The 71,910-nt window shown below is 45.5% G+C and overlaps 1 protein-coding gene across 1 annotated transcript; it reads left to right on the top strand.

The window, feature by feature from the left end:
* Positions 1-12,673: 12,673 nt before the first annotated feature.
* Positions 12,674-54,545, top strand: LOC146763139 (transcription factor BTF3 homolog 4-like). Its single transcript, XM_085571255.1, has 6 exons — positions 12,674-12,961; positions 13,282-13,350; positions 46,585-46,698; positions 46,912-47,113; positions 52,714-52,776; positions 54,172-54,545. The coding sequence occupies exons 1-6, from the start codon at positions 12,755-12,757 to the stop codon at positions 54,225-54,227; spliced, it is 711 nt and encodes a 236-aa protein (XP_085427381.1). The 5' UTR covers positions 12,674-12,754; the 3' UTR covers positions 54,228-54,545.
* The last annotated feature ends 17,365 nt before the right edge of the window (positions 54,546-71,910 follow it).

The following is a 71,910-nucleotide window of genomic DNA, read 5'->3' as shown; positions in this document are numbered from 1 at the left end:
GGGCACCATTTGAGGTATTTTTTTCTTTTCTTTTTGAGGCCTGGAAATGGGAACAGGTTATAGCAAAAGGAGCTGATCCTTCAAAAGAGAAAGCAAAGAGAATGTCCCCTTAACAGGCCATTAGTGCAATAGTTTGACCAATGGGATTCTTGATAGACCACAAAGGGTTTAGACAAGAGTACAGAAGTATGGCCAGAGTTAAAATTACAGGGAGAGTGGCCATGTTATGGAACCCAATATCAGTAGATGTATAATCAGCTAAACCAACACCTAGAAACCCTAAGAATATATTTAAAAAGGGAGGAAGAAAAGGCCAAAACCAAAGCCAGAATTATGGTTGCAGTTGCTCGAGAAAGTGTAAGAGTAGAAACCAACCAACTCCATCATATGAAATAAATAAGAGTCTTAACAAGTTAAGGAAACCTAAGGCCTCACAAAGCAACAGGAGGTGCTATTACTGTGTTGAGATAGGACACCTCAAGAAGAATTATAAGAAATTTCACCTTGATGAAGCAATTCAAAAAGAACAAGAAGTCTTAAAAGAGATTTCAAGAGGAGACAACTAGGGGTGTCAGGGGCTCTATAAGTTAGGGGATCCGATGAACCATCAAGAAGAGCCCTTGGTAAACTTTGAAGTAGGTCCCCATTATGAAGATTTTGAGTTCTTAGTTGACACAGGGGCAGGTAAGTCCAGTACCAGTAGGAGTCACCACTGGAAAGAAGGTCTGTGAAGTTTTAGGGGCAGAAGGAAGGCCATTTAAAGCATCTATAGCTGAAAATATAGAAATCAAGGGAAATTGCATATGGGGTATTAACTCAGGAGTGGGGAAGGCATAAAAAGCCAAGAGCCTCCCTCTCAAAGCTACTAGACCCAGTAGCCAGAGGATGGCCAACTTGTCTGCAAGCAATTGCAGCAGCAGCCATCCTAATAGAAGAAGCTCAAAAGTTAACCCTGCAAGGAAAAATTAAAGTCCATACCCCCCACAACCTAAAAACAGTACTAGGCCAAAAAGCTCAGCAGTGGTTGACTGATCCTAGAATACTGAGGTATGAAATCATCTTAATGAACACAGGTGACCTAGAGTTAGTCACCTCCAAATGTCTAAACCCTGCACAGTTTCTTGCTGGAGAACCCCTGGCTGATCTAGAACATGATTGTATTGAACTCGTAAATCTACAGACCAAAGTGAGAGAGGATTTAGAAGATGTACCCCTACCATATGGGAGATCTCTTTTTATAGATGGGTCCTCAAGAATAGTAGGAGGGAAAAGAGCCTCAGGGTATGCTGTCATAGATGGGGAAAGCATGAAAGTCGCAGAAAAAGGGAAACTACCCTCAGATTGGTCAGCCCAGTGTTGCGAAGTCTATGCCTTGAAAAGAGGACTAGACCTATTAGAGGGAGACCAAGGAACTATTTACACAGACTCGCAATATGCGTTTGGGATCATCCATACTTTTAGAAAAATTTGGGAAGAGCGGGGCTACCTAAACCCAAAAGGGAAGAATTTGGTGCATGAGAGGCTGATAAAACTAGTATTAGAATCCTTACAAAAGCCCACAGAGATAGCTGTGGTGCACATAAAGGGACATCAGAAAGGACATACCCATGAAGAAGAGGGAAACAGATTAGCAGATCAGATAGCTAAAGAAGCAGCCTCAGACACAACAAGCCCAGTAAAAGCTTTTAGAATAGAAGTAGGACTAAGTAGAGATGGAGAAGAGCCAAGGTTCAGTGAGAAAGAACTAAAATTAATAAAAGAACTAAGATTAAATCAAGGGGAACAGGGAGAATGGTTAACTCCAGATGGGCGTAAATTCCTAAATAAAGCCCTAGCTTGAAGAGTGCTTGTAGAGTTACATGAACTGACACACTGGGGAATCCAAGGTTTGTGTGACCACTTTTTATGGGAAAATTTATGTATTGGAGCATATGATCTGGCAAAAGCAGTCACAAGAGGGTGTGCAATTTGTTTGAAAACTGACCAAAAGGTAATGAGAAAAACAGCATATGGGGGAGGAAAACTTGTTTTAAGACCTTTCCAGAACATACAAGTAGATATCACTGAAATGCCCTCCGTGCAGAGGTACAAGCATTTACTAGTGATCGTAGATCATCTCACTCACTGGGTGGAGGCTTTCCCTACCAAAAAGGAAACCACACAAAAAGTTCCAAAAATAATCTTAGAAAATATCATACCTCAATAAAGGCTAGTCAATAACATTGACTCGGACTGAGGTCCACATTTTGTTGCTCAAACTTTGCATCAAATAACAAAAGCCCTGGGGATAAGGTGGAGATTGCACACCCCATGGCATCCTCAAAGCTCAGGAAGGGTAGAAAGGATGAATAAAACTCTTAAAAATGTAATAACCAAATTAATTGAAGAGACAAAAATGAATTGGCTCAAGTGTTTACCTCTCGCTCTCTTGCACATCAGAACAAGACCTTGGTCTGACATAGGGGTTTCTCCTTATGAAATGATGTTTGGACTCCCTTTTCTAATCACCCCTTTCAGTACTGCAGATTATTTAGAAGGGGAGGCAGCAACTCAAAAATATTTTAAAATCATAGGAAAATCCCTAGAAGGCCTCAGAAAGAAGGGGTATCTTCCCCAGACCTCCCCTCTGGATACAAATGCCCACAACATCAGTTCCGGGGACTGGGTGTTAATAAAATCCTGGAACACCACTCCACTAACCCCCAAATTTGAAGGACCTTTCCAGGTGTTACTCACCACACACACTGCGGTGCGAACCCAAGAAAAAGGCTGGATCCATATCCCCAGAGTAAAAGGACCAGTGCCACCCCCAGACGCCAGACCAGACCCAACAAGGTCACCCAACTCCTCTTGTGCATAGACGGTAATTAAGGGACCAGAAGACTTAAAATTTACTTTAAAGAAGACTTGCTAGAAGCTGATATACGGTAAGGTGGTAACCGCTTCTGAGTTAAGGTACCAAGGTCAAAGTTTAAATACTTTGTAACTATTTAATAAGAGTAAGTGTCCTTTAGAGGGTCACCCAACCCACCTCCTCTTGTGCATAGACAGTAATTAAAGAACCAAAAGACTTAAAATTAGCTTTAAAGAAGGCTTGCTGGAAGCTGATATATAAAATTAAGAAAATTACCCAAAGAGGCTAATCCTCAAAAGCCAGAGACTGTAAGTTGATGCGGGCTTAAGCCCCATCAAAGAAATAGAGGAGGGATTTGTTATGAACAAAACAGCCTGGCTGGGACACTTGGCTGGAACTAAGTACTGACATTGAAATGTTAATTAGCTAATCGCTCCTGGGAATCACCTACACCCCCACCCAAACTAGGACTAGGATGCAAAATAAGCCAGTGGAATCATGGGAGGGGGGTTTGGGGATGAAAAACACGCCAAAATGAAAAAGAGGGGCACAGTGGAGGGGGCTGGATGGGTGTGCTGGTTGGGGAAAAGGGAACCCCATCCCTAGTCTGTGTTTAACCTGTCACTATAACCTGCAGAGGACCAGATTGGACTGGGCTGTGGGAAGCAGGCACAAGGAATGAGACACTCTACCTGGTGTTACCAGGAGGGAAGGAGAGGGATAGCTGCTGCTGGATCTCGGCAGCAGGCTCTGCACATCCCCCCACCCTTCGGCTACCAGTGTGCCAGGAGGAAAGGAGAGAGGACGGTCTGCTGATCAGGACTTCAGATACAGACTGGACACCTCTTCACCTCTGGCTACCAGTGTGCCATGGAGACTCCAGGGACAGACTCTGCACGCCTTCTCGCCCTTCAGCTACCGGAAGAAGCTACAAACAACCCCCCTACCAAGCTGACTTTTTAATAAAGAGCTGAACACTAATAAAGGCATAAAACCTGTTGATTTCAGGCTACCTGGAAAAAGCTACAACAGCAGAGGCAAGCTCTGTGTCAAACCCCCTGCCCAGCTAATCTTTTTAATAAAGAGCTGAACATTAATAAAAGCATAAGCCCTGTTCATTTCACAAACTATTGAAAAAGGGAAATTAACCTTAAACTGGTAAGATCAAACTTCTGAATTATATGCTCTAAAAAGAAAACTCGAATATGTAACACACAAGAAAGGAGCTATGGATGCATTGGGAATTTTTTGGAGTAGCAAGGCAAGTGACTGAAAGATGTATAACTTGCCAAAGGATAAATAAAAAAGTGATGAGAAAAACAACATTAGGAGGTCGTGAGTTAGCTCTTCGGCCATTTCAAAGTATCCAAGTAGAAGTTAGATTTGTTAGGCTCTAAAATTGATTTATAAATTCAAAAGAACCGTTCAATCCAGAAAAAAAGAATATGCCATATGCTGGACGGGAGATTTTAGGAGAATAAAAATCTTTAAAATATCAGAAACCACCGAGACAACGCAAGAAACGAAAAAGGGGAAAGGGCTGGGAACAGGAGGAAATGAGGAAAGAAAAAGATTGGGATCCTTTGCAAGTGTTGCCCCCTCCGTTCCCACTCGCCCCCCCCCCCCCCCCCCCCCCCGCCCCCCACCGCCCGCGGCTGCCCCGCCGGTCCCGGTTCCCGGCCCGGCCCCGGTCTCGCCGCTCGGGGCGGCACCGCTGGTCCCCTCCTCCATCCCGGCTCCGGCCCCGCCGTTGCATTTGTCTGCCCCGGTCCTGGCCGCCTGGCCCGCGGCCGCTCCGCCGGCTGTGCCGGGGGTCCGTCCTGCCGCGTGGTCTAGGGTCGCCGCGCTGACCACACCGAGGGGGGTTTCGTCTGTCCCATCCCCGGCTGCCCTGCCTGTGCCGGCTGCGCTGGGCGCCGCCGCTGCTGCAGGGGCCGCCCCGCCTACATTGTCTCGGTCGAGAGCTCCTGAATGAGCCACCATCGGCCATGTGCGGCTCGGTCTCCACCGGAACATCCCCCCTTGGCGGTTCCGGCAGCGGACCCCGCCTGCGCCTTGGAGGACTAAGCTTCTGCGCTGATCCCTCCTCTAAACCACCCATTCTGCTCTGCGTGCCGTTCCCTCGGTAACCACAACTCCGGCTGTTCAGGGAAACTCTAGAGGAAGCACCTCCTGAGTGGGGTCAAAATGATGAGGAGGGGAGGAAACACATGAATAATTATCGTAATTTGATAATCAAGGGAATAAAAGAGACGGCATCACGAAGGCGAAATGGAAAAAAAAAAAAGGCTTTTTAGGGACAGCTTTTAAGAGAGAAAGAAGAAACTCCAACTGAATAGTTAGACAGATTTAGGACATTATAAGAGACATTGTACTAATCAGGTAAAGGATCTGAAAATCTTCCGAGAGATGGGCACAGAAGAGGAATAGAGAAGTCATAAGCTCTATAGTTTAGGGGACAAATACCATCTGGAGCCAGTGATAACTTTAAAAGTGGGTCCCCAAGAAGAAGAGTTAGAATTTGTGGTAGACATAGGGGCAGAAATAACCTCCCTGTTAATATTCCAAAAGGTTATAATGTAAGTAAAGATACTGTAAAGATAATAGGAGCAAAAGGAGAGAGATTCACAGTTCCTGTCATTAAAGATATGGTAATTGAGGGAGAAACTAAAATTTAGATGGAGGATGTCTTATTGGTCCCTGGGGTAGGTAGCAACTTGTTAAGAAGAAACTTACAGGTAAAATTAGGAATCCGGGTTATACCAAAAGCAGGGAAAATGACAGCTAAATTTTTAAAATTAGCCCAAGAGGATGGAGAAAAAAAAATTCGCAAAGAAGTTTGGGCTGGGGAAGGAAATAGGGGAGGATTAAATATTGATCCAATAAGGGTCACAGTTGAGAGAGAAAATTCTCCCATATGTGTACATCAGTGTCCTATTTCATTAGAAGGACTGGAAGGTTTGAAGCCAGTAATAGAAGGACTAATAAAGGATGGGACAGTAGAACCTTGTATGTCTCCTCATAATACCCCTATTCTTCCAGTAAAGAAGCCCGAGGGGAACTATCTTTTATTTTCCGGGGAAGCTGAAGTTGAGGTAAGAGATGATATTATAAAACGTTTAAATTTTCTGCAAGAAAAAGGATTAAGGATATCAGAAGGGAAACTGCAATTTGTAGAACCAGAGGTAAAATATCTTGGACACCTAATAAGTAAGGGTAGCTGGAAACAACTATGAGAGAATTTCAGGAATTTTATCTCTTCTCCCTCCCTCTACAAAGAGGGAAATCAGAAAACTACTCGGATTATTAAGATATTGCAGATTATTGATTGATAGGTACACACAATCAATAATTTTTTTAAAATAGAAAATTAACAAAGGAAAAGGATGTTAAATTAGAAGAGTTGAAGTTAAAACTGGCCTAAATACCAGCTTTAAGCTTACCCTTGTAAGAAAAACCCTTTTCATTTGCACATAAATGTAGAAAATGGATTAGTTCATAGAATTTTAATACAGGAGTGGGGAAGAGTAAAGAGACCAGTAACTTGTTTTTCAAAGGTGCTAGACCCAATAAGCCACGGCTGGCTAGTATGTATTCAAGCTATAGCAGCTACTGTGATCCTAGTAAAAGAAGGTTGCAAACTTACTTTTAGAAGTAAACTAGTTGTGTGTACACCTCATGCAGTCTGAGGTGTGTTGAATCAAAGTGAAGGAAGAAAGAAGTTGAAAAAAGGGGGAGGGATGATTGACAGAGTCTGGGATGTTGGAATGTGGAGTGATGATATCTTGTTGCTAGAAGAGGACAAGAGCTTGAATGCAGTCTCTGCATAGAGCGCAGAGAAGTGGTTTTGGCAGCTTAGTGCCCAAAAACATCCGGACGTCCGTAATTCTTTGCTTTTTATTGTCTCGTAGTGTCCTAATCCTCATTGTCCAAATTTTTATTGTTGCTCTTTTTCCACGCGGGCCCCGAGCCCCCAGGTGCTGGCTAGCAGCCGCCCGTGGGTGGCCGGTGGTGAGCAATGCACGCTGCTGCCCCTGGATCTCTGCTGAGATTACCAGGTAGCAGTGAGTTCGCTGGGACGCGGGCAGCGCTGCTCTGAGTGCACTACTAGGATCCGAGACAAAGAGACAAAGAGAGGACACCTGTTTGCAGTCCGAAGAATGTTGTATTGCTCAAACCCCGCAGGGACAAGTGACCCCGGGCGGGTGTCCAATTACAGTTTTCATAGGGGGTGTAGGTGAAAAGGTGAAGCCAATAGGGACTGTTATAAATTGAGGTGAATAATTTGATTCAGCCTTTTAAGATCAATTAATAATTTTATTAATTACAGCAAGCGATAGCAAGCAAACAGCGCTGGGTGCAGCTGGGGAGTCCGCGCTCCCCAAGGGCTGATACCCCTCCCTCTCTTTAGTCCCTTTTTTTATACTTTTCTGCTTCGCATTCTCTGCGTTGTACCAGGCTTACAACAGTTGATTTCACAAGTGGGGGTGATGGGTCTCCTTCTGCTGCGGTTATCAGTTCCAGCAACAATTGATTTCACAAGTGGAGTGATGGATCTCCTTCCGCTGCAGTTATCAGTTCCACCAAGTCCTGCAAGATCTTTCTTATATATATATAGTCATTACATTGCTTCACAATCTTTGCTTGCGGTTACCAGCCTTGCCCAAGCCTGCAAGTTCCATGCCCTGACCCCCACCCTTTTCCTCTACCCTAATTTCACACTCTTGATGAACAAACAAGTCAATGCAGTTTTTCACAGGGACAGTGTCCAGCCTGAATACATTACAGGTAAAATCCAATGGGAATAACTCAGGGGAGGGGTGAAGGCTCAAGGGAATACAGAAAGAAAACTTTCTAACTTCAGATTCCCAAAACCTTTCACCTTTTGTGTAGCTGCGCACTACCACATTTATTACTCTAATTTTATTACTATTTTTATAACTAATTTATTACTAATAAACTTTTAAAATTTAAGAAAAACCCAAGTGATTGGCGTTTTTCACAGTGAAGCAAATCCTCTCTTCCACCCCTTCCCATCTCGGCCGAGCCGCCATTGCCACTTACTCCCTGGGCTCGTGCCAGAGCGCCCCCTGCAGCCGTATGGAGATCATCTCACCTGCCCTACCCACTGGGCAGCGCCCCTGCTGGCTGTGACCGTAACTACACCAAAGGGGAAAAGTGCCTGCAGCCGAAAAGGCTGTTACTGGGTTCCTGGTTCCTGGTTCTGTTATTATTAATGCTGTAGTTGTTGGTTTTTTGTTTGCCTTGTTATACATACTAGTAAAGAACTGCTATTCCTATTCCCACATCTTTGTCTGAAAGTCCCTTATGTTATAAATGAGAATTTATTCAGCCAGATTTAAAATAAAAATAATTTTATTAGCGGTCAAATTCTATCTAGCCAGCCACATGGAAAGAACAGAGCCGAGCCCGGGATCGGCCCTGGGTGTGCAACAAGGAGTCAGCCTCAGCAGAGGTCTTCCCCTATGCCCACACACCTCCATCCTGGCACAAGCGGTTTTTTATAGGGAAAATTCCGCCCGAGGCCAAGATTTCAGCAATCAGTCTTTTTTTCTATTCAGAGTCCATAGGTTAATAAGATTTTCTTTTTTTGGTGATGAGGAGAAATAATTCAATGTCCGGAGTAGGTGAATTCTTGATGGGAGTTTACGGGAAGGCTGCATTCACATGGATCTGTCTGAGTATTTCCATGATATCCATCTCGGACGATCAGCACCGATGATGGCCCATCTCTTGGCCGAGCCTCATCCTTTTACACACCCAGTCTCGCCTGCAAGGGGCGGGGGGGGGGGGGGGGGGGGAACTAATACAACAGGCATGATTTAACAAGTATCTAATATTACATATTTCATACAAGGGATGGCGCAAATTATATTTACTACACATAACAGAAACTTTTGTCATTATTTTGCCTTTCACATAATTTAGGAGACAATTTTCATGATGTCAGGAAAATTAATTCACAAACATCAGAGGTTTATGTCCAAAAAGGAGACAGATGAGTTCTTTTTACTTTCGAATAAAGGTAGAGGCCATGGGGCATTCCCCTGGCGTCTCTCAAATTTTTGGAGGATGCAGCCTTCTTTTTATCCTAATTTCCTGGCCGTATATCCCTTCTCTCTTTCCCCATTGTCTGAGGTACTTGAGAGGTACAGACTTCCCGATACGCCTGATACCAAAGATTTCCCTCTAATGTATAACCCTCCTGTAGCCAGATTTCTGAGAGAGAGAGGACATGATTTATGTTTAGAGTGAAGGTTGAGCTACCCCCAGTCTAGGCCTCAGATATGGGCTTTGGCAAGGCCTTTAAAGCCTTTGATGCAGTAAGAAATTAGTTGTGGTGCAGTTAGAAATTTTGTTAAGGTAGACATAATATAATGGGCTTTCTGGGTGTGAATTGGTATAGGGCTGCAGTGTGAAACTTTAGCCACTTTAAGACAAAGACAAACAATGTTTGCTTGCCAATGAAAGTGTGCTCACAATTTGTAAACTATGGTGAAGTGTGTATAAACTGCCATCTTATAAACAATAAAGGAGAACGTAGCATTAACCATATTGGCTTGATCTGCATTTGTCCTGTCCAGCATTCCCTATTTTATAAGAAGTCCCTTGCTTCTCCCTCCCTTTCATTTTTTAATTCTTATGGAATTTAGGCGTTTTCCCCATTGTTTCTTTCATCTTTCAATGTCCAATTTAATTTATCAGCAAACCTCAAGTTTATTTGTAAAAGCAAATATCTTTTTCCAATAATCAATCAGTGGAATCCTTCCCACTGTTTCTTTTATCTCTCAGTGCTAGGTTTATCTACCAGCAGACCCATAGCTTCTTTGTAAAGACAAATCTGTCATTCCTCTCAATGACTAACCATTTTAATGGTCTTTTTCCATTTCTATGATGCTTCTGTGCAGCTAATGAACTTTGCTTCAACAATGTATATTCTTTGAGGATTAAGATCATAAGTTTCATCCTTTTTGAGAGCTGAAAGGATGCTTGCTGAGCTCACACTGTTTCAGTACTACAGGCTTTGGCTCTGTTTCATTTTTCACCAGAAGTTCTTCAGATACAAGTAAAAACAGTTTTAGGTTTATGTTTCCCATGATGCAATTACACAAAAGGGACTGGAGAAAAGAAGCCAATAGTATTGTAATATTCTAAAATGTTTTTTCTCTGATGCAGTTTGCTTTTGGAAGGTCTGCTGTTCATTCCAGGAAATGTAACCAAATCTTACAGACTCCCTTAAACTGTAGTTTTTTAATTGCTTCAATTGATTCCTGATACAACTCAGTGATGTGGTTTTCAGTATAATTTGTCTTCAAAACCCCACGAGTGAATATGATATTATACCTCCAAGCCAGTGAATCCTAGGCTGACAACCGGGACTGCACTTTCTATGACTTCTGTCTTGGAATAATCTTTCTGTGATTCATTTTCACTTCAGTATTTCAGCCTATTAAAACATTTTGTATGTTTGTAATCATCAATTTGCCTTGTAATTCTGAAACCTTTCTTTTATATTGATGTCAGGCTGTGAATCTGAAGAATTGTATGGGGTTTGCGAGGACAGGTTTTGGGAGCAGGAGGGCTACAGGGGTGGCTTCTGTGAGAAGCTGCTAGAAGCTTCCCCCATGTACGGCAGAGCCAATGCCAGCTGGCTCCAAGACAAACTCACCACTGGCCAAAGCCAAGCCAATCAGAGATGGTAGTAGCACATCTGGGACAACATATTTAAGAAAGGAAAGAAGTTAGTGTGCAAAAGCAATTGCAGCCAGAGAAGAGAGGACTGACAATATGCAGGAGCAACAGCCCTGTAGGCACCAAAGTTGGTAGATGTGAAAAATGCATATTTTATGATTGGCTCTTGTCCTGGTTTAGGGCAAATTTGGGGAAAGAGCCCCAAAAGGGTTCTTTCAGGAAAGCAGATTCAATTGGCCCCTCCCCCCAACCAGTTCGGGAAAAATACTTTTTTGGAGAAAAAGTGGAAAAAAACCTGTTTATTAAACTAGCAAACTTAAACAATATTAAACAATAAAACTTCTTGCCACTCCAAGAGAGAGACAAACTCAGAAAAAATCCCCCAGGTTGCAGCTGGGCTCACTCAGTCTCTGATCAGTCCCTCCGGCCCTGGAAATGCCACGGCCCAGGCCCGGCCCGCTGGGCCACAGGTGCGAGCTGCTGCTGCTCTTCTGGTGTTCAGTCCAGAGCAGGTCCAGAGAAAGGGGAAATAAACCACAGTCCAGGGAACTTCTTTGCCTCAGCTAGCTAAAACTAACTAGACTAGGAAAAAAACAAAGGAGAGCTCTGTCTCGTTGTCTGTCCATCCGCAGACACACAGTCCAGGAGCAGGAATGTGGAGGAGGGAGTGCAGTTCTTGAAAACAAACTCCGCGCTTCTTCCCCCCCTCTTTCACTCCTGGAACAAGTCTTAAAGGTGTAGAACTTATTATTCAACATAAAGAGGGCAGACAATTGGGGATAAAGGCATCATACAGTTAACCTAGGACAGCTCTTCACAAATATTAAATTTAATACTATATGTATTATGGAGGGTTATTTTGTAATACTGTATTAATCCTTTTTAAGTAGTGTGTTAAATATAGTTTGAGGTCACAACATAATGTTAAAATAGAAACTCTGAGATGTAAGATATTTTTTACTAGCTCATGAAAAGGGATAAGATAATCAAGAAACTCTTTGCACAGAGATAACAGCAAGAGGAAATCTAAAGAGTTACGGCCTCCTTATCAGAAAAGACAAACATTCTTCCACCTTCTCTCTGGTTTTATGGAACCACCAGGATTAAGGGGAAGAAGTTGACAAAACCCAGGAAAATTCTTAATTTGCAAGGAATTTATGCATCATGTATGAGATATATGAATATGCAACAGGCTATTGCTTTTAAAGGTTATTCCTTTGTTTGCAAGCATGTTTTTGGCAGCTTAGTGCCCGAAAACATCTGGACGTCCGTAATTCTTTGTTTTATTGTCCTTTATCGTCCTAACTCTGATTGTCTAAATTATTTTTGCTCTAAATTTTATTACTGTTTTTATGCTATTAAACTTTAAAAAAATTTAAAACACGTGATTGGCGTTTTTCACAGTAGAGAAGGAGGGGGAGGAGGTGCTCCAGGCACCAGAGCTAAGAGTCCCCTGCAGTGCATGGTGAAGACCATGGTGGAGCAGCTGTTCCCCTGCAGCCCATGGAGGTCCCTGGGGAAACAGAGATCCACCTGCAGTCTGTGGAAGGACCCAGGCTTAAGTAGGTGGATGCACCCGAAGAAGGTTTTGACCCCATGGGAAGCCCATGCTGGAATGGACTCCTGGCAGGATCTATGTACCTGTGGAGAGGAGGACCCCCACACTGGAGCAGGTTTGCTATTAGAACTTGTGACTCTATGGGGGGCCCACACTGGAGCAGTTCATTAATAACTGGATCTAAAAGAAGAATCATGGATATGGGGACAAGATTTGAATTGCATCACCAAGAGAGAAAATACAGCATTTAAATATCTTCTAGGGAAAAAAAAAAAATCCAAACCAAGGACAGATCTATTAATGAGAAAAAAAACAAAAAAAACCCCAAAAAAAACCCCAAACCCCTGCCAGGTGAGGCTGCAAGCAAGAGAAGGTGGGGGAAACAGGGAGGGAAGGGAGATAGGCCACACACCCCAAACCAGATTGCAGACAGAAACGAACACGGCCGAAGGGAGGGGGGAAGAGGAGGAAGAGAAGGGGGGAGAGGAAAAGAGGGGGAAGGGGGGCGGGGAAGAGGCGTGGACTTTACCTTGCATCCCAGCTCAGCCACACAAATAAACTGTACAGCACATCACGCTTACTAGAGTTCATCGCTCTCTACAAGTAGAGTAACCTCCACTCCCCATCTCATGCCTCTAACTCCTCCCGCGGTGGCGGCTCCGCCTCTCCAGATTTCACTGCCAAATAGGGCTCACTCTCCTGGTTTAGGCAGTGGTAGAGCGGCGTGCCTAGCCTCCCTTCCGGCCGCCATCTCGCGTGTTCTACTCGATCCTCATCCCACTCCCATAAACCCTCATCTCCTCCCGCTCTGGCACCGCTGCTTCTGCTCTAAGAAGGTACAAAGTAGACGGTGGGGAGGGACTAAGGTGGAATTTGTTGCGCGATCAAGGGCTGGGGGTTAGTGGGCGGCTGTGGTTGGGGTAAGACAAGGCATGGCATTTACGGGCAGGGCCTCAGGAGAGCAGAGCTAAGCTGAACTTCGGCGGCACTGTGTGTGGCAGGGCTTGGACGGCTTCCCGTCGGGTGTGCGAGTGTAGTGAGGGGTAGCTGCAGAGCCCCTTGAGCTCACCTACCTTACTGCCGGGCCCAGGTTGTGGCCTGGGCCACCGAGTGCTTCCTGACTTGTTTTGCATGGGTGCTCTTGTTGCTTCCGCAGATGAAAGAAAAGATCATGAACCAAGAAAAGCTTGCTAAGCTCCAGGCCCAAGTGCGCATTGGTGGCAAGGTAGGAACTGTCTCTCATTCCTGCCTTCAGGATTGTGTGTCACGGTCTGTTATAAATGAATGTTCCGATTTAATAACTAAAGAAATTTATTAATTGATCAAAGTATAAATTTGGAAAAAAAGAAAGCCACAAGCTATTCGACTCTGAGCCAGGCGATCAGTGTCAGGGAGACTTAGGACTTGGCCTCTATCGCACCAAAGTCCCTGTAGGTCTCCGAGGGTCAGTTCTAAGGGGTCCATTTTTATACAGTCTCTCGGGCTTTGGAAGGGGGTCTTCTTTAGCATATTATCACGTTTTCCCGGAACCAGTGGAAAATTGCTGGAATCCTGTCAGGTGAAAATTCAGGTGAAAATTTTCGGGATAAGCTTCTGATGATGCCTATCAGAAAGCCTCCTGCTGGGGTCTAGTCAGACGAAAGAAATCCCTTGGAATATACATCTCTGGTGACAGTGTCTCCCTGGTGTTTTGAATTTCTATCACTTAGCTTGCTTGTTGCCTGACACTGGCTTTAGTACACAAAATGCTGTGGTTTTTAATTTCATTTAGCACAAATTATTTTATAACATATATTACATATTACATGATCCATACACTGGGACTCTGATGTGGGGATCTGGAAAACTTGGGTGGGGAGCAGCCTTAAAGACTCCTGCCTTGGCTGGACTGTCCTTGAGAGAAGATGCACTGCTGCAAGGATCTCTAGTCACTTCAGTAGAAGCAGAATGTAGGAGTTGAACCTCCAGCCTTTTCTGTTTGGATTTGTTATATTATAGCTGACTTGTAGCCTATATTCTTATATAGGCTATATTAAAAGGCATCTGGGATGGGGCAACCCTGGATGTATGTACAAACTAAGGAATGAAATGTAGAGCAGCACTGCAGAAAGGGACCTTGGAGTCCTGGTGAATGGTAAGTTGGATATGAGTCAGCAGTGCCCTGGCAGCCAGGAGGGCCAGCAGTGTCCTGGGGTGCATCAGGCACAGTATTGCCAGCCAGTCAAGGGAGGTAATTGTCCTGCTCTGCACTGGTGCAGCCTCGACTACTGTGTGCAGTTTTGGGTACCACAATATAAGAAAGTGTTACGAACAACTGTTTGAGAGTGCTTAAAAAATCAGCAGCAAGGGTATCAGTAAAAACCAGATTTAATATTAAGCGACAGCATGACAAAGTTTGTTGGCAAGATTCACTCTATTATTAGACAGTTAAGGTACACCAAGGAAAACAAGCAACAACAAAACCAAACAAAATCCAGGCAATCAAAACAGAAATTAACTGAGAACTATCTAGGGGGGGTGTGGGGGTATGCATGTGTGTGCGCATGTGACAAAAGGATAGTGAGGGCAAAGATAAAAATGAATACGGCCTAAAAGCTTAACAGCACTCAAGCTTAACAGTACTTTAAGTTAACTTATATCTTAAACCTAAGAACTTAACACAGGAACAACACTTAACTTATACCTTAACCATAACAACCGAGGAATACATTTTGCAGCATTTAACTTAGCTTATAACCTATGACTTAACCTTACTTACAGGCCTAACCTACTTAGTTATCTAAGGTACTTAAACATCTAAGAAAGCAGCATTTCTTCCAGATTTCTTATAGCACATGTACACATGTATGCACACAAACATAAAGAATCAGTGTAAGTTACCTGTGAAAAATTTCCCTCAAGTGTAAGTGAAATATTAATTTCAGATGGCTTTGCATCTCCTTAGTGGGTGAAGGGTCACGCCTCGAGGAGTGGGGGTATTGTCCCAGGACTTGTCGTCTTTGGGCAATCCTCTGAGTACAGCAAACATGAGAGTTTGCTGGGTTTAAGAAGCCCCGCTCAGAGGGAGGTTGCTGGTCACAGCCTGCTGCAGTCCAGAAGAGCTCAAAGGGTCTCATTTTGGAGTGCTGTTTATAGGGTCACTAGAGAGTAGGCTTTAGTCATAACAGTGTTTCATCCTGGCCACAGTTTGGGTCGGCGCTTTCTTTGAAAGTGTTAGAACAGGGATATTATGCCATTCAAGCAAGGAAAACAGTTTCCAAGGCTGTTCATAAAGAAAACAGGAGCTCATTAGACAGCAGCACTTCCTGGGAGCAGACAGTATTTCTGATAAGCTCAAGAAGAGCTGAGCCTATGTGCTGTTTGTCAAGACTGAGGCCTAACAAGAGGTTCTCAGATTGCAGTGTGGCCTGGAAAAAGGGGGGGATGCACCACCACAGAAAGACATAAAGCTACTAGAGAGCATCCAAAGGAGGGCTACAAAGATGGTAAAGAGTCTAGAAGGGAAGCCATACGAGGAGTAGCTGAGGTCACTTGGCTTGTTTAGACTGGAGAAGAGGAGACTGAGGGGAGACCTCAGGCTACAACTGTAGTTGCAATCTACAACTTCCTCATGAAGGGAAGCGAATGGCAGAAACTGATCTCTTCTCTCTGGCGACCAGTGATAGGACCCAAGGGAATGGCATGAAGCTGTGTCAGGAGAGGTTTAGTTTGGATATTAGTAAAAGGTTTTTCACCCAGAGGGTGGTTGGGAAGTGGAACAGGATCCCCAGGGCAGTGGTCACAACTCCAAGCCCATCTGAGTTCAAGAAACATTTGGACAATGCTCTCAGGCACATGGTGTAAATCCTGGGGCTGTCCTCTGCAGAGTCTGGAGTTGGACTCCATGATCCTTGTGGGCCACTTCCAGCTTAGGATATTCTATAATTAAGATTTGAAGTAAGTAGACCTTTAACAGTAAATGATCTTGGGTATAGTTTTCATAATAGACTAGAGAGCTATATTCCAAATTCTCATGACAAATCTTTAAGATGTCCGTGGCTGTTTTCTTGCTTTTTAGAACAAAGCTGGGGTTTCTGTAGTTCTCATACTCTTATCATGGTAGAATAACATGCATGGAAGACCGTTTTATTTTAACATCTGAATTTATGTAGCTTTGTGATTACTTATAATCTGAAAATAAAAAAAAATATGTTGAATATAGTTGTATGCTAGTAAACATGTTAATTACAGTTTCAGTTTTAAAGCAATAATTTGTTAGCAATTTTTTGGTTTTTATACCTGAGAAATGTGCACACAATACAGGCTTGTATTTAGAACACAAGCTATTCTAAGACAATGGAAGCAGTGGTAAAGGACTCTGGAGTGCAGGTAGTTTTTTCATCAGTCTTCCTGATCAAAAGGAAGGAGTTTGAAAGTGTTAGTCAAATTTGGCAAATCAACAAATGGTTGCAGTGCTGGTGCCACAGTTGGGGGTTTGGCTACCTAGACTATAGGACTTGGTTTGAGGAACCTGGTGTGCTAGGGGCTGATGGGTCCATCTGTCAGAGAAAGGGAAGATCATCTTTAGTCATAGGCTTGCCAAGCTGGTGAAGAGGGCTTTAAACCAAAATTTCCGAAATAGGAGAAACTCAGTCTATCCCACTCCTACTAGTTAGATGCCAGGGCCAAGGAGAGATGCCCAAAGGCTGGAGAGGGATCACAGGTCAGCAAGAGAGCATCTGAAGAGCAGCACCAAGGAATTCCAGCCAGTAAATCAGCTTAATCAGGGACCCAACTTAAATGCCTTTATGCAAACACATGCAGCATAGGGAGTAAACAGGATGTGCACATGCCTCCAGGGCTATGGTCTTACTGGCAACACAGAGACATGGTGGGAGGCTCCTGTGATGAGTGTTTGAATAGAAGGATACAGGCCCTTTAGGAAGGACAGGCAGGGGAGACAAGAAGGTGGTGTTGCCCTTCATGTCAGTGGAGTGCATGGAGCTCCACCTGGGGATGGATGAGAAGCTGACAGAGTTTATGGGTCAGGATTATAGGGAGGGCAGGAACAGGTGACATTATAGTGGGAGTCTGCTACAGGCCATTTGATCAGGAAGACTGAGTGAGGCCCTCTACAGACAGATAGAAGCAACCTCACATTCAGAAGTCCTGGTCCTCGTGGGGGGCTTCAACCACCCTGAAACCTGTTAGAGGGACAACACAGCAGAGCACAAGCAATCCAGGAGGTTCCTGGAATGGGTTGATGACTTCTTTCTCCAAGTGACAGAGGAGCTAATGAGGAGAAGGGCTATGTTGGACCTTATTCTCACCAACAAGAAGGGGCTGGTGGGGAATGTGAAGCTCAAGGGCAGTCTAGGCTGCCCTGAACATGAAATAGTGGAGTTTGAGATCCTTGGGGCAGCAAGGAGTGCACACAGCAATCTCACTGCCCTGGGCTTCAGGAGGGCAGACTTGGACCAGTTCAAGGATCTACTTGGTAGAGTGCCATGGGATAAGGCCCTGGAGGGAAGAGGGGCCCAAGAAAGTTGGTTGCTATTCAAGGATCACCTCCTCCAAACTCAGGAGCAATGAATTCCAACAAAGAGGAAATCAGGCAAAAATGCCAGGAGGCCTGTGTGGATGAACAAGGAGGTCCTGGACAAGCTCAAACAGAAAAAGGAAGCCCACAAAGGGTGTAAGCAAGGACAGGTAGCCTGCGAGGAATACAGAGAGATTGAGCAGCTAGAGATCAGGTTGGGAAAGCTAAAGCACTGATAAAATTAAATGTGGCCAGGGATGTCAAGGGTAACAAGAAAGCCAGGGATGTCAAGGGTAACAAGAAAATCTTCTATAGGTGCGTCAGCGATAAAAGGAAGACTGGGGAAAATGTGTGCCCTTTCTGGAAGGATATGGGAGACCTGGTTACCCAAGACATGGAGAAGGCTGAAGTACTCATTGAAGTACTCAATGATTTTTTTGCCTCAGTTTTCACCAGCACACCACCTGAATTGTAGAAGGTGAATGCAGGTATTGGGAGAATGAAGAATCACCTACTCTAGGAGAAGACCAGGTTTGAGACCATTTAAATGGTCTGAGGGTGCACAAGTCCCTGTGATCTGATGAGATGTATCCACAGGTCCTGAGGGACCTGGCAGAGGAAGCAGCTAAGCCAGTATCCATAATATTTGAGAAGTTGTGGCAGTCCAATGAAGTTCCCACTGACTGCAAAAAGGGGAAATATAACCCATGTTTTTAGAAAGGAAAATGAGGAAGACACTGAATTACAGGCCCATCAGTCTCACCTATCTGGTGCCCAGAAGTATCATTGAACAGATTCTCCTGGTAACTATGCTAAGGCACATGGAAAATAAGGATGATTTGTGACAGGCAACATGGCTTCACTAAAGGGAAATTGTGCCTGACAAATTTGGTGTCCTTCTGTGATGGGGTTACAGTGTTGGTGGATGAGGGAAGAGTGACTGATATAAACTACTTGGACTTGTGCAAAGCATTTGACACTGTCCTACATGACATCCTTGTCTCAACTGGAGAGACATGGATTTGACAGATGGACCACTCGGTGGATAAGGAATCAGCTGGATGGTCATACTCAGAGTTGTGGTCAACAGCTCAGTGTCCAAGGGGACAGCAGTGACTAGTGGCATCCTCAGGGGTCAGTATTTGGTCCAGCACTGTTTAACATCTTTGTTGGCCACATGGTCAGTGGGATTGAGTGCACCCTCAGCAAGTTTGTTGACAACACCAAGCTGTGTGGTGCAGTCAACACACTGGAGGTAAGGGAGCCAATCCAGAGGGACCTGGACGAACTTGAAAAATGGGCCCCTGAGAACCTCATGAAGTTTAGCAAGGCCAAGTGTGAGACCCTGCACCTGAGTCAGGGCAATCCCAAGCATGAGTACAGGCTAGATGGAGAATGGATTCAGATCAGCCCTGGGGAGAAAGACTTGGGGGTGATGGTTGATGAGAAGGTCAACATGACTTGGCAATGTGTGCTTGGTGCCCAGAAAGCCAACGTTATCCTGGGCTGCATCAAAAGAAGTGTGACAAGCAGGTCAAGGGAGGCGATTCTGCTCCACTCTTGTGAGATCCCACCTGGAGTACTGCATCCAGCTCTGGCATCCCCAACATAAGAAGGACAAGTGAATCGTTAAAACTGAAAATCATGGGCAAAGACTCTCTGACTAGTCAAAGTTATAAAGTGGTATGTTTATTATGCCAGTGGGTGGCACTGTGGGGATCGTCCCCAAAATGTGTGACCGCACTGTACAAGGATTTTTGCCTTTTATTTATTTCCAAAAATAATACATATGCACTACCCTAGCACCTCCCATCCCTGCTTTGTATTAAAATCAGGTTATTAGTATTTCACGTGTGTGCAATTCTTCTCTTGAATTGGGACGGTGGTCTTGAATTGGGTCAGTGGTCCCAGGGATGAAGTCAGGAAGGTCTTTTTCAGGTCTCTATGACCCTCTGGCATGATCCAAGGCCCCCTGCTTCCTGATGGATTGACATAGGGTCCAGGTGCTGGGCATTGTTCTACTGGTTTCAATATGTTCCTATAAAGGTTCACTTGCTCTACTTCCTTCTATGAATAAGCTCATAATATAACAATTAGCTTTATCTTAAGCATCTAATAATAATTAACCTATCGTTGGTGTATCTAACTTCAATACTAATTAGTTCTAACCCTCAGCTAAAATCTTAACCCTTTTAAATCATGATTCACATGGACCTGTTGGAGTGAGTCCAGAGGAAGCCATGAAGATGCTCTGAGGGCTGGAGCACCTCTGCTGTGGTGACAGGCTGAGAGAGTTGGAGCTGTTAAACCTGGAGAAGAGAAGGCTTCAGGGAGACCTTAGAGCCCCTTCCAGTGTCTAAAGGGGCTCCAGGAGAGTTGGAAAGGGAATTTCTTTAGAGAGTGTCTGGGTTTGAAAGGATAGGTGTCTGCTAAGGAAGGCAGAAGCCTGCCCTGAATGGAAAATGTAAACCCCCTCCCTCCAAATTATAATTTTGAAATTAAAAGGCTTTTGGGCAAAGATATCGGAATAGGAATAACAGTTCTTTACTACAAAAACTAAAAATACAAATTTAATAGTACAAATAACAAAAAAAAAGAACCACTGACAGAGTACAACCTGACAGCCGGTGGGTCAGAGTGTTGGCTGCAGTCCTCCTGCAGTGACAGGTGTAGTTCTGTTGGAGCAGTGATCCTGTAGAAAGGTGGAGATTTCCTCTGAAGGTCAGGTAGGGGTGTAGATGGACCTGGTCTTCCTCTGGGAATCCAGTGGAGAAGACAGCTACTCCTCTGGGAATCCAGTGGGAAAAAGGCTGTCCTGGTGTCCCAGAATCTCAGATTATATCCAGGATGTAATGCTTGGTTCCTCCCCCTGGGCGAGGCATCTCACAATGGGATGATATAATTTTATCAGTCATGCAGTGAGACTCAATGGCCCATTAACAGCAGATGTCTCACTGGAGGGAGGATTGGTATGTGGAAGAGATAAAGAAAACTGCCCAGTTAACAGAAAATGACTGCCACACCTCTAACAGATAGTAAATAGAATACACACATTATCTTGCAATCTTGAACAGAGAGGCATGGAGTGATGAGACAAGGGGTTTTAAAGTTATTTAGAGATTCCTCTGCCTGAATTAAGGTGCAAATGAGACCATATGCCAAAGTCAATAGTATGAGTTTTATTTAATAGTAAATATGAGAGAGAGAGAGAAAAGAAGAGAAAGAAACAGAAAATAGGTGGGGGGACAGAAAGAGTGAGAGAGACAGAATAAGGAAAATATCACCATCTGTGGATCCCAATGATGTTCCATTGATCCTCTGCATCTGGTCTTCTTGGTGGTCAAAGTTCCCCCAAAAGCATAGAATTCAATGGGTTAATATACACTTAGGCCAGGTGGGAATGTCCAGGTACCTCCCCCTGAGGAGGAGGGGGGAATCTCTTGCAGCAGACTGGATCTGTTGCATCATTTTGCATCACATGCAGTCCTGTGGTGCAAGGCCTCTGAGGAGCGCTTTGGGGGGCCTATGATGGATTATGACACCCTCCCACCTGTCTCTCACGTGAATGTCCCATGGATGTGGCCTGTGGGGTTGGGGGTTTTACAGCTGAGCCAGTTTGTGTAAAGGAGGATGGGTGTTCAGTGTCTCTGACCAGAGGTTACACTGTGCACCTGAAACCTCCTCCCCCCTGCCCTCGTTTCAGGGGGAGTCTATGTAAACCTGACTTCTGTGGGCTGTGGTCTCCCCCACCCCAAACCCAGACAGATGATTCTCAACATGGCTGCTGGGTTTGGCTTTCTTGTGAATGCATACCTTTCCCTCAGTCTTGTTTGTTTGTCCTTAGACCTGAGATGATTGAACTATAGTGGGCCCATTATCTTATCTAGGTGGCTTAACTCACAGTCCAAAGTTCTTCAAGGAGGTTTCTGTGCTTGTAGCTTCTTTATACAGTTTTTGCTATAATGGGCAAAACTCCTTCATAACAGTGTTTAAGGCCTGAATAATTTCAGTCCCTGACAGTGCGTGGTGAGGCACTGGCACAGGTTGCCCCAAGAAGCTGTCTTTTCCCCATCCCTGGAAGTGTTCAAGGTCAGGTTGGATGGGGCTTGGAGCAACCTGGTCTAGTGGAAGGTGTCCCTGCCCACAGCAGGGGGTTGGAACTAAACAGGAAGCTGGATAAAGAAAAGAGAAGAAGGGGGGTGGGTAACATCCTCATAACTATCTTTGGCCAGATAATTACTCTGTGATTCTAGTATAGGAAATTGAACTTCATGCTATTACTATACTAGACCCGTCCTGGTCTGTTGAAGTTTTAGGATATTGGACAGTAGGAGGGAACGACAGGACACGCGGTAAAGAGGAAAGAGGGGATCCCCCCCGTGGCCGGTGGGGCGTGTGAGATTGAAGGGTTTGTGAGGGGTTTGCAGCACTGAACCAGTGCACATGGGGGGAGTCAGTGACCCCATGAGGGGCACTGCCTGAGTCTGGTGCGTGGCCGGCACTGTGGTTTCCTGAGGTAGCCGAGCGGTGGTAAGCTGGTGGCGGCATCGGGGGAAGCGCCAGGGGGACTAAGCGGCAGTGGTGCTGGCCTGAGTCGCAGGCTTGTGCTGCGGGGGCCAAGTGGCGCCAGTGCTGGCCCGAGTGGCAGGCTTGTGTGGGATGGGGACCCATGGTGAGGTTCCTAGCCAGCGCACACAAAGGGAGTCAGTGAGCCAACGTGGGGCAGCACCTGACTCTAGTACGCAGCCAGCGCTGTGATTTCTGGAGCCAGCCTGGACTAGGCTGAGAGAGGGGCAACTGCCTAGGTTTGCGGTGGGGAGGATGGTCTCCCAGGAGTGGGTGTAACACTCAGTGTGGTGCGGCAATTTGCGCACCCTCGAACTGCGGCGTGACCGAATCGCAGCGGGGGGAGAGCTGCTGAGCCTGGCGGAGTGGGGAGCAGAGTGTGACCGTGGGATGAAAGGCCCTGGATCGTAGCTGTTTTTTGGAAAAGGTAAAGGTTTTTCTCCTTTTTTCTTTTTCCTTTTCTTTTTCTCTTCCCTTTTCCTTTTCCTTCCTCCTTTCCTGGTTTCTTTCTTCTCCTTTCCCCCTCCTTCTTAGGGAGGCGGGCCTTGCTGGGAGAGTGTGTAATTGGCTGATTGGGGGAGGCGGGCTCTGTCGGGGGAAGACCTGTGATCTACTGGTCCAGATGAAATCATGGGTGAGTAGTGAATCCCCAAGGGAAGAAGCAGAAATTGAGGCGGTACCAATGGGCATACCCCCAGATAATCCACTGGGAAAGAAACTAGCCCGGTGGAAACACGATCCCAACACCAGAGATAAGGACAAGAACAAAATTATTCAGTACTGCATGGTAGAATGGACCAGAAGGGAAATTAGGAGTGACCATGTATATTAGCTTAGATATGGATCAGATAAAGGATAGATATGTCAGGCATTAAATATGTATGTAAGAGCTAAGAAACCATTAAATCAGGAAGAGAGTGACAATGCTGCTTGCTGGTTAGGGGAAACCGCACCCTCAAAGGTGAGTGTGTTTAAGGTAACAACATAAAGAATGGGACCCGTTAGACCACTTACCCCCCACACCTCCAGTAGCTCCAACTGCACCTCCCCTACCCCCTGATGGGCCTAGCCAAAACACCAGAAACAGGGTAGCACGAGAGGAAAGCAGATCAGAGGATGAGAGCCAAGCATCAGGATTATACCCCCTGAGGGAAGTACACCTGGGTGGGGTGCAGGGAGGAAGTGGATTTGTAACCGTACCTTTCAGTTCCTCTGATGTGAGAATGATTAAAAAGGAATTAAAAGGACTATTAGAAGACCCCATTGAGTTAGCGGAGCAGTTAGACCAGATTTTAGGGCCCAATATTTATACATGGGAAGAAATGCAGTCAATAATGACCATATTGTTGACACCAGAGGAAAGACAGATGATCCGGGCAGCTGGGATATGGATATGGGAAAGGGAGCATGTGTAAGGACCTCTTGGGGATCTGAAAATGCCCATAGTGTGCCCCAATTGGGACCACCACAGCACTGGGGGGAGGCAAGGCATGAAGGTATATAGAACAGTAATTGTAAGAGGTATCAAAGAGGGGGCTCCATGTAATCAAAATGCCCGTAAGGCTTTCAATGAGCCGCAAAAGAGAGAAGAAACCCCAACAGAGTGGCTAGAAAGATTGAGTAAAATATGAGGCAATATTCAGGGGTTGACCCTGATACAGTGGCCGGACAGATCTGACTAAAGATAAATTTAGTCTCTCATGCCTAGGCAGATCTATGGAGAAAGTTAGAAAAATTAGACGGTTAGCAAGAGAGGAGGTTAGAGGATCTTTTAAGAGAGGCACAGAAGGTATATGTAAAGAGGGATGAAGAGAAGGCCAAGGTGAAAGCCAAGGTAATGGTATCTGCCATTAGGGAAGGAAACCAGCATGTAAAGAACTACCCAGGTAAGGGGGGGGACCCTGAATGCTGGAAGATAGATGGAGGGGGGATGCAGCCTCCTGGGACTAGACACAAAGACGAGAGTTTGGGGGACAGGGGAACCTAGGACCAGTTTACTTTTACTGTAAAGAGAATGGGCATATCAGAAAAAATTGCCCCCAGAGGGAAAAGGACCTGAGGGTCTATGAGATTGAGCAAAAAGGGGAAGACTAGGGGTGTCAGGGGCTCTACCTCTTGGGGACAGAATACCATCAGGAGCCCTTGATAACTTTAAAAATAAGTCCTCAGGAGGAAGAATTTGAATTCCCGGTAGACATGGGGGCTGAAAGAAATTGTGTTTCTAGAATCCCAAAGGGGCGTAGAAAGCGTTAAGATACCATGCAGGTAATAGGTGCAAAAGGGGAAGGATTCAAAGTCTTAGTTGTAAAGGAAGGAAAGTTTGAAGAGGCAATTAAAATAGGAATTGGGGATGTTCTATTAGTTCCAGAAGCAGGGTGCAATCTATTAGGATGGGATTTACCGGTGCAGTTAGACATTGGAGTACTCTTAGAGGAAGGGAAAATAAATGGTAGTTAAGCTTCTCTAATTAAGGGAAGAGGATGAGGGCAAAATTAATGAGATGGTGTGTGCAAAACCAAAAAATCGAGGTAAATTGAACATGAAACTTATAGTAATAAAAATAGTTGATGAGAACCATCCAGTTTGGGTATGATAATAGCCACACTCCCTAGAAGGGAAATGAGGACTGCAACCGGTGATCCAGGACCTTAGAACCATATATGCCCCCCATAATACACCCATATTACCAGTAAAGAAGTCAGATGGGACTATCAAGCTTGTCCAAGATTTAAGAGAATGTCCTGGGTTGTAAGATAAGCTTGTATTCCATTTGCCATCTGTCGAAGGCGAACCGGTTGGACAGGTTTTTTGTTATGTCTCTCAGAGACAATGGTTTGTGTATACACCTTTGACTGATTCAATGAAGGGCTGAAAAAATGTAACACCGTGAGGGGTCCCACCCAGAGGGGGGAAGCAGCTCGCTCTCTTCTTCGCGGGACTCCGAGAGAAGCAGCTCTCTCTCTCTCTTCGCGGGATCCCGAGAGAAGCAGCTCTCCCTCTTCTTCGCGGGACTCCGAGAGAAGCAGCTCTCTCTCTCTCTTCGCGGGATTCCCAGAAAAGCAGCTCTCGCTCTCTCTCTCTTCGGCGGCACTCGCAGCGAAGCAGCCGGCGCGCGCAGAGGCGACGGCAGCGGAGCTCAGAGGCAACCCCGGCGCAGAGGAAGACCGGCCCCACTGCCACCAGATCTTCAGAGGAAAATTATACCCTTCTAAAGATCACCACTTCAGCTGCAACTCATCAACTATTGCAAGGGAAAGCAATTGTCCCAGCAAACCTGATACTGGCATTCCTCAGGTTCTAGACTTTTTCTTTCACTAGTTTTGTTTGTACCGATTGCATTTGCCTTTTTAAATTGTTGTCTAGTTTTCTCCTAGTAAAGAATTGTTACTCCCACTCCCATATCTTTGCCTGAGAGCCTTTTAATTTAAAGATCCTGGTAATTCAGGGGGAGGGGGGTTTGCCGTTCTCCATTGCACAGGAGGCTTTGCCCTCTTTCACAGACTCCTGTCTTGTCTAACCAAGACAGAATTTGGCGCCCAACGTGGGGCCCGAGGGCATTGAGAGGGAAAAAGGATTAACAGTTCTTAAGTAATTTGGTTTTGTTGTGTGTAAAAACATCTTCAGCATCACCATGTGGTCTAGTTTACCTTGGTTTGGGTGGCATGTGATCGTAGCTATACTTTTCCCATTTGCAGACCCTTATCTAAAAATGGGTCCTATGACTAAGGCTACGGTGTCTGTTATCAAGTTTGGCTTCTGGGTTAATTGGGTGAGGAATTCATGGATCTTTAATTTCCTCTGGAAGGCAGGTACATGGATTCATAGCTATCACACGTTAACTGTATGTTTTTGGGGTTACTTTAATAACGGTACCTACTGCGAGGAAATAGCACCTGGGCAAACTTTCTCTCAACCTTTTAACCATCTTTTTGGGTCTGTTCCACCAGTTCTCAAAGGGTTAAGATCCTTTATAAGTGCTAATGATACCATACAATGGGTGGTGTTGCTGATAGTCCTGTTATATTTAGCATTCAGAGATAAGGGAAGATTAACCTGGATAACTACCCTCACACCTACACCACAGACTCGAGATGCTGCTGCTCCAGAGCCTGACCCTGCCCCACAGCCCACCTCAGAAATGAACCGCCCAGATTGGGTGAGGGTTCTGGTTAAGGAGATACGAGAGATGCTGAAGGAGTGCATTTCCCCAGCTGGTGAGAAACCGGCCCTTTGCCTTGAGGAGGGACAGTCTAATAGTACAGCTGTGGAACCCACTAATGTTACAACTGTCCAGGTTCCAGCTGAACCACAAGGGCAGTCACGGTCAGCAGCAGTGGCCCCGGTAGAAACAAGGAAGTCTAAGGTGAAAGCAGAGCACCCTGCAGATAGGGACAGGAATGGAGGAACCTCACAACCCACAGGGGAGCCAGAGATTGCTATCATCACCGAGTCCCTGACGTACGAAAGTCTTCGCAATCTGCATAAAGACATTGTGCGACGAGGGCGTGAGGCTTATGCTACCTGGCTACTCCGGGTTTGGGATCTTATGGGTACAGGCGTGCAGCTGGACGGTGGTGAGGCAAGGAACTTGGGACCCTTGACCCAGGACTCGGGTATAAATCAGGTTTTTGTAAGGGAACCAGGGTCCCTTTCTCTCTGGGAGCGGCTCTTAATGAGTGTCAGGGAGAGGTTTATCCACAGAGAGAGAATGCAAGAGCACCATCATAGAATGCGCTGGAAGACCCTCGAGGAAGGGATCCAACAGCTGAGAGAAGTGGCAGTATTGGAGGTACTCTTTGGGAGGGATGGACGACACAATAATGACCCTGACAAGGTCAGGTGTACGGGACAAATGCTGTGGAGTCTGGCAAATCTTGGGCCATCTCAATACGCCACCTTCATTGCAACGATCAATGCTGACACCCACCGGGAGACAATAGGTTCTGTTGCCAACAAACTTAGGAATTATGAGAGTATGATTAATGGCCCAATGCAGGCTCATATCTCAGCTGTGATTAAGGAGTTTAAAGAGGAGATGAGGGAGGAGATAAGGAAGGTTAATACAGCACCCGTGAGAGTCACAGGCCCCAGAATCAGCACCCAACAATCCCCAGCTAGAGAGAGAGGGTACACCCCAAGGGCTAATCTGTGGTTCTTCCTGCGTGACCATGGGGAAGACATGGGGAGGTGGGATGGGAAACCCACCTCTGTCCTGGCAGCACGGGTCCGTCAACTCAAGGAGGGAAACTCTAACCGGGGGAGTTCCACCAAAGTGAAGGTAGCCTCAACCTCCCGTGACCAAGCTTGTGGGTACGATCTGTCAGACCCCCTTGAAGGGACCTCTAGTATGTATGCCCAGGGAAGGAATGATAACCAGTGTTAGAGGGGCCCTGTCTCTAGCCAGGGAGAGGCACGGGAAAACCGGATCTTCTGGACAGTGTGGATCCGATGGCCTGGCACATCAGAGCCACAAAAATATGATGCTTTAGTTGATACTGGTGCACAGTGTACTCTGATACCATCGGGACATGTGGGGGCAGAGCCTGTTTCCATTGCTGGTGTGACAGGGGGATCACAACAATTGACTCTGGTGGAAGCTGAGGTGAGCCTGACTGGGAAGGAGTGGAAGAAACACCCTATAGTGACTGGCCCAGATGCTCCGTGTATCCTAGGCATAGACTTCCTCCGGAACGGATATTACAAAGACCCAAAGGGACTCAGGTGGGCTTTTGGAATAGCCGCTGTAGAGGCAGAAGACATTAAGCAATTGAACACCTTGCCTGGACTGTCAGAAAACCCCTCTGCAGTAGGACTCCTAAGGGTGGAAGAACAACGCGTGCCAATTGCGACCTCGACAGTGCACCGCCGGCAGTATCGGACAGATCGAGATGCCGTGATCCCCATCCACAAAATGATTCGGGAGCTGGAGAGCCAAGGGGTGGTCAGCAAAACCCACTCACCCTTCAACAGCCCCATCTGGCCTGTGCGCAAATCTGACAAAGAATGGAGATTGACTGTGGACTATCGTGGCTTAAATGAAGTGACTCCACCGCTGAGCGCTGCTGTGCCGGACATGCTGGAACTCCAGTACGAGCTGGAGTCCAAGGCAGCAAAGTGGTATGCCACCATTGATATTGCTAATGCGTTTTTCTCCATTCCTCTGGCAGCAGAATGCAGGCCTCAGTTTGCTTTCACCTGGAGGGGCGTGCAGTACACCTGGAACCGACTGCCCCAGGGGTGGAAACACAGCCCCACCATCTGCCATGGACTGATCCAGGCTGCACTAGAAAAGGGTGAGGCTCCAGAACACCTGCAATACATTGATGACATCATTGTGTGGGGGAGCACAGCGGCAGAAGTGTTTGAGAAAGGTGAGAGGATCATCCAGATACTACTAGAAGCTGGCTTTGCCATCAAGAAGAGCAAAGTCAAGGGACCTGCCCGAGAGATCCAGTTCCTGGGAGTGAAATGGCAAGATGGACGGCGCCAGATTCCCACTGAGGTCATCAACAAGATCACAGCTATGTCCCCACCAACCAGCAAAAAGGAAACACAAGCTTTCCTGGGTGCCATAGGTTTCTGGAGAATGCACATTCCTGAGTATAGCCAGATTGTGAGCCCTCTTTATCTGGTTACCCGAAAGAAGAATGATTTCCACTGGGGCCCTGAGCAGCAACAAGCCTTCACCCAGATCAAGCAGGAGATCGCTCATGCTGTAGCCCTTGGCCCAGTCAGAACGGGACCAGAGGTCAAGAATGTGCTCTACTCTGCAGCCGGGAACCATGGGTTGTCTTGGAGCCTTTGGCAGAAAGTGCCTGGGGAGACTCGAGGCCGACCACTGGGATTCTGGAGCCGAAGTTACAGAGGGTCTGAAGCCAACTACACTCCCACAGAGAAGGAAATCTTGGCTGCCTTTGAAGGAGTTCAAGCAGCCTCGGAAGTAATTGGCACAGAAACACAACTCCTCCTGGCACCCCGACTACCGGTGCTGGGGTGGATGTTTAAAGGAAAGGTTCCTACTACCCACCATGCCACTGACGCCACATGGAGCAAATGGATTGCCCTCATCACTCAACGCGCCCGTATTGGAAACCTGAATCGCCCTGGGATTTTGGAGATAATTACGAACTGGCCAGAAGGTGAAAACTTTGGTCTCACTGATGATGAGGAGCAGGTACAAGTGGCAAGGGCTGAAGAAGCTCCACCATACAACCAACTACCAGCAGAGGAGACCTGCTACGCTCTTTTCACTGACGGTTCCTGTCGCATCGTAGGGATGAACCGGAAGTGGAAAGCAGCCGTATGGAGCCCCACACGCCAAGTTGCACAAGCTACCGAAGGAGAAGGTGGATCGAGCCAACTCGCTGAACTTAAGGCCGTTCAGCTGGCTCTGGACATTGCTGAAAGGGAGAAGTGGCCAAAGCTCTACCTTTATACTGATTCGTGGATGGTAGCCAATGCTCTGTGGGTCTGGCTGGGAAGGTGGAGGAAGGCCAACTGGCAACGTAGAGGAAAGCCAATCTGGGCTGCTGATATATGGAAAGACATTGCCTCTCGGGTGGAAAAGCTGACGGTGAAAGTCCGTCATGTAGATGCCCATGTCCCCAAAAGTCGGGCTAATGAGGAGCACCGGAACAACGAGCAGGTAGATCAGGCAGCAAAAATAGAGGTGTCAAAGATAGACTTAGATTGGCACCATAAGGGGGAGTTGTTCCTGGCTCGATGGGCTCATGATGCCTCAGGTCATCAGGGCAGAGATGCCACCTACAAGTGGGCACGAGACCGAGGGGTGGATCTAACCATGGACAGTGTTTCCCAGGTTATCCATGACTGTGAGACGTGTGCTGCCATCAAACAGGCCAAGAGAGTGAAGCCCCTATGGTATGGTGGGCGGTGGTCCAAGTACAAGTATGGGGAGGCCTGGCAGATTGACTACATCACACTGCCCCAGACACGCCAAGGCAAGCGCTACGTGCTGACCATGGTAGAAGCCACCACTGGATGGCTGGAGACTTTCCCTGTACCTCATGCCACTGCCCGGAACACCATCTTAGGCTTGGAAAAACAAGTCCTGTGGAGACACGGCACCCCTGAGAGAATTGAGTCTGACAACGGCACCCATTTCAAGAACAGCCTTATCAACACCTGGGCCAGAGAACATGGTATCGAATGGATATATCATATTCCCTATCATGCTCCAGCTGCCGGCAAAGTTGAACGGTGCAACGGACTCCTTAAGACTACCCTGAAGGCACTCGGTGGGGGAACATTTAGAAACTGGGAAATTAACCTGGCAAAAGCAACCTGGATGGTCAACACCCGGGGGTCTGTCAATCGAGCTGGCCCTGCTCAGTCAGAACCCTTACACGCAGTAGATGGAGATAAGGTCCCTGTAGTACATATGAAAGGTATTTTAGGGAAAACTGTTTGGATTAATCCCACCTCAGGCAAAGACCAACCCATTCGTGGGATTGTCTTTGCTCAAGGACCTGGTTACACTTGGTGGGTAATGCAGGAAGATGGGGAGACCCGCTGTGTACCACAGGGAAACTTAGTCTTAAGAGAGAACTGGGTGTAAGATTTCATGGTGTGCAGATGGAAATAGAATAAGGGGTGGATAATGTCCTGGGTTGTAAGATAAGCTTGTATTCCATTTGCCATCTGTCGAAGGCGAACCGGTTGGACAGGTTTTTTGTTATCTCTCTCAGAGACAATGGTTTGTGTATACACCTTTGACTGATTCAATGAAGGGCTGAAAAAATGTAACACCGTGAGGGGTCCCACCCAGAGGGGGGAAGCAGCTCGCTCTCTTCTTCGCGGGACTCCGAGAGAAGCAGCTCTCTCTCTCTCTTCGCGGGATCCCGAGAGAAGCAGCTCTCCCTCTTCTTCGCGGGACTCCGAGAGAAGCAGCTCTCTCTCTCTCTTCGCGGGATTCCCAGAAAAGCAGCTCTCGCTCTCTCTCTCTTCGGCGGCACTCGCAGCGAAGCAGCCGGCGCGCGCAGAGGCGACGGCAGCGGAGCTCAGAGGCAACCCCGGCGCAGAGGAAGACCGGCCCCACTGCCACCAGATCTTCAGAGGAAAATTATACCCTTCTAAAGATCACCACTTCAGCTGCAACTCATCAACTATTGCAAGGGAAAGCAATTGTCCCAGCAAACCTGATACTGGCATTCCTCAGGTTCTAGACTTTTTCTTTCACTAGTTTTGTTTGTACCGATTGCATTTGCCTTTTTAAATTGTTGTCTAGTTTTCTCCTAGTAAAGAATTGTTACTCCCACTCCCATATCTTTGCCTGAGAGCCTTTTAATTTAAAGATCCTCGTAATTCAGAGGGAGGGGGGTTTGCCGTTCTCCATTGCACAGGAGGCTTTGCCCTCTTTCACAGACTCCTGTCTTGTCGAACCAAGACACACATCAACGTGGGGCTCGAGGGCATTGAGAGGGAAAAAGGATTAACAGTTCTTAAGTAATTTGGTTTCTTGTTGTGTGTAGAAACATCTTTAAGCATCACCATGTGGTCCAGTTTACCTTGGTTTGGGTGGCATGTGATCGTAGCTATACTTTTCCCATTTGCAGACCCTTATCTAAAAATCGGTCCTATAATTAAGGCTACTGTGTCTGTTATCAAGTTTGGCTTCTGGGTTAATTGGGTGAGGAATTCATGGATCTTTTATTTCTTCTGGAAGGCAGGTACATGGATTCATAACTATCACACACTAACTGTATGTTTTTGGGGTTACTTTAATAACAGTACCTACTGCAAGGAAATAACGCCTGGGCAAACTTTCTCCCAACCTTTTAACCATCTTTTTGGGTCTGCTCCACCAGTTTTCAAAGGGTTAAGATCCTCTCTAAGTGCTAATGATATCATACAATGGGTGGTGTTGCTGATAGTCCTGTTATATTTAGCACTCAGAGATAAGGGAAGATTAACCTGGATAACTACCCTCACACCTACACCAGAGGCTAGGGATGCTCCTGCAGAACCTGACACTGCCCCAGAGATTCGAGATGTTGCTGCTCCAGAGCTTGACCCTGCCCCACAGCCCACCTCAGAAATGAACCACCCAGATTGGGTGAGGGTTCTGGTTAAGGAGATACGAGAGATGCTGAAGGAGTGCATTTCCCCAGCTGGTGAGAAACCGGCCCTTTGCCTTGAGGAAGGACAGTCTAATAGTACAGCTGTGGAACCCACAAATGTTACAACTGTCCAGGTTCCAGCTGAACCACAAAGGCAGTCACAGCCAGCAGCAGTTGCCCCGGTAGAAACAAGGAGGTCTAAGATGAAAGCAGAGCACCCTGCAGATAGGGACAGGAATGGAGGAACCTCACAACCCACAGGGGAGCCAGAGATTGCTATCATCACTGAGTCCCTGGCGTACGAAAGTCTTTGTAATCTGCATAAAGACATTGTGCGACGAGGGCGTGAGGCTTATACTACCTGGTTACTCCAGGTTTGGGATCTTATGGGTACAGGCGTGGAGCTGAACGGTGGTGAGGCAAGGAACTTGGGACCCTTGACACAGGACTTGGGTATAAATCAGATTTTTCTAAGGGAACCAGGGTCCCTTTCTCTCTGGGAGCGGCTCTTAATGAGTGTCAGGGAGAGGTTTGTCCACAGAGAGAGAATGCAGGAGCACCATCATAGAATGCGCTGGAAGACCCTCGAGGAAGGGATCCAACAGCTGAGGGAAGTAACAGTATTGGAGGTACTCTTTGGGAGGGATGGACGACACAATAATGACCCCGACAAGGTCAGGTGTACAGGACAAATGCTGTAGAGTCTAGCAAATCTTGGGCCAAATCAATACACCACGTTCATTGTAACAATCAATTCTGACGCTTACTGGGAGACAGTGGGCTCTGTTGCCAACAAACTTAGGAATTATGAGGGTATGATTAATGGCCCAATGCAGGCTCATATCTCAGCTGTGATTAAGGAGTTTAAAGAGGAGATGAGGGAGTTGATGAGGAAGGTTAATGCAGCACCCATGAGAGTCACAGGCCCCAGAATCAGCGCCCAACAATCCCCAGCTAGAGAGAGAGGGTACACCCCAAGGGCTAATCTGTGGTTCTTCCTGCGTGACCATTGGGAAGATATGGGGAGGTGGGATGGGAAACCCACTTCTGTCCTGGCAGCACGGGTCAGTCAACTCAAGGAGGGAAACTCTAACCGGAGGAGTTCCACCAAAGTGAAGGTAGCCTCAACCTCCCGTGACCAAGCTTGTGGGTACGATCTGTCAGACCCCCTTGAAGGGACTTCTAGTATGTATGCCCAGGAAAGGAATAATAACCAGTGTTAGAGGGGCCCTGTCTCTAGGCAGGGAGAGGCACGGGAAAACCGGATCTTCTGGACAGTGTGGATCTGATGGCCTGGCACATCAGAGCCACAAAAATATGATGCTTTAGCTGATACTGGTGCACAGTGTACTCTGATAATATCGGGACATGTGGGGGCAGAGCCTGTTTCCATTGCTGGTGTGACAGGGGGATCACAACAATTGACTCTGGTGGAAGCCGAGGTGAGCCTGACTGGGAAGGAGTGGAAGAAACATCCTATAGTGACTAGCCCAGATGCTCCATGTATCCTAGGCATAGACTTCCTCCAGAACGGCTATTACAAAGACCCAAAGGGACTCAGGTGGGCTTTTGGAATAGCCGCTGTAGAGGCAGAAGACATTAAGCAATTGAACACCTTGCCTGGACTGTCAGAAAACCCCTCTGCAGTAGGACTCCTAAGGGTGGAAGAACAACGCGTGCCAATTGCGACCTCGACAGTGCACCGCCGGCAGTATCGGACAGATCGAGATGCCGTGATCCCCATCCACAAGATGATTCGGGAGCTGGAGAGCCAAGGGGTGGTCAGCAAAACCCACTCACCCTTCAACAGCCCCATCTGGCCTGTGCGCAAATCTGACAAAGAATGGAGATTGACTGTGGACTATTGTGGCTTAAATGAAGTGACTCCACCGCTGAGCGCTGCTGTACCGGCTATGCTGGAACTCCAGTATGAGCTGGAGTCCAAGGCAGCAAAGTAGTATGCCACCATTGACATTGCTAATGCGTTTTTCTCCATTCCTCTGGCAGCAGAATGCACGCCTCAGTTTGCTTTCACCTGGAGGGGCGTGCAGTACACCTGGAACCGACTGCCCCAGGGGTGGAAACACAGCCCCACCATCTGCCATGGGCTGATCCAGACCACTAGAAAAGGGTGAGGCTCCAGAACACCTGCAATACATTGATGACATCATTGTGTGGGGGAGCACAGCGGTAGAAGTGTTTGAGAAAGGTGAGAGGATCATCCAGATACTACTAGAAGATGGCTTTGTCATCAAGAAGAGCAAAGTCAAGGGACCTGCCCGAGAGATCCAGTTCCTGGGAGTGAAATGGCAAGACAGACGGCTCCAGATTCCCACTGAGGTCATCAACAAGATCACAGCTATGTCCCCACCAACCAGCAAAAATGAAACACAAGCTTTCCTAGGTGCCATAGGTTTCTGGAGAATGCATATTCCTGAGTATAACCAGATTGTGAGCCCTCTTTATCTGGTTACCCGAAAGAAGAATGATTTCCACTGGGGCTCTGAGCAGCAACAAGCCTTCACCCAGATCAAGCAGGAGATCGCTCATGCTGTAGCCCTTGGCCCAGTCAGGACGGGACCAGAGGTCAAGAATGTGCTCTACTCTGCAGCCGGGAACCATGGGTTGTCCTGGAGCCTTTGGCAGAAAGTGCCTGGGGAGACTCGAGGCCGACCACTGGGATTCTGGAGCCAAAGCTACAGAGGGTCTGAAGCCAACTACACTCCCACAGAGAAGGAAATCTTGGCTGCCTTTGAAGGAGTTCAAGCCGCCTCTTAGGTAATTGGCACAGAAGCACAACTCCTCCTGGCACCCCGACTACCGGTGCTGGGGTGGATGTTTAAAGGAAAGGTTCCTACTACCCACCATGCCACTGACGCCACATGGAGCAAATGGATTGCCCTCATCACTCAACGCGCCCGTATTGGAAACCTGAATCGCCCTGGGATTTTGGAGATAATTACGAACTGGCCAGAAGGTGAAAACTTTGGTCTCACTGATGATGAGGAGCAGGTACAAGTGGCAAGGGCTGAAGAAGCTCCACCATACAACCAACTACCAGCAGAGGAGACCTGCTACGCTCTTTTCACTGACGGTTCCTGTCGCATTGTAGGGATAAACCGGAAGTGGGAAGCAGCCATACGGAGCCCCACACGCCAAGTTGCACAAGCTACCGAAGGAGAAGGTGGATCAAGCCAACTCGCTGAACTCAAGGCTGTTCGGCTGGCTCTGGACATTGCTGAAAGGGAGAAGTGGCCAAAGCTCTACCTTTATACTGATTCATGGATGGTAGCCAATGCTCTGTTGGGCTGGTTTGGAAGGTGGAGGAAGGCCAACTGGCAACGTAGAGGAAAGCCAATCTGGGCTGCTGATATATGGAAAGACATTGACTCTCGGTTGGAAAAGCTAATGGTGAAAGTCCGTCATGTAGATGCCCATGTCCCCAAAAGTCGGGCTAATGAGGAGCACCGAAACAACGAGTGGATAGATCAGGCAGCAAAAATAGAGGTGTCAAAGATAGACTTAGATTGGCACCATAAGGAGGAGTTGTTCCTGGCTCGATGGGCTCATGATGCCTCAGGTCATCAGGGCAGAGATGCCACCTACAAGTGGGCACGAGACTGAGGGGTGGATCTAACCATGGACAGTGTTTCCCAGGTTATCCATGACTGTGAGACGTGTGCTGCCATCAAACAGGCCAAGAGAGTGAAGCCCCTATGGTATGGTGGGCGGTGGTCCAAGTACAAGTATGGGGAGGCCTGGCAGATTGACTACATCACACTGCTCCAGACACGCCAAGGCAAGCGCTACGTGCTGACCATGGTGGAAGCCACCACTGGATTGCTGGAGACTTTCCCTGTACCTCATGCCACTGCCCGGAACACCATCTTAGGCTTGGAAAAGCAAGTCCTGTGGAGACACGGCACACCTGAGAGAATTGAGTCTGACAACGGCACCCATTTCAAGAACAGCCTTATCAACACCTGGGCCAGAGAACATGGTATCGAATGGATATATCATATTCCCTATGATGCTCCAGCTTCTGGCAAAGTTGAACGGTGCAACGGACTCCTTAAGACTACCCTAAAGGCACTTGGTGGGGGAACATTTAGAAACTGGGAAATTAACCTGGCAAAAGCAACCTGGATGGTCAACACCCGAGGGTCTGTCAATTCAGCTGGCCCTGCCCAATCAGAACCCTTACACCCAGTAGATGGAGATAAGGTCCCTGTAGTACATATGAAAGGTATTTTAGGGAAAAGTGTTTGGATTAATCCCACCTCAGGCAAAGACCAACCCATTCGTGGGATTGTCTTTGCTCAAGGACCTGGTTATACTTGCTGGGTAATGCAGAAAGATGGGGAGACCCGCTGTGTACCACAGGGAAACTTGGTCTTAAGTGAGAACTGGGTGTAAGATTTCATGGTGTGCAGATGGAAATTGAATAAGGGGTGGATAATGTCCTGGTTTGTAAGATAAGCTTGTATTCTATTTGCCATCTGTTGGAGGTTTGGCAGGTTTGTTATCTCTTCCGAGAACAATGGTTTGATCCAAAGAGGTAATCGTTTGTTAATGGGCCATTGACTTACTCACTGCAGGCCTGGTAACGTAACACCATCCCATTGTGAGATGCTCCACCCAGAGGGGGAAGCCAAGCACTCTTTTATTGGATAAAAGGGGTACCTTTTGGGAGACAGAGCAGCTCTCTCTCTCTTTGCGGGATTCCCAGAGAAGCAACTCCTTCGGCGGGACTGCCAGAGAAGCAGCTCCTTCAGCGGGAGTCCCAGAGAAGCAGCTCCTTCGGCGGGATTCCCAGAGAAACGGCCGGAGCGCGGTGAGGCGGCGGCGGCGGAGCTCGGAGGCGGCCCCGGCGCAGAGGAAGACTGGCCCAACTGCCACCAGATCTTCAGAGAAAACTATACCCTTCTAAAGATCACCACTTCAGCTGCAATTCATCAGCCACTGCAAGAGGAGCAGCTATCATTTCAACTGGACTGCTACCAACACCCCAACTCCTCAGGGTGTCAGGTTGTGGACTTTATCACTAGTTTTGTTTGTACCAATTGCATTTGCCTTTTTAAATTGTTATTTAATTTCTCCTAGTAAAGAATTGTTACTCCCATTCCCATATCTTTGCCTGAGAGCCTTTTAAAAATCCTGGTAATTCGGAGGGAGGGGGTTTACCTTCTCCATTGCACAGGAGGCTTTTGCCCTCCTTCACAGACTCCTGTCTTGTCAAACCAAGACAAGGTTCATTCATATTCATTCTGCTGATTTTGCGTTACACTTACAGCTAGCTTTTTATCAGAAAATGCAGAAAGGACTCCGGGGTCACTCTGCCCTCTCTGTTTCAAGGTTCAAGGAGCTTCTCTTATCTCTTCAGCTTGGAATTTTGCATTCTTTCTCTTCAGCTGGGGCAGTTTTACTAGTGCTGCAGAGTTACCACACTAAACAGCATATTTTACTCATGCTAGCAAACTCAAAGCAGCACATTTCACCTAAATCCAAATGAATTTCTACCCTGTTTGTCTTGGTTTAAAAAGACAAGAGTCCGTGAAGGAAGGCAAGAGCCTCCTGTGAAATGGAAAAGGTAAATCCTCTCCCTCCTAATTACCATATTTTCAAAATAAAATGCTCTTAGGCAATGATATGGGAATGGGACTAACAGTTCTTTGCTAGAGAAAAAACTAAATTTAACAAAATTTAATTCGTACAAGCGAAGCTACTGATAGAGTCAGAAACCTGGCACCCTGAGGGCTCAGGGTGTTGATAATAGTCCAGTTAAATGGTGGCTGGTCCTCCTGGAGTGGTAGATGAAATGCTGCTGAAGTGGTGATCCTGTAGAAGGGTGTAGTTTTCTCTGAAGGTCTGGTGATAGAGTAGATGGGCCTGATTTTCCTCTGGAGATCCAGCGGCGTAGAAGCTGCTCCTCTGGGAATCCAGCGAAGAGGCTGCTCTGATGTCCCAAAAAGTGCTGATTTTATGCAGGTAGGGATGCTTGCCTCCTCCCTCTGGGTGGAGCATCTCACAATGGGATGATGTAACTTTACCAGTCATGCAGTGAGTCATTCAATGGCCCATTAACAGAATATATTTCCCCGGAGGGAGACGTTGTTCTTGGAAGAAATAAGAAAAGTGCCCAACTTAAGAAGAGATACCTGCCCCACCGCCAACAGATGGCAAATAGAATACATGCTTATCTTACAAGCCGGGACACTTAAATTTTCACTCTGTTTCACTTGGGACTCTGTTTTTGGCCTTATAGCCTAAAGGCTGGGGCAAGGAACAGATTTCCCAACAATAGCACTTCCTGTGACACTGGGTGGGCTTGCAGTTGGGGAAAGGTGCGTGCAAAATGGGAGTCTGAATTTTTATGCCAGAACATGTAACCCTTATATTGGGGGAACATATGATTTGTTATAAGAGACTTCCTATGTCAGAAGATGCTCTCTACAGACTTTTCAGTTGGACAAAACTTCATGGCTTCCCCGTTGTGAGAACCCCAGCCTTTCTCTGGGGTCTCATGTGGTGGTGAAATTCCTCCTCCAACCCGTGCTTCCAAAGAAAAAATTCCGCAGGCTTTAGCTGTTCGGTCTCAAGGCAGTTTATTGTTAGTTATCTAAAAGATTGTCTTCTCGGGCTGCGGCTGCTTTGTCAGCGGCCTGGACAGAGGCACACACACACTGACATCCTCTCTATCTGCTGTCTTCTTTGTCTCTCTCCCCGCCCAGGGCTGCTGCTATCTTTTATATGATATATTACGTATTACATGTTTATAGTTTCCCCCACTACCTACTACCTATATTACAAAGTGCTTTTCTACTCTAAACCAATCTGTGAGTGCCAACATCACCAAGAACATGGAGGTAAGGAAAAAGAAGGAGGAAGAACAGGATCAGCCCACTTTCCTCCATCTTAGAACTTCTGACCCCCATGTACAAAGTGAAAACCCCCCTGTACATGTGCTAAAACCCCCCTGTACAATACTAAAAAAATTTCCCCTCTACTTTGTAATTACTTTTACTATGCTATCTAACCTTTTGGACTGCTTGTTCCACCTCCAAAGTTGGTAATTCATTCCATGGCTCAAACTCAAAATCATAGCTGTTTTTCAGCTGTCTGCCAGGGTCTAAAATGCTCCTGACCAAGGCCTGGAACCTCTAAAAATGTCTGAGAGACATTTTGAGTTCCCACACCCTGTGGATGGTGAAACCTCCCTGGATCCACGCACCTGGGAATCATTGGGTCTCTGTCTCTGGGGGGAACTCGGGAGAGATGTGAATGTACCTCGACTACTACCGATCTGGTCAATGCTTTCCACAGCAGTAAGGGGCCAGACCCAATGGGAAAGTGAATCCGCCTTGGTAGGCACATCCAAATCGGACTTGGAGGAGCGCCTTCCCCCAGTCATGTGACCATCAGCCTCTCCGCCATGGCCAGTCGGGGAATAAGCCTTCCACGGACAGCCGCTGCTGCTTTTTTCCTCCCCTGCACCGTGGGGGAGGGCGACATTGCCCACGGCGCTCCCGGAGCAGCTCTTTCCTGGCTTCCTGGAGCATGTGAAGGAGGGACTGGAGCCTTCAGTGACTACACTTCCACAATCAGCAATTATTCAGACCAGAGTCACAGTCGCTCCTGCCCCTTTGCTCTTGCCAGTGCAAGAGGGACTATTGCCTCCTCCTCCTCCTCCCTGTGCGGCATGTGGATTGGCCTCACCACTGGGTTCTCCCCACCCTGCACTGCCGCTGCCGAGGGAGGCAGCTGGTTCCATGACAGCGGCTGGCAGCCCCATGCTGGAGGGCACATCCAGCCTCCCTGCACCGCAGCCAGCAACTGGTTCATCAGCAGCAGTGCCCACAATGCTTACTGGGAATGCCCCCCACCGGCTCCACCACGTCCAGCCAGCCCATCTTCCATCCAGGACATAAGTTGTGGCACTGAGGAAGATCCCCAGCTCGTCTCACTGCTCCTAGCAGCTGGTCTGCCCCCTGCTGTTTCCCTTGAGTTGCCAGGAAACATGGAGGGGGACAGCAGTGAGAACCAACAGCCTGTACCTCAGCAAGGGCATGCTCTTGCAGCTGGGCGCTGGCTCGACCATGCCGCGAAATCTGAAGATCAATATTCCTCAGGGGTCAGCGCCTTTTCACGGGGTGGGAGGAGCAGGGTCCCGAGAAACTGTGGCTTGGTCCATGCCTGGCGGGGGAAGGGGAGGGGCGAAATGCCAGAGGGGAATGGATCTGGGTCCCTTGGCCTGCCCACTGTGGTCGGGTCTCCCACCCTGCCCACCGTGGCTGGGTCCTACGGCCCGCCGTCGCTGCTGGCCTTCTAGAAAAAAAAGAGAAAAAGGGGAAAGAGCTACATCTTCACTGACAGCTCAATCTGCTGAAAGGCCACGAGTCAGCCTCGGCCCAAGTGGTTGAATTAAAGGCTGTGGCCATGGCATTACAGAGATTTTCTCAGTACCTCTGAATTTGATAACAGTTTTACACAGAAAAGGTAATCCTGCAAACCCTCTAATTAGAGCTTGGCTGTGGCCAAGTCCTTACTCTACCTGGATGGGGATGATTGACTATCAACCCAGATGTTTTCTGCATCCAAAGGATGTGGAACTCAGATTCAGTCAAAAAAAGAAACTGAGAATTTCTAGCCAGGCAGAAGCCTGGGAAAGAGCTGGAGAAGAATGTAAATAATTCTTTATCTCTCTTGTTTTCACATTGTTTATAGTTAAGTTCTATCACTGTGCATCAAGCACTTTGCACCAATGGGGTAGCTTGTTTTCAGAACCAATGGAGTTGGTCCTCACGAAGCTCTGTATAAAAGAGCGGTGTATTTTGAATAAATCGGAGTTTTACTCTCAGCAGCTTTCTGAGTCTTCTCATTCCCGTCCTGCCTTGACAGCGACAAAAGGATTCAAGTAATTTTGGCTTGGCAACTTGACCGCATATATATATGACAGCTGAGCTTACTTTCAAAGGAAGTTTCGAAAATCATGATCTGGACATGATTTCCAACTCTGCTAATTTGAGGTTTATCAGCTGTTGCAGACTTGGGATGACAGTGTTATAGTGCCTGATAATTATATAATGTCACATGTGTTATTGATCATGTCATTATCTAATTGATTTCTAGTTGTTGTTAGTAACTTTCTTCAGCTGTTCTGTATTTCAGGATTCAGCTGTTCTCTGTTTCAGGACCAAGAAGGACATTCAAGGATGTGAAAGATCAACATCTCTAGATAATGGACCTTCTCCTGAAACTCAGCTGTTTGGACTTAAAAACAATGATCATTCATTGCACTGTTGTTTGGTTTTATAATATTGTAAACCTTGTCTTAATGATATGATAGAAATAGATATTCTACAGGTAAAGAATCTTCCTGACCATTCAAAGTCAGCATCTGATTGAGGTTCTAATTGACAACCAGCAAATTGCCAAGGGAACTGCTTGAACTGTGTTTGTCATGGTTTGACACTGGCACAATGCCAGTGCCCCCATGAAAATGTGATCCCTACCTTGAATGCTGTGAAGTGGAATCTAGAATAGAGCAAAGCAGGCTCAAGCTTAATAACAGGAAAAAAACTTTATTAAACTACTACTACAAAAGAAAAGAGAAAACTAAAGAAAGGGAAAAAAAAACCACACAAAGATCCAAATGAAAACCTTGCAAAGCATTCCTCCCCCCATCACCCAACTCCAACAAACCACAGTGAGACACAATCTGGACCCCAATCAGGTTTCCACCCTCCAAGCAATCGATACTCAGTCCATCGAGGGAACAGAGTCTCTCCTGTGCCACAGACCCCCCAAGAAACACAGCTCCACATCCTGTGTTTCCATGTCACACATGGCACCGCCCGGAGAAAAAGTTTGCCATGGTGACCCTTCTCCTTTCCATGCACAGTGCTCTCACTACAATGCATGGATGGTCAGACTGCCTTTAGGATTTTTCCTTTCAAGGATGCCCTGCCAAGAGGGGAGAAAACAACAGTTCAGTTTTTCATTGTTTGGGACCACAGTCCCCCCCCCATTTTCCCCTGGGGCCGAGGGCTCAAGAACAGAGATCTTCTTCTCTTCTCTTTCCTTTCCAGGGCAAGGGGGTGCCACCACAAACCCCCTAACCTTTTCTCTGTTCACTCCACTTTTGTCTTTTTCCCAGCTGAAGCAGGTCTCTTGACTCACTGGCATCCTCCCAAAACACAGTCCCTCTTGAAGGAGAAGATTTGGTTCAGGTTGTGGCTAACATGGAAAAGTCCAGCCAAAAGCCACTCCTTGTCTCCCTCCCATCCAGAATTCCTCCTTCCAACATCCCATCCCAGGGTCCAAGGTGTCCCTCTTCCTCTCTTTCAAACCGAGGAGGGGAAAGGAAAATTCACAAAGCTTTCATTTCTCAAGGAAGGGTTAAAAGTCCGAACTCCCAGGATGGCTCAATGCCCGGACATCCAGCAACTCTCACACAACTGGGCACCTTGGAGCTCCCCCCGCTCCTCGTTCCTCGCGGTGGAATTGCTGACAGGACAGGATCGCCGCCGCCTCTTTCTCTCTCCCCCTCGGGAGAGAAACCGGGGTGGGGGTGGAAATGGAGACATCCCAGATTTCTTCCACCCTTCCATCTGCAGGGGCCAGCCCGGTTCCAGTCCTTCCACCACCCTTGGGGCCTACCTTTCAGGCCATGGGGGCTTCCCCTCCCCCGCCCAGCTTGTAGCTGGGCAGGGGAGGTTTGCACTGCACGCTGACCGGAACCAAAGAGAGCGAGTTCCCCTGGGAATTCTGCTTTCAACCCCTCTGTGTTCTCAGAGGCGTGTCTACTTTCAATTGGTCAATATCTAAATTGACCTCTTCCTTCCGGAAAAAATTATCTTTCTGTGTCAAACCACGACACCTTTCTGCAAAGGGCCCTGCAGAGGAATACAAACACTGTCTTTTTTCTTTAAACACAAAAGGTTGAATTGTGGCCGCAGATCGCTGGCTGCAGAGAGCAGCACGCAACTTTCCCAGGCATTGTCCTGGGGAAGGCTGTGAGAAGATCAGAGAAAAGAATGAGAAACAATTTTTATCTTCACTTGCTGCACCTGTTGTGAGCATGTGGAATGTGTTATGGAGATTTGTTTACCAAAATTTGATTTCTTAATTGGCCAGTGGTGATGGTGTTTTGGATTCAAGGACCAATCTGGTCTGATTGTATCGGACTGTCTGTAAGGTCGATGAGTTTTTCTTAATAAGTATAGTATAATATAATAAAGCAATTGATCAGCCTTCTGGAAACATGGAGTCAATGCTAATCATTACTGTGTTGGGGACCCCGTGCTACAATACATGTCTATAGTTTGAACACTCTCTTCATACTTTTTCATTAATTAAAGGGATATTTTAATGTATTACAGTTCATTACCATGGCTTTACCAAAAGAATTTTAGCTTTAGACTAAGGAATCTTTAAATTTTCTTTTTATCTGAGACTTGGCTCTTTCTGTACTGATTTTCATGTCTTATGTTGTTCTCTATGTGTCTTCATTTTTTTTTTTTCCTTACTCAAGAGAGGATTGATGTTTATGGGTTTCATCTGTGCACTAAAAGAGTTAATATCGCGCCTAGGGCCCGCGGAGGGCCATGTGATCTCTGCTGAGTGGTGGTTGGAGCTGTTTATGGTGGAAGATTCCTTGGGGCTGTGCTGGGGGAAGCTAAGATCTTAGCAGACAGGCCAGGACTCAGCAGTAGCACTGGTGGCTTCCCCTCCCTTTGCCTGTTAGTTTCTGTAATGAACATAGTTCCCAGTGCCCCCCCCTCCCGTCGCTGGGCAGACAGGGCCTTCCTGGTTCCCATGGCAACACTGGAACAGTTGCTGGTTTTAGTTAAGTACCGATATTGAAATGTTAATTATCTAATTGCTCTGTTTGTTTTCTCTAAACCACCTGGAACATCACCTACCCCCCACCCACGCTGCCATTCTAGGACTAAGATGCACATAGGGAAACCCATGGAACCATGGCAGTGTGTTTCAGGGGATAAAGACACCCCTAAATGGAGAACTAAACACAGTTGAGGGGGCTGGACAGATACAATACGCTGGCTGAGGAAGAGGAAAACACATTCCCCAATCGACGTTTGACCTGTCACCATAACCTACGGAGGGCGAGATTAGAGTGGGCTGTGGAAAGCAGGAACAAAGAGACAAGATTTTCCTGGTTGTTACCACGAGGAAAAGAGAGGGGACAGCTGCTGCTGGGACTTCAGCAACAGACTCTGCACATCTCCTCACCCTTCGGCTACCCGGAAAAGCTACAATAGCGGGGGTGAGCTCCGTGTCGGGCCCCCTTCCCAGCTGATCTTTTTAATAAAGAGGTGAACATTAATAAAGGCATAAACCCTGTTCATTTCAGTTTCTGGTGAAAGTAGTGGCAGAATTTCAGTTGAATTGTAGGTTGACCTGGCCGCACTGAGGCGGGGGGGAGGGTGGGGACGGGGACCTGGAGCTGCTCCCAGGTCCTGATGGGCCCCCACTTGGCCCGGGCCGGCAGCAGGGGCAGGCTTTAGTGTCGGCAAGCCTCGGTCCCCGCTGTCTCCCCTCCCCCCCTGACCACTGCTGGGGCCCAGCCTGGCCTAGCCAGGCCGCGTGGACCATGGCAGAGTGGGGCCAGTCTTACTAGCACCCAGTTGCCTCTTTGTTATATGTGTATATGATAATTTGTGCAAATAAAATTCTCGTATATTTTATAGTTATGTACTGTTAAGATTATAAGAAGATTTTAAAACGCACAAGCCAATGACGGGGATTGCAACACAATGTTGAAACCACCTGGACAAAGGAGGCAGGACTTCATTTACAAGCAAATCAACATGGCCAGCCCGGAGTTGGATCATCCATCAAGGTGGTCTAAGGAACGAGGAACAGCCAGGACAATGAATACGCGATAAATATCTGAGATTGAGATAGCTAGAGCCATCAGGGAGATACATCGGGATCATGGGTGTTCATCACTCTCCAGACATGTATTGTTCAACTTGCCACAGAGAAAAGAACTTCACATGAATACATGCAGTCCAAAAAGGAAGAAAGGGCAAGAAAAACCATATAAAAATCAGTCAGACAGGACAGTCAGTGTGAAGCATAGGGGACCCTCTGCTGCAGTGGTCAAACCTGTGTCTCACCCAGCGCCAATACCCAGGCTCAGCACTGACCCTTTTTTTTTTTCCTATTTTTTTTTTTTTTTTTTATAGTGGCTTTTCATTGTTATTCTCTAAATTTATATTTGGAACATTTAATAAATTTTCTTTAATTAATAAATTGGAGATTTCATTTATAACATTCCTCAAGGCTGGAAGCAAGAGAGCTATTATCAGGCTTTGTTCGTCTTTAAATGTGTATATCACAGAGGCAGATTCAGCTCTTTTAAGTGGTTTAACAGGTTGCTAATGTTCAAAACTAGTCACTGATTGGTTTTTTCAGGCATGGAGGAAGTTCTTAGTATCTCCTCATAGAGAATAACTTGTGTGGTTTTTCCCTCTTTACTACTGTGAAAACCACATTCACTCTCCCGTGAAAATTTAACAAGTTTAATAAAGGACAATAGGAGACAAGGACCATAGACCAAAGGTTATTATGGCTGGGTGCATCTTGGCACTTGGCCAAGACCACAGTTATCTTCAGGGTACCCCTTAAATCAGCCTGTTGCATATTCATAGACCCGTATGCATAGTAAACTTTTCCCCCAAACTAGTTTACATGTTCCAAGAATTGTTTAGCATGGCTCCTCCTTGAGTCTGCCTTTTTAGAGCATGCATATTCCTTGGTTGTGGTTTTAGTCCATTCTTATCACCTTCAGTTTTTGGGCCTTGGTCCATACTGTCTTCAGGCAGTGAGTGCTGATAGTTGGCATATCTGTAGCAGGTGTCCTCATCCTATGTTCATTGGATGTCATCCCATCCAAGCAAACATTTTAACACAAGCATAGCTATTTCACTGCTATGTCTAAGCTTAATTAATAACAGAAATAAAAACTATACTAAAGTTACTTTAACACTACACATATGAATCCATTTAAATATTTATGAAAAGTCAGTATTATAATATGTTTCTATAACACTACAAATCAATGCAAAACCATTATAGCTTGCTTTAGCAAGGAAAAGACTGCTGCAGTGCAGTTGAAGGAGTGGGGTTGTGTGTGCAGTAACACAGAAATAGAACTTTGTGTACAGTTGATTTGTAGATGGCTGAAGAGTAGTTATATGGCCACAAGAATTAGAGTTTGCAAACAACTAATAAAATATTAATTAATAACTTTTTTTTTTTTGCTAAGGGTACTGCCCGCAGAAAGAAGAAGGTTATCCATAGAACAGCTACAGCAGATGACAAGAAACTTCAGTTTTCTTTGAAGAAACTGGGTGTCAACAATATTTCTGGAATCGAAGAGGTAATTGCTTGAAAGGGGAAAATGCTTTTCTATATAGAAATATAAAATGTATAAAACATAATTTCCTTTTTATGTAACATGTTAAATTTGCCTGTAAATTATCTATAGGTGCTTAATTGAGCTTTAGGAACTTCAACTAGTTTCCTGTTAAATTGAAAAATCGTGCTAAACTGCTTGACATACTTGTTTTGGTTTTGTTTTCTCCCCTTGCAGGTAAATATGTTCACCAGCCAAGGAACAGTCATACACTTCAATAACCCCAAAGTTCAGGCATCCCTGGCTGCTAACACTTTCACTATCACTGGCCATGCTGAGACAAAGCAGTTGACAGAAATGCTTCCTAGCATCCTAAATCAGCTTGGAGCTGACAGTTTGACTAGCCTGAGAAGATTGGCAGAAGCCCTACCCAAGCAATGTAAGTTAAAACTTGAAGGCATTTCCTGCTGGCAGCTATGGGGCTTATTTGTATAGCTGCAGTGAAATTCAGTGTACTCTTACTGCCTGCAAGCATATTATAAAATGATGAAGAAATGAGGCACTTAAATCTCATTTATAGCTCAAATCCAACAATGAATATAACAGAATAAAGCAGAGGCACCTGTTTCTCAGCATATCTTGCAGCTGGTCCAGGACTAGAAAATTGTAGCCAGATTTGATTTCATGGTAGTTTACTACTTGCTGTGGCTACCATATTTTGGCATACTTCGTTCATTAAAACTAGATAGAGTTACTCTGAGAAAGTTAGTTTTTAAAAGAAGGTATGTCTGTTTTGAAACTTTTAATGGAAACATAAACAATAGGGAGAGGGACTTGAGGACAGACATCTTGCTACTGCTTTGTTCCCTCACAGGTGTGTTGAAGGTATTATTTCTTGCATGGGCTTTTTGCTAGCTAAGAAGCATTTATAAAGCATTTTTAAAGAAATATATTAATTTCTGTGTGTGTAGAACAGTGTAGCGAACAGGACTGGCATGATCAGTAAGCTGGATACACCAATTTCATTTTTTCTCCCTAAAACTACGTGAGAAAAGTGGAGGAGGGACCTAAGTATCTGGTGTTTGGAAAAGGTGGTGCTGCTGCTGCTACAGGGTAAGAATTGGGAGCAGAAGACAGGCTTGTTGATACTGGGACTGATGCCTTAAATTTTAGCATTTATATTTTTCAGATCCTGTACTGCATTAGTATATAACTCTGAACTCCATATAGAGTGTTTGTAAGCTCTCTTCACATTTTTGTCAGACAAAACAATCCTTCCAGGCCTGAGAATCAAGGACACCCTCTGCCTCAGGCCCCAAAAAGTATAAACAAATGTGAATGGGGAGGAAGGGGGAAGCAAACTGGGGCATTATTATTTCATTACCTAAAGCTATAATTGTAGAATTAACCTCTGATATGGAAATAGCCCAAACTTATATCTGTCTGAAAAACTCATGACTGTCATCCATCTTGGGTGTAGTCTCTGCAAGGCTTATGCACAGCCCAAGGTGTATCTATTGAAGGCCTTTAATAAATACCCACTTTATTCTTTTAACTCTGTCTAGCCTCTGTTCTAGGTAGTCACTCCAAGGCATCAGGACCATGTTTCATGTCCTGCATGTAGGGTTTTCCTACTTACTTTCTGCTTCTTGTGGCAGTTATGAACTTGATTGTTATGGTTTTTCTTTCTGTGCTTTGCTGCCAGCAAAGATAGACTCTATTCCTAAAGCTGATGATGCTTCTCTCCTCTCAACTTCCCACTGAAAAAAATTCTGCTAGAAGTACTGTTCAGGAGGTGAGGTAAACTGCTTTCCCAATGAAGCTCAGGTCCCTCCTTCCTAGTATCAGCTGTGTGGCTTCCTTGTGGTAGAAGTGGGGCTTGAAAGAAAGAAAACTTGAAGGATTTAAAATGAACCTGTTAAGATCTCTCTTCTTATAAAAAGGTGAGACAACTATTTATTTAAGGGAGGGGCTATTTATCAGGGAATGTATAATAGGACAAGGGGTAACAGTTTTAAACTGACAGGGGTCAAGTTTAGATTAGATATTAGGAAAAAATTCTTTATTCAGATGGTGGTGAGGCACTGGCATGGGTTGCTCAAAGAAGCTGTGACTGCCCCATCCTTGGAGGTGTTCAAGGTGAGGTTGGACAGGGCTTAGAGCAACCTGGTCTAGTGGAAGGTATTCCTGTTCATGTCAGGGGGATGGAACATGGTGGTCTTTAAGATCCATTCCAACCTAAACTATTCTGTGTTTCTATGATTCATGTTAATTCCTCCGTGTTGTTTTGGATGCCACCTGTCCCAGGGACAAATGCTTGTAACAGATGCCTGAAATCAATGTGCCTGCCAGTCTTCTGCTACAATTGTTCTTTTTTTTCACTTCATCACATTTTTATATGTGGAATAATACTGTTACAAATAATAGCTTTGGTATAGTTATGATAAAGTTGTACTTTTGTCTGGGAAAGGGTGGGGCTGTGTCTGACTTGACAAGCATGCTTGTCATGGTGTAAGTCATTGCTACTGGAAAAGAATGGAGAAACTTGTTCAAGTCATACAACTCCTGGGGTTTGAATTAAGGCAGCAATCTGATATAAACATGACATAAATATCTCCCAGCTCTTTTATCTTTGAGTGCGGTTTCCCAAGGAATCCCACGCAATAGTGCTCTAAATGGCTGAAAGTTTGAATCTATAAGGTTTAGGGTCCTGACTACTGTTTTACCCATCCAGTGCCCCTCATAATTGAGAATTCTATCCAGGCATTATGGCTGCAGCCCAGGATGCCTCCAATCTTGACCTCTCCAATAAGTTAGAGAGACTTTAGAATCATAGAATCATCAAGGTTGGAAGAGACCTTTTAAGATCAAGTCCAACTGTCAACCCAGCACTACCACTATAACCCCTAAATCATATCACCCAGAACCAGATCCAGATGCCTCTTAAACACCTCCAGGGATGGTGATTCTACCACCTTCCTGGGCAACCTATTCCAATGCCTGACCACCCTAACAGTACTTTTTTTCTTTTTCTAATATCTAATCTGAATCTCATGTCTCAGGTTAAGGGCATAAATTCTTCTGCATTAATGAGCAACAGGTTATCCTAGGTTATAATACTGGGGTGTATTCCATTACCACCTCGAGCTGCAATCCCTTTCTTTCCTTATCTCATGACTCAGAGATAAGTCCCTCCAGGACAAACTGTTCTTTTAGCCACATGACTGATAAGATCACAGCATTCTATTGTGAGATGCTCCGCCCAGAGGGAGGAGCCAAATGATGCCATCAAGGATATAAGCGGGGTTGTGCAGATAGCAAGAAGATCTCCTCTTCCAAGAGGAACAGCTGAGACCTTTTCTACACTGGACCTCCAGAGGGAAACTGCATCAGTCTACAGGACCACTGCTTGGACAGAATCATATCTGCTACCACCGCCCTAGTCAGTGTCAGGTTGTATCTCTAACTCTGTCAGTGGTTCTTCTTTTGTGCTATTGTATGTATTTGGTTCTTTGATCCCCTTTTCCTAATAAATTGTACTTCTGACTTAGAGCCTCTCACTGGTTTTGCTTTTCAAACCAGGACACAGGTCCATCAGTGCCTCTCCTCTGGTTGGACTCTTCATCACCTGTACTAGGAAGTTGTCCTCAATGAATGCACTTGTATTGGGTCTGGCTAACACAGTTAACTTTCCCCATAGCAGCCCTCACAGTGCTGTGTATTGGTAGCTAGAAAGGTGTTGATCACATAGCAGTGCTTTGTCATTGAGGCTGTCTCTCCAACAATACCCCCTCTTCACCCCCCAAGAACAGTAGGCTGGTGGTGGGCAAATATCTTTGGAGGGGACATAGCCAGGATAGCTGATCCCAACTGACCAAAAGGATATTAACATCTGCTCAGCAATAAAAGTTAAGAGAAAGGAGGAGGAAGGAGGGGGCATTCATTATTAAGATATTTGTCTCCTGGAGCAACTGCTATACATACTGAAGCCCTTGTCCCAGGAAATGGTCAGACATTGCATGTTGATGGGAAGTAGAGAATAAATCTTTTGTCTTCCTTTGCTTTCACATGTGGCCTTTGCTTTTGCTTTATTAACCTGGCTTTATCTTGACCCATGAGTTTTGTTCCATCTTATTTTCTTCTCTCTCAGGTCCTGCTGAAGAGGGGAGTGATAGAGCAGCTTGGTGGGCACTTGGTGTCTGGCCACAGTCAACTCACTTCAGCACTCCACTAATTTCTTGGACTGCTTGAAATTTATTGTGACATTTTTCCAGCAGATATCTGGGTAGTTAAAGATCCCTATCAGGATCAGGGCATGCAAGCATGATGCTTCCTGCTGTTGCCTTTTTCTCAAACTGGAAATGAAACTCGAGATATTTTTAGTAAGGAGGTAAGGGGATCTTTATTTGAAGGCTGCAGTTGAACCACAAAGTTTCCTTTCTTGACTTAGTCTCTAATTTTCACCCATAAGCTTTTGACCTGCAGATTGCTGTTCTTCAAAGATCACTTCATGCAATCAATCCTGGTTTTGGCAGAGACAGCAACTCCCCCACCTCTCCTTCCTTGTCTGTCCCTTCTGAATAGTTTATAGCCATCAATCATAGGACTCTAATCATGCAATTCATCCCACCAAATTTCTGTGATAGCAATCAGGTCATGGTTTTCCATCTGGGCAGCTGTTTCCAGCTCCTCTTGTTTGTTTTCCATGCTGCATACACAGGTATAGAGGCATTTCAGCTGGGCTGTCAGCCACATCCCCTTTTTAGAGGAGCTTACCCTAATTCCCTTGAGGCAATTCACAGGTGTTTTCTGTTTATTCCTCATGCCTTGGCAGCCCCTGGCTCTTCTCAAGTGCCTAGAAATCCATGTCCTTCTGCCAATAAATCTAGTTTAAAGCTCTGTTTATAAGTCCAGCTGGCTTATTGCTTAGGACACTCTTGCCCTGCTTGGTTACTTGAGCCCCATGAAAATTAATTTATTCCCCTTCTGGCTGACTTACACCTTTTAATGTTAGGCATCAGGGTATGGTGCAGTTCTTTCTGGTTTAGGGAAGTTTCTGAGTAATGTATAACCATTATAGCTAGCTCATGCAGTCAGGGTTTGCGATTAGCATATGTTGGGGGTGGCATTTGGATAAACAATCCCCATGCACATCTGCAGCATTTCATGCTCCAGTAATTCCTACCCAAGAGTGATAGCCTTAAAGATGTTTTATGTGTATTTTTATTGTTGGTAGAAGCTGGAGTAGCCTACAGGTTTCTTCTTTGCCAGGGAACAATATCTTTAATTGTCTCTAGTCATGTGTCTACTTGCAGCTTCACAATTGCACCTTAGTTTTCTTGAAGGCCTAGGATCATAAGATGTGAGTCTCAGATTCAGTCAAATAAAGAAACTGAGAGTTTCTAGCCAGGCAAAAAGCCTGGGAAAGTGCTGGGAAATAATGTAAATAATTCTTTATCTCTCTTGTTTTTCACATTGTTTATAGTTAAGTTCTATTACTGTGCATCAAGCACTCTGCACCAATGGTGTGGATTTGGTCCTTGCAGAGCTCTGTATAAAAAAGCAGTGTTTTTGAATAAATCGGAGTTTTACTATTACAGCCTTCTGAGTCAGAGTCTCTTCATTCCTGTCCTGCCTCAACAGCGACATCAAGATCCTAAGATTTCCTTATAACTTACTAATGTTATAAAATATGTAAGCGTCAAGAACCACTGAGTAATCAATAAACCAAGCTGCTTTTAAAAGAAATTGGTAAAATCAGTCTCTGTGCTTTTAGCTGAAAATTATTGCCATGCAATAGAACCAAGATGGTGAGTAGTAAACTTGTTTGGCATGCATCTTCTCATTTTTCAGCTGGTCTGTTTGAGCATTATTAGTAGCATATAATTAGTTGTAGGTTTTTATTTAGCAGGGGAACTGGATAGAGAATTTACATTTAGCTCAGACTCTTTGAAAATATTTTCAAAAAGCAAAGCACCTTTGTAATCAAGATGCTTATGGTGAGCTTGACTGATGCTTTTGAACTGCTTGCTCTTGCAGCTATGGATGGAAAAGCACCACTCGCTACTGGTGGTGATGATGATGACGATGATGAAGTTCCAGGTGAGAACAAGCATGCAGTGGAGGAAAAGGAAGTGAATTTTGCTGAGACATAATATATGCTGTATAAGATTGGGCCAAGGACATTAAGAGTATTGACTGGTCATTCCTTTCAGTACCTGAAGGGGGGCTGCAAGAGAGCTGGAGAGGGACTTTTTACAAGGGCATGGAGTGACAGGATAAGGGGGAACGGCTTTAAACTGAAAGAGGGTAGATATGCATTAGATATTAATTAGATACTATTTAGATATTGTCCCTCTCTACTTGGCACTGGTGAGGCCGCACTTTGAATACTGTGTCCGGTTTTGGACCCCTCCAAGAAAGACTTTGAGGTGCTGGAGTGTGTCCAGAGAAAGGCAATGGAGCTGGGGAAGGGTCTAAACCACAAGTCTTATGAGGAGCAGCTGAGGGAGTTGGGGGGGCTCAGCCTGGTGAAAGAGGGAATCAGGGGAGACCTTATCACTCTTTACAACTACCTGAAAGGAGGTTCTAGCAAGGTGGGAGTTGGCATTTTCTCCCAGGTAACAAGTGACAGGATGAGAGGAAACGGCCTTGAGATGTGCCAAGGGAGGTTTTGGTTGAACATCAGGAAGAATTTCTTCACAGAAAGAGTGGTTAAGCATTGAAACAGACTGCCCAGGGAAGTGGTGGAGTTCGCATCCCTGGAAGTGTTCAAGAAATGACTCAACATGGCACTTAGTGCTCTGGTCTAGTTGACAAGGTAGTGTTCAGTCAAAGGTTGGACCCAATGATCTTGGAAGTCTTTTTCAACCTGAATGATTCTGTAATTCTGTGATTAGGAAGAAATTCTTTACTGTGAGGGTGGTGAGGCACTGGCACAGGTTGCCCAGAGGAGCTGTGGCTGCCCCATCCCTGGATGTGTTCAAATCCAGGTTGGAAGGGGCTTAGTCTAGTAAAAGGTGTCCCTGCCCATGTCTGGGTTGGAATTAGATAATCTTTAAGGTCCCTTCCAACTCAGGCCATTCTGTTTTTCTTTTATAGAATTTCTGTGAGCATTGTTTTCAGATACCATAAGAGACTTAGATGGATCATTGGTTTGAGCTAGCATTTTTGTCCCATGTAGGAATAACAGCTATGGCTAAGATAATTATTTAATAGTCAATAAGAAGAGTACTAAGAAACTGCCTTTTCAGTATCACTGCTCTGTTGTGGTTATGGTGAAGTTAAATGCCCTAAAATTGTGCTTTATAATTAACTATTTCAAACTTACTTGTTTGAACAAGAATAATGAACCACAAAACTCTTAAATGTTGTTTGGCTTGTATTTTATAAGCTGATTTAATTTTTTTCTTTTTTGACGGGGGAGGGAGGGGATGCGAGGGAACTGGCAAAGCCAAAGTAGGTCAGACTTGAATTTCAACATTTTTCTTTTTCTAGATCTTGTTGAAAACTTTGATGAAGCTTCAAAGAATGAGGGAAATGGAACTAAGTGACACTTTGTGAATTAAATTAAAACTTGAAAAAGCTACATGGAGCTGCTATTTTATATTGTGGCTGCTTTTATTTGATTTTATTTTTATTTCCTGATGAGAACTCAAGATGTGTAATATTTGGAAACTCTTGAACCTGCAGCTCTTATTCAGTTATTGCTTGTACACGGTATTGTTTTTGTGGCCTAGTTTAACAAGACTATGCTTCAAAATAAGTCAATGCTAATCAATCTCTACCTAGACACAAATTTTGAGCAACTTGTCTACAAGCAAAACCCCATCTTTAATGACTTTGCCATACAATAAAGACTATAAAATGAACTTTCTGGTGTGGCTTTTTGTCAGAAAAGCAAGAAAAATAAATTGACCATAACTATTAAGCAATCATAAAAGGTCTTGCTTTTTTTTTCAGAGCATCTTCCTTTCTGCTCTGTCAGAAAACTAGTTTTAAAAAAAATTTCAATGCATAATGGAGCATTTAAGATTTAATTGGTGAATTCCTAGTGTTTGTGGGTCAGAGCCCATGCACTGTGTTCCTAAGACACTTTGTAATCCAGTGAATTTAAGAAAGAGACATGTATTCTACAACTACTTTATGATTTTAGGGGGTTTACATGGCAAGGTTGAGGGGGCTGCAAGAGTGGCTTCTGTGAGGAGACACTAGAAGTTTCCCTTATGTCTGACAGAGCCAATGCCAGCCGGCTCCAACATAGACCTGGTACTGGCCAAGGCCGAGCCAATCAGTGATGGTGGTAGCACCTCTGGGACAACAAATTTAAGAAGGGGGGAAGAAGCTGGGTAACACCAGCCAGGAGTGAGGAGTGAGAATATGTGAGAGAAACAGCTGCAGACAGCAAGGTCAGGGAAGAAGGAGGGGGAGGAGGTGCTCCAGGCACCGAAGCAGAGATTCCCCTGCATCCCCGGGTGAGACAGGCTCTCCCCCCCTGCAGTCCATTGAGGTCCATGGGGCAACAGAGATGCATCTGCAGCCCATGGAGGACCACACCCTGGAACAGAAGCAATTCCTCAAAGGAGGCTGTGACCCCATGGGAAGCCCGTGCTGGAGCAGGCTTCTGGCAAGACCTGTGGAGAGAGAAGCCCGTGCTGAAGCAAGTTTGCCAGCAGGACCTGTGACCCTTTGATTGAAGCCTGTCTGGTTGAAAATGTGTAGTTTTAAAGTTATGTTCCTTAAGAATTGCTTTAAAGACAGCATCTTTACTTCTGTTAATATTTGATTTTAAATCTGTTTATGGTTCTTCACTGTTGTCTTTGTTGGTTCAGTTTTTATTTCAGCCATTGCCTAGCTGTGTGTCATGGTTTGACACTGGCACAATGCCAGTGTCCCCATGAAAATGAAATCTCTCAATTGAATGCTGTGAAATGGAATTGAGAACAGAGCAAAGCAGGCCCAAGCTTAATAACAGAAAAAAAAAACTTTATTAAGCTACTACTATAAAAGAAAGGAAGGAAGGAAAAAGAAAAAACCACACAAAGATCAAAATGAAAACCTTGCAAAGCATTTCTCCTCCCACCACCCAACTCCAACAAACCACAGTGAGACACAATCTGGACCCCAATCAGGTTTCCACCCTCCAGACAATCAATACTCAGTCCATCGAGGGAACAGAGTCTCTCCCATGCCACAGACCCCCAAGAAACACAGCTGCCACATCCTGTGCTTCCATGTCACACATGGCACCGCCCGGAGAAAAAAGTTTGCCATGGTGACCCTTCTCCTTTCCATGCACAGTGCTCTCACCACCACTGCATGGATGGACAGACTGCTTTTAGGATTTTTCCTTTCAAGGATGTCCTGCCAAGAGTGGAGAAAACAACAGTTCAGTTTTTCATTGTTTGGGACCACAGTCCCCCCCATTTCCCCCTGGGGCCGGGGGTCCAAGAACAGAGATCTTCTCCTTCTTTGAGGACAGGGGGCACCACCACAAACCCCCTAACTTTTTTCTCTGTTCGGTCCACTTCTGTCTTTTCCCAGCTGAATCAGGTCTCTTGGCTCACTGGCATTGTCCTAAAATGCAGTCTCTCTTGAAGGAGAAGATTGATTTCAGTCAGTGGCTACCAAGAAAAAAACATCCAGCCAAAAGCCACTCCTTGTCCCCTCCCATCTAGAATTTCTCCTAACATCCCAGGGTCCAAGCTCTCTCTCTCTCTTCCTCTCTTTCAAACTGAGAAGGAGTGAAATTTCACAAAGCTTTCATTTCTCAGGAAGGGTTAAAAGTCTGGACTCCCTGGCTGGCTCTCTGCCCAGGCTCCGGCTCCCACAAAGCAGCTGGGCACCTTGCAGGCCCCCCCCCTTGCTCTTCTCCTTCCCCGTGGTGAAACTGCTGACAAGCCACCGCTGCCAAGAGACTCTGGGGGGGCAACGGAGACATCTCAGATTTCTCCACCCTTCCATCTGCAGGGGGTTCCAGTCGCCTCCACCCTTGGGCCTACCTCATTCAGGCCATGGGCCTTCCCCTCCCCCACCCAGCTCGTCACCAGGCAGAGGAGAGGCTGCACTGCACGCTGACTGGAACCAAAGAGAGCGAGTTCTCCTGGGAATTCTGCTTTTAAACCCTCTGTGTTCTTAGAGGCGTGTCCACCTTCAATTGGTCAATATCCAAGTTGACCTCTTCCTTCCAGAAAAATTATTTTTCCGTGTCAAACCACGACACTGTGAGAAAGCAGAATTTGAGCAATTACAAAGTGGATGCATAAAGTTTTGTTTTCTCCTTGGTAGAATTATTTCCCATGTATATTATTACTCTCTATGAATAGAGATGCTCGCTTCTGTAAATTTCATTTACCTCCATGACCAACTTGTGGTTTAACCTAGGCCAGCAACTAAGACCCATGCAGCCACTCACTCCTCCCCAGTGAGATGAGGGAGTAAATCAGAAGGGCAAAAGGGAGAAAACTTGAGAGTTGAGATAAAGACAATTTAATAATAAAGAAAAGGAAAAAATATCAGAGAGAGAAAAATAAAACCCAAGAAAGACAAGTGATGCAAATTAAAACAGTGGCTTACCAACTGCCCCATGCCCAGCCAGTTCCTGAACAGCAGTACCTTTACCAACCTCCCCCCCTAGTTTTATTGCTGAGCACAATCTTTTTGGTCTGAAATATCCCTTTTGATCAATTTGGGTCAGCTGTCCCAGCTGTCCCACACATTTTCTTGTGCACCCCCAGCTTACTCACTGGTGAGGGAGAGTTCATGATATCTGTGATCACATGCTGCACAGTCAATTTTGCAAAAATAATTAGGTAAATCAGAAAAAGCAACTTGTTTGCTAAACTCTGAAATACAGTATACTTTTGTCTTGGTTTGAAAAGACAGGAGTCTGTGAAGGAAGGCAAGAGCCTCCCGTGAAACAGAAAAGGTAAAACCCCTCCCTCCGAATTACCACAATTTCAAAATAAAAGGCTCTCAGGTAAAGATATGGGAATGGGAATAACAGTTCTTTACTAGGAAAAAAAACCTAAATGAAAAAAAAAATGTAGTTAGTACAAACAAAACTACTGATAGAGTCAGAAACCTGACACCCTGAGGGCTCAGGGTGTTGATAATAGTCTAGTTAAATGGTGGCTGCTCCTTCTCGAGTGGCAGATGAAATGCTGCTGAAGCTGTGATCCTGTAGAAGGGTGTAGTTTTCTCTGAAGGTCTGGCGATAGAGTAGATGGGCCTGGTCTTCCTCTGGGAATCTGGCGGGGGAAAAGCTGCTCCTCTGGGAATCCATTGAAGAGGCTGTTCTGATGTCCCAAAAAATGTTGATTTTATGCAGGTAGGGATGCTTGGCTCCTCCCTCTGGGTGGAGCATTTCACAATGGGATGATGTAACTTTATCAGTCATGCAGTGAGTCATTCTATGGCCTATTAACAGAAGATATCTCCCCAGAGGGAGTGTCACGGTTTGACATGGAAGGGAATTTTCTCAGAAGGAAGAGGGTCAAGCCAGTCAGAGATTGGGGTTGGATATTGGCACTTGGGGTGACCAATTGAAGGCTGGACACGCCTCTGAGAACACAGAGGGGTTAAAAGCAGAACTTCCAAGAGAACTTTCTCTCTTTGGTTCCGGTCAGAGTGCAGTGCAGACTCTTCCCTGCCCAGCCAGGTGGATGGGCGGGGGAGGGGAAGGCCCGTGGCCTGACTGCGGTAAGGCCGAAGGGTGGAGGGACTGGAACCGAGCTGGCCCCCTGCAGATGGATGGGTGGAGAAATCTGGGATGCCTGCGTTCCCTCCCAGAGTCGAGAGAGAGAGAGAGAGAGAGAGAGAGAGAGAGAGAGAGAGCGACAGTTTGTTAGTACACCGTGGAGAAGGAGAAGAGTGGGGGGGTGAAGGAAGGTGCCCAGCCATGGGAGCCAGAGATCTGGGCAGAGAGCCATCCAGGGAATTGGGACTTTTAACCCTTCCTTGAGAAATGAAAGCTTTGTGAAAATATTATTACTCCTCGGTCTGAAAGAGAGGAAAAGAGCCTGTCACCTGGGATGTTAGGAAAAGAAGATTGGGGGAGAAGATGATGGAGTGGCTCTTGGCTGGACTTTTTCTTGTTAGCCATAGACTGAACCGATTTTCTCCTCCAAGAGAGACTTATTTTAAGAGGATGCCAGTGAGCCAAGAGACCTGCTTCAGCAGCTGAGAAAAGACAGAAGTGGAGCGAACAGAAAAGTTGGGGAGATTTGTGGTGGTGCCCCCTGTCTTCAGAGAAGAAGAAGAGAATATCTCTGTTCTTGAACCCTTGGCCCCAGGGGGAAAAAGGGGGGACTGTGGTCCCAAAAAGTGAAAAACTGAACTGTTGTTTTTTCCCCTCTTGGCAAAGCATCCTTGAAAAGAAAAAATCCTAAGAGCAGTCTGTCCATCCTTGCACTGTGGTGAGAGCACTGCGCATAGAGAGTTGTCACCATGGCAAGTTCTTCTCCAGGCGGTGCCATGTGTGACATGGAAACACAAGAAGTGGCAGCTGTGTTTCTTGGGGGGGTCTATGGCACAGGAGAGACTCCTGTCTCCCTCGATGGATTTAGTATTGATCCTCTGAAGGGTGGAAACCTGATTGGGGGTCCAAGTTGTGTCTCATTGTGGTTTGTTGGAATTGGGGGGGGGTGTTTTGGAAGTCTTTTTTCATTTAGTTTTTTTCATTTTTTTCCTCTTAAGGTAGTAGTAGTTTAATAAAGTTTCTCCTTTGTTACTAAGCTTGGGTCTGCTCTGCTCTTGATCACATTTCACAGCATTCAGTTGAGAGGTTGCATTTTCATGGGGGCGCTGGCATTGTGCCAGTGTCAAACCATGACAGGGAGACATTGTTCTTGGAAGAGATAAGAAAACTGCCCAACTTAACAGAAGATACCTGCCCCACTTCCAACAGATGGCAAATAGAATACATACTTATCTTACAAGCCAGGACAACTTTTGTTAAACTTTTGTTGATTAGTAACAATATTTGAGTAACACTCCCATAAGAAATTACATTTGTAAGTGCTTTTGTCAAAAGTCTTGGAGAGAAGCAACGTGGAATTAGATTTTGATTGGAGAATTATCGAATTCCTCAGGTCGTGTGGCATGCTGTGGCAAGAAAGCACTGTGCTGCCTTCAGATCCATGGGTGTGTCCCTCACACTTGTCAGCAGTCACTGCCAGAGGCTGAGAGTTTTTTGGGTTTTCTCAATCCCCTGGTCAATGACCACATCCTGGGACAGCAATCCCAGTTGCCTGACCTCACTTCCACCCAGAATGGTGTCATTGACTGCAGCGTCCCAAATGCAGAGCAGCCAGGTCAGGACGGACTCGTTCGTCTGGCAGATGAATTCCCTCCACAGGTCACGCAGCTCACCCAGGGATAGGGACCGAGTGATGATTTCTGGCAAAGGTCCTGCTGCATCCTCGTCAGTCACTATGCAGACTGATTTGCTCTTTGATTTCTTCTTCTGAATGGGGGCAATTGCTACTGGTTCCGGCTGTTCTGGTTCATTGACGGTTTGTATGGAGATGCTGATGGCGCTTTTGGTTCCTTTCTCCTCTATGACAGTCTATGTAGACACAGACACTGTTTCTTTGCTTTTGGTTTCTTCCTCCTCTTTGAGAGTCTGCATAGACATGGATACTGTTCTTTTGCATTTGGTTCTTTTCTCTGTGGCATTCTGTGCAGACACAGACACCATTGCTTTGCTTCTCTTTTCTTCTTCCTCGAGAAGATGCTGCGCCACACTAATGCGGCCTGGGGCTCAGGGGTCCATCCGACCCCCTGCTGCCACTGCCGTAGGTGTCCCAGATAGCACTAGGCTGTTAGGCTCAGCCTATCTGGGTCCCTCAGGCTAGTTCCCAGCGGCAGGCAAATTTAGTGAGCAACTCTGGAATGATTTCAGCTCTGTTAAATTCAGCTATTAGTGATTTCAGCTCTGTGCTCACAAGTTCCTCGGGCAGATGCATAGGGGTAGAAAGAGAAGTCTGTATGCAGTTCCACAGCAGTGTCCTTTAATTTCCACTCCTGTGAAGGGGGCAGTGACAGCTCTTCTGCCGAACTGGGCAGAGATGGGGGTTGATATAGGGTACAGAGGTTTTGGAAATTGTCCAGTGGCCAGGGTTGAGGAGAATACAACCTATAGCCTTACAGAGAGATAACAAGGGTCTGAATGCGGAAGAGGGGCTTATTTGGTTCAGTCATCATGACATGGCATTTCTTATCTTAGGCAAGTGACCGCCAGGGAGGCCTTGAAGGGCCTCTGCCTGCTACACCATACCATGTAGTGTTTTGTTTCTAAGCATGTTGCAGGCTGTGCAGAGAAGACAAAGCAGAACTAACAACAACACTATGCTGTCCCTGGCATCCAGAGAGAACTCAATATTTTCAAAAACTACTGTGTCAATCCTGAAAGGCTGGAAAAAATCAATCTTTACCCCTCCCCCCAGGGGCTGGGTGTGATTTTTGAGGCCCTAGACATAGCAGCCTAGATTAGGACAAACAAACAAAATTGAGTACATATTCCAAATTATGTTCATTGCCTCGGAGGTTATCATGCAATAGACATAATAAACAAATAAAGCAATTTTTATGCCATACCCTGGTCTACACAGGAGCATTACAATCGGCAGATAATTCCCTATGTGCAGAAAAATATAGACAGTTAGGTATAAGATCCATATAAGCATGTTGAACATCATAGCAGATAGGTGGCTTCTACAATACAAAATTGTAATTATTACTTTTCTCAGTACCTTGCTGCCTCACGTTGGGCACCAAAATTATGTTCTGGTTTGAAAGCAAAACCAGTGAGAGACTCCAAGTCAGAAATGCAATTTATTAAGAAAAGGAAACAAAAACAAAAACAAAACCCACGCAATAATACAAAATAAAAACTACAGAGTCAGAATACAACCTGACACCCTGCTAGTTAGGGTGGTGGTAGCAGTCCAGATGAAATGGTCTTGTTGAAGTGGTGATCTCGTAGAAAAAATCTGGTAACTCTTGTCTTCTGGAAACCAGTGGGTAAGGGCTGCTTGTTCTTTCCCAAACTCCAGATTACATCCAGGTGGGGATGCTTAACTCCTCCACCCTGGGCAGAGCATCTCACAATGGGCTGATGTTGGAACTCAAAACGTCTCTCAGACATTATTAGAGGTTCCAGGCCTTGGTCAGAAGCATTTTAGACCCTGGCAGGCATCTGGAAACAGCTGTGATTTTGAGTTTGAGCCATGGAATGAGTTACCAGCTTTGGAGGTGGAACAAGCAGTCACAAAAGGTTAGATAGCATAGTAAAAGTAATTACAAAGTAGAGGGGAAATTTTTTTAGTATTGTACAGGGGGGTTTTAGCACATGTACAGGGGGGTTTTCACTTTGTACATGGGGGTCAGAAGTTCTAAGATGGAGGAAAGTGGGCTGATCCTGTTCTTCCTCCTTCTTTTTCCTTACCTCCATGTTCTTGGTGATGTTGGCACTCACAGATTGGTTTAGAGTAGAAAAGCACTTTGTAATATAGGTAGTAGGTATTGGGGGAAACTATAAACATGTAATACGTAATATATCATATAAAAGATAGCAGCAGCCCTGGGCGGGGAGAGAGACGAAGAAGACAGCAGATAGAGAGGATGTCAGTGTGTGTGTGCGCGCCTCTGTCCAGGCCGCTGACAAAGCAGCCGCAGCCCGAGAAGACAATCTTTTAGATAACTAACAATAAACTGCCTTGAGACCGAACAACAAGAGGCTGTGGAGTTTTCCTTTGGAAGCACGGGTTGGAGGAGAGACTTTACCACCAGACCAAGCCCGGGGTTCTCACAGGCTGATATCATTCTATGAATCATGCAGTGGATCCTTGATTGCCCATTAAACAGAAATGGCTCCCAGAAGGAGTTATCTCTGAGTCATGTGGCAAGGCATTGATGGGTCCATTAACAGGAGATAAGGAAAAAAACTATGCCCCTCCTGGTTTCTTGAAGATGTGGATAGAATACATCTTTATATTGTAACCTAGGACACAGGACAAGGATTTGGGAACTGCCTGGTTGTGACTTTGCATGCATACACTTGCCTGTTGAACTTTCGGGGGATGAGACATCCTCAGAGATGTTGAAGAAGGAAATGTTTGAGTATCTCCTTAGAGAAAACAGAACAGTGCAGATCGCTCTGGAGGATTACAGCAGACAGATCTCTGTCCACTCCCCTGCCCACGAATTATTTGCATCAAAATTCCAATTGGTTCCAAAAAACAAAAGTAGCCGAACACCACTCAAGGCTCTAACGGTCTTTACTGATGTGTCCAGGGCTTCTTGCAGGTCACTGATGACCTGGAAGGATCCCCAAACTCAGCAGTGGGAGACAGATGTAGAATATGTTGAGGGTTCCCCTCAAATTGATGAGTTTGCCACAGCAGTTAGGGCTTTTGAAAGGTTTTCAGAGCCATTCCATTTGGTTACAGATTCAGACTATGTTGCAGGGGTGGTATCCAAGGCTGAGAATGCAGTTCTCAAGGAGATTTAAAACAAAGTACTTTTTGAGATGCTCTCGAAACTGATCCATGTTGTCTCCCACTGAGAGCACCCATTTTATGTGATGCACATGAGGTCACACACCGATCAGCCTGGCCCGAAATCGGCGAGCCAATTCTCTTGCAGACGCCTCTGTCGAGTTATCGAGGCTTCTTGACATCTTCCAACAAGCAAGGCTGAGTCATCAGATGTTCCACCAGAATGTGCCTGGCCTGGTCAAACAGTTCAAACTCAAGCATGACCAGGCTAGAGCCATCGTGGCCACATATCCCCATTGCCGGAGCACAGCCATGCCATTGCTGGGTGCTAGAGTCAACCCTTGAGCGTTGGGAAGCTGTGAAGTGTGGCAAACTGATGCCACCCATATCCCTGAATTTGGCCACCAAAAGTAAGTACATGTCTCCATCGACACCTTCTCTGGTGCAACCTATGCCTCAGCCCACACAGGGGAAAAGTCAGCGCATGTCATCCAACACCTGCTGCGTCTCTCCCTCGAATCCACGGGGATAAAACCCCTGTGGAGCCCGGCCAGCTGGGCAGTGGGGCGAGGCGGGCAGAGGGAAGGAACTTCTCCTTGGATCCCAGGGGGCTTGGAGAAGCTCCCTAGTGAGTCCAAAGACGAGCTGGTCCCACAAGCAAAGAAAAGAGGTGCTCTCCCTCAGGATTAGTTCCAAAGTTTAATGAGAGCCTGAAGAGGTCCCAGGCCACATGTAGCTTCAAAGGACCTCCCGAGAAAGAGGGCGAGCCCCACCCAGAGCAGCCAGATATAGGGAGGGTGGGGAAAACCGAACAGCCAATGGGGGAAGGACAGGGGAGTAGCTCTCGGGGGGCAAAGGAGGGGAAAACTGGGGTAGACTACACAGGTACAAAGAGGGGATATGGAGGGATAAACCAATATGAGGGGATATACATTGAAAACACAACTCAACATCTCCTCTCTTTAGATATTAAAAAAATGAAAATGGCTTAAACAGGGGTTGTCTTTGAGTCCATTTGATCTTTAAACCAAGGATCCTGATTCAGAGGCTCTTCTTCTGGAGTAGGATGCTCATCTTCATCGATGGAGAGATGGGGCTCTATTAACTGAGATTGTAGAGTTCAGAGCTTTCAGAATAAGTCCCTTTACAACACTGAAACCCATGACAAGCCCAATAAGAAACAGTACAAGTGACAGTCCAGTTTGAGTTAGTGACTTGATCCAACCTGAGAGACTCCATTCCTGAAAAAGAGACCCCAGCCAATCTGATGATATTGTGTCATAGATGTCCTCAGCCAGTGAGCTTAAATTTAAACTAATGTGGCCCACACACTGGTCTTGGGCTGAGGAACAATCCATGCTAGCTGGAGCGGTGAGATGGTGTCCAGGATGAGGAGGATGAGGCCTTTTCTCAGCAGCATCACAGGTTGGATCTGGGTGACAATGATTTCTGTAAAATAACTGTGATACAAAATTAGTAATTTAGGTAGGGGAGGTCTAAATCAAAAGGGAACAGAGAACTGAGGGAGCTGGAGAGAGAGGATGACTCTGAAAGGGATGATTTCCGCCGCCTTCTCAGCGCTGCATTCTCCACCTGAGGACTGACAATAACAGGCTGTACTTTAGGGATGTGTGGTCTCACAAATTTTGATGGAATCCACCTCAGGCCTGAGGGCGTAGACACGCAAGCATACCCACGCCCCTAGGCTACTAAATCATAGGGTCCCTCCTGCTGCCATGTTTCTGGATTTTTTATAATGACAGGAGGTTTCTCTTTGAATTTAGCTTCTGGGTATGTGTGAAAATGCCGGATGATTGGAGGGTTTAGGTTTTCAAAAGAGCAGTTTAGAAAATTGATTGTAAAAAGTGCCCTAGCAAGCTGGACCTGGGGGGATTCCACCTTCATCACTGGCTGTTGCTGTCTGAGGACTCTCTTTAAGCTCTGGTGGGTCCGCTCCACCATGGCTTGACCTGATGGGGAATAGGGGATACCTGTCTTATGTTCTATTCCCCATTGCTGCAGGAAGCTCCTGAGATCCTTAGAGGTATACACTGGGGCATTGTCTGTTTTTATCCCTTTAGGGACGCCCAGTGTGAAGAAAGCCCGTATCAGGTGTTTCTCAGTGAGATAAGTAAAAGATAATTTGTTCACTGTAGTATGCTTGCTTACTTTAGTTTGCATAAGAATATACTGTGGTATGTTAACCTAATTTGTTTTGCATAAGATAGTAGCTAAAAATGTACTGGTGTGTCTTTGAAATGCTTATTTGCTTACAAGGTGATAAGGAGGTTGAGATTACAGTCCTGGGTGTGTGTGTATCTGGTCTGCTTGCTGTATCTCAAAAGAAGAGACTTAGAAGCTATCACAACGACCAGACTCAGACTACATTTGGAGAGTCACGTCTGCAAAGAGAAGGGGGGAGATAAAAGGAAGGTTGGGACAGAACATTTTTGCGCGCCGTTGGTAGAGCAGGAAACTCCCCAGCCGCCCAGCGCTGGATTTTGCCTGCCTTACTCGCTTGCTAATTTTAAATAAAATTGCTTTATTGAATTAAGACACTTCAAATTGCCGTGTCACAATTTATAACAATTTGGTGCCGTGACTCGGATGGAAAAGTAGATCAGTCGCTACGGGACAATCGGGAGGCGCCCCGCCCTTATGGCGGCCCGGCTGCCCCAAGCTTTCTGATCACTCTCCACCGACGAACCTAAATTGAGTAACGGGCAAAAGAGAACCAGTTACCCCTGTAATCTTTGTGCACGAAGAACCAGCGAAGACACAGGACGCGTGAGTATAGGCCGGTTTCCCGCTCGGTTTGGGGTGGTTTTCCCGGAGTGCTGTGTGTGAGAGGTCTCGTGGAGACCAAGTGAGTGCGGACTCTGTATTAGTGCGTTTTCCATTCCCCGCGAGGGGCTGGGCCACGAACCAGGGGAGCACGTGTGTGAGAAATTGAGTGCACTCCGGAAGATGGGACAGAGGAAAAGCAAGCCCTCTAGTCCCATGGGAGAGGGGACCCATGCTAAGCTTCCCCAGATTCCCAAGCCCCTTGGGTTTGATAATAATTAATTGGGATGCTTTCCCATCTAGAAAAGGGAAAGACAAAGTTAAAATGATACATTATTGTATGGAAGTGTGCGGGAAGGGCCTAACCCTAATTCCCATACAAGGAATGTAGAACAAAAGGAAAATCGGGAGCAGAGTTATATTTCTAAGGAAGGAAAAGAAAGAGGTCGTGAAATTGTCTGCTTCTACTGTAGAAAGAAGGGACATATGAAGAGGGGATGCAGACAACGGATAGTAGATGAGAAGGCCTTTAAGGAAGATTAGGAGTGTGAGGCCCCAGGCCAGCAGAGAAGCAGCAAGGTCCCTTCACTGCCAGCCCCAGAGGTGGCAGTGGGGTTGGAAATGTCAACCTGATGGAGCTTATGGTGTAAACCACCCTTGTTTGGGCAGCTGCACTCTTGCATTCCTCTCCAGTGCCAAAATTTCTGCTTCCACCCACACTGCAGTGTAGCTGCTCAGCCTTTTCAAGATTTTAGGACATGCTGTAGAGCCTGTATGGGGTGAGATGCTGGCAGTGCTTTTACTTGCTTTTTATAATGGACCACATTATCTTGCCCTCCTTAAGAAGCCTTTTGCTTCTGCAGCTTCAATTCTTAAATGCAAAAGTATTAATGTATTGTTATTGTCATTTAATTGTACAGTTGTCACATAACTTACTGTTCAAACATGGTCCTACCTCCACCCTTTCAGGACACTTCCCACACTGCTGCTGCTACTGTCTGGGGGAACAGAAATTGAGGTTAGGAAGCCGCTTTTTGAAGTTCTTAGATTAGTCAATTCATTCTGAGCTCTGCTTAACTTGTTTTCTTAGGTACACAGTGAAGTAAATATTGAGGTAAGTCTCCCTAGCAGGGAGCATGGTCCAAGGAAGTGTACTATAGAAAGAGCTCCCTTTCAATAACCAGTACTTTGATATCATCACTGGAAATCACTGTCTGCTAATGACAGATGATGGGGTTTTGTGCCTAGAGACATTGTAAACAACTGTTAGTTACAGCACAAATAACTTCTTCTAAGCAGTTCTTCCTTATTACTTTCAAAATACTGAAATTACTATCAGCCAGAGCATTATGTCTATTTTAAGTAGGTCTGAGATTCAAGGAAACAATGTGTGCAAGAATAGTTTTCACAAGTAATTGCAAACATTGTCAGAACTGCATGTGTTGAAGCCTTGGTGCCTGCACTGGTAAAATCAGCCGGAGTGCAAAACATGACCTGAGTAATTCAGCTCATTTGCTTCTGAAAGGCAAAAAGCCCTTTCCTTTCAATGCATTTTAGATGTAAACACAGTTAATGAGCTTGTAACAACTTCTTAGTAAGGCTGTTCATTCGTTTGATACTTATTTTCTGCATTTAAAGGAAGACACTAAAAAAAAAAAGTGTTCTTAATCAGAAACTGATTAATCCTTTGTATGATCTTCAAATGCGGTCTCTGCTTTCCTGCTGTATGCTGTGAAACCTCGTGCATTTAAAAATGACAGCAGCCACATCAATAATGTTGTGGACTCCATCCTCTCCCCCTAAGCTGGAATAATGCCAGGACAATCTAAACTCAGAAGAGTGAATTCCTGCCTCAGCTTATACAAATTCAGTTTAGTGTGCAGTCATTTTATGAAATGTCTACTACAAAAACTATTCTTCCCCCTTACATTTCTATGGAAGTAATTTGAAATCATTGTGTACACACTATTATTTAAACTATGATATTTTAAAATAGGTGGGTTATTTACGTATGTAAAGAAACATCATAAAGAGCCCTTGGTAAAGCTTAAAGTGGGACCCCAACAACAAGAGATGGAATTTTTAGTAGATACCGGGGCTGAAAGATCCACGGTGCAAGCCTTGCCGCTTAGATGTAAAAAGTCATCTGACACTGTACATGTAATTGGAGCAAAAGGAGAGCCCTTTGAGGTATCTGTTATCAAAGATGTAATAGTAGAAACTGATTCCAAATGTGATATAGGTTCTTTACTACTAGTACCTGAAGCAGATTACAATTTATTAAAGAGAAATCTCATAATAGAATTAGGTATTAATTTAGAAGTTGTAAATAAAAAAATTACAGATAAAGCTCTGCCCTTTAAGGGTGGAGGATAAAAAGAAAATTAATCCTGAGGTGTAGTATACCCCAGAAACGGTGGGGAAATTGCAGATTAAGCCTTTCTCAGTAGAAATAAATAATCCTGGCAAACCCGTAAGAATAAAACAATACCCTATCCCTAGGGAGGAAAAATTAAGACTAAAACCTAAAATAGATAAGTTATTAGAAAAAGGGCTTTTTAGAGCCCTATATGTCTCCCTTCAATACTCCCATCCTGCCTGTAAAAAAGTCAGATGGGTCCTACAGATTGGTGCACGATTTAAGAGAAATAAATAAGAAGACTTTGGCCCAGTTTCCAGTAGTTGCAAATCCATAAAAAAATTTAAAAGTAATTGAATCCAGACCACTAAGTAACTCCTGGTCTGCACAAGCTTGTAAATTATATGCAGTACTCAGGGCTTTAAGGTTATTAAAAAGAAAAATTAGAACAATATACACAGACTCTAAATATGCATATGGAATAGTGCACACATTTGGAAAATTTGAAAAGAGAGGGGACTTATAAACTCACAGGGAAAAGATCTAATTCATCAAGAGCTAATTGTCCAAGTTTTAAATGCCTTAAGGGGCCCGGCTCAAATTGCTGTGGTCCACTTAAGGGGACACCAGAGAGGATTAGACTTTAAAAACAGAGGAAATAATTTAGCTGACCAAGAAGCCAAGAAAGCAGCCCTACGAACTCGGGGGGACATAGGGCAGAGCGACACTGTATCTGTAGACTCCCCCAAAGAAAAATGGCAAATATATAGTTTTACCACTCAAGAAAAGGAAAAATTACAAAAGATGGGAATTGAGGAGGGGTCTGAAGGGCAATAAAAGCTCCCAGATGGGAGAACTGTTTTACCTAAAAGCAAGGCCTCAGAAATTTTGCAAAGATTACATGACCAGACTCATTGGGGAACTCAGGCATTAGTAGATCAATTTGCCACTAAATATATGAGTATTGGAATCTATGATTTGGCTAAAAGAGTAGTGGGAGATTGTCTGATCTGTCAAAAAGTAAACAGAAAACATCTTAGGGAAAGGCCCATGGAAGGAAGGGAATTAGCTCACAGGCCTTTTGCCAAAATAAAAATAGACTTCACTGAATTACCTAAAGTGAGTAGATATAAATATTTGTTAGTAATAGTAGATCATCTCACCCATTTTGTAGAGGCTTACCCCACTACTCGGACTACTGCTCAGACAGTAGTCAGAATATTATTAGAAAAAATAATCCCTAGATATGGGATAGTAAAAACAATAGATTCTAATAGGGGACCCCACATGCCATATGATTTAGAAGAACCCCGAGACCACCCCCAGTTGAAGGACTAAAAAATAACCTCATATATTATTGCCTTAATGAAATGCCACAATGAACTTTGGGAAAAAAGAATCATTACGCAAAGAACCCCTTTAGATTTAAAAATACATAAAATATACCCAAGAGACTATGTGTTAATAAAATCCTAGAAAGAATCTACACTAACCCCACAATGGGAAAGTCCTTATCTTGTGTTACACACTACAGAAACTGCAATTCGGACTGCAAAAAGAAGATAGACACATGCCAGTCGAGTAAAAGGACCAGTTAACAACACTGTGTGGCAAGTAACCAGTCCTCCCGGGAACCTGAAATTGAAGTTACAGAGAAACTAATGGACTCTTATCAGATTGAATACACATCAGACTTATATTACTTAGATAGTGGGCTAATTAGTAATTCAAGTGTTAGAATAAAGTGTAAAAATCAAAATTGTAATTGCTATCCTTTTGTATGCTATATCTGTAAAGTGTGTGGAGAACAATGGTAGTCACATTGCAACAGAGGGTATCCTCCACGAGGAACTTGCAATTCCTGTTAGAACATACAAAGAGAGATTACAGCTTGGGTACTGACCTGTAAAGTGACTAGAGGGGAAATCCGATTGGAATCTAAAAAGTGGTGGGAAATTTTCTCAAATTACTGCTACCATACAAACAAGCCGAGCCCATTTGTGGCAGAAATCATAGAAGGCCTTTGTAAGAAAGACCTAAAAGGGGTCAGTTGTACCGCATCAGAGGTAAAAGATCAGAATTGGCGTTCTTATTGCATGCGGCAAGGCACTAGAGGGCATAAATCCCCTCCTGAAGAATACTCTTGCTGCCGAGAAGATGGTACCCCTGTGGCTCGAAGCACCCGAGTCGACAGGCGAGGCAGAGGAGTAAACAGCTGTGGAGGAAGGAGCCCTCAGGATGGAATATGCAAGCAATATTTGCAAAACTACCCCGGGACTGGGAGTAACAAAGGCAGAAATAGTTTTTGGGCTCAAGAGTATAATTGTTGCAGTGTGAGAAACCAGACCCCACATGCCATTTGCTTACTGCTTGTGATTTTCCTTTGTATATATTATAATACTGCGGAAGTAACAACTCATGAACCTTTCAAGTGGACTTTAGGAAGATGGGAAGATTCACGAGTTATAAAGAGCAATACTACAGCTGGAGCTCCCACTTTCCAGTTACCTGTGGCATCCTTAGGTACTGGTTAAGGTTCCCATTAGGTTTCATCGTTTTATATGTGTCCTGCTTCAAATCCTAGTAAAGGGTATTGCAATAGTCCTGGACAATATTACTGTGCATATTAGGGTTGTGAAACAATAGCTGGTACATGGGACCCCCCCCACTCCTAATCCATACATTAAGGTGGTCTGGAAGCCAGATGGTTGTATTCCTCCCGGCTACTAGACAGGTCATAAACCCCCAGAAAATATTTGCAAGAATATACAAATTACTGCATTAAGGCCAGAGGATAGTATATAGTTAATTGGAAAAACTTGGGGCGTTCGCTTATATTCGGCTGATTTTAGCAATTTTAGTAGCTTAATATTTATAAAAAAGGAACTTGTGCCCCCTAATCCTAAACCTGTAGGGCCAAACCCAGTATTATTAAAAAAGAAAGTTGTTTTAGCCAACCAAACAAAAGAAAGGGATCAGACCCAGAATAAAATTCAAAATGAAAACACTTCAGGAGACGAACAGGAAAAAACCCAGGAGGGTAATATACTCTGGAAGGTTATGAAAACAAGTTATGGTGTCCTAAATAGAACCAACCCAAAACTGACAAAAGACTGTTAGCTGTGCTATAATTTAAGACCCCCATTTTATGAAGCCATAGGGGTCACTGCAAAGCCCAAAAGAGTGAATGGAACTAATCCGAATCAGTGTTTGTAGAAAAAGGGTAAAGAGACAACACCGGGGCTTACCTTGGCTCAGGTAACAGGGAAAGGGAAATGCATAGGAAAAATCCCAACACAAAGAGAATACCTTTGTGGAGTAATAGAAACAGGCGGAAAAAAACCGGCTGACTGGCTATTGCCAGCAGCTAACACTAAGTAGGTATGTAACACTCTGGGTGTCACACCGTGCATCTCACTGAAACTGTTTAATCCAAGCCAAAACTACTGCATCCAGGTAACGATTATGCCCAGAATTACCTACCATACAAGTAACTACATATATGAACAACAAACTGTGCCAGAACACCATCTAATGAAAAGGGAACCCCTCACTGCCTTAACTATTGCAACTCTCCTTACCATCGGAAGAATA

Source organism: Lonchura striata, chromosome W (assembly GCF_050655825.1).
Source record: "Lonchura striata isolate lonStrDom1 chromosome W, ASM5065582v1, whole genome shotgun sequence".
Classification (NCBI taxonomy): domain Eukaryota; kingdom Metazoa; phylum Chordata; class Aves; order Passeriformes; family Estrildidae; genus Lonchura; species Lonchura striata.
This window is presented reverse-complemented; position numbering and strand designations above follow the sequence as displayed.

What these genes read in the sequence shown, in the direction of transcription:
- LOC146763139 (XM_085571255.1), top strand. Translation starts at nt 12,755, where the DNA reads ATGCCTCTAACTCCTCCCGCGGTGGCGGCTCCGCCTCTCCAGATTTCA. An exon ending in ATATTTCTGGAATCGAAGAG is followed by an intron (nt 46,699 to 46,911) that starts GTAATTGCTTGA and finishes CTCCCCTTGCAG; the next exon opens with GTAAATATGTTCACCAGCCA. An exon ending in TGACGATGATGAAGTTCCAG is followed by an intron (nt 52,777 to 54,171) that starts GTGAGAACAAGC and finishes TTCTTTTTCTAG; the next exon opens with ATCTTGTTGAAAACTTTGAT.